Genomic DNA, 72,089 nt, shown 5'->3' with positions numbered 1-72,089 from the left:
GGCTTATTACATACAACTACAGAGAACAAAGAGGGATGGATAAGAGACTGAGGCTAGGAATTACAAAGACTAGCACTAACAGGGGAAAACCAAGGGTTTTAATTCACATATACATGAGGGCTAACAAAGAACAGTTAACAAGACTGGAACAGGAATGCAGAAAATGAAACAATAACATGAGACAGGGAATCGATGGAGACAGGCATGCTAGCAGGGGCCAAATTAAATATAATAGTTTTCATTTATGATCTGTATTCTTCTTACATGCATAAGACCTTTCTTACAAAAAGAAAGACTGAAATCAAACTTTTAAACATGTCTCTCTCTAGGTAACAAGAACAGACTGGAAACATGGATACATGTAAAATATCAAATGTAGAAAATGAAACTGAACAAATTAAGCAGTGGGAGAAAGAAAGGAAGTCACTGCAGTCTGAGCTCAAGGCTTGTCAAGAGAGACTGCATCATAGTCAGATGATTGTGGCAGCTCTCCAGAGGATCTATAAAGAATATGGAAAGGACTCGGAGGGTCTGCTGAGAGAGTTCAGGACACTGATGAGCACCATAGAAGAGGTTTTGCAAACATGAACTTTTTTCTAGCATTTTTTATTTGAACATCTAATTTCCCCTGTATTTCTTCAGCATATGATGACTTGACAAAGCCAACATTTTGTCATTTTTCTTCGTTATAACATCAATATTTTTAGTGTAGCTTATTCAAGTTTTGAGTTATGTTAATGTGACGAGACTGTGTCAAAAAAAATGTAGTTTGTTCACAAGTATCCCTTACTAATTATTGTTCTTCTTATTATTATTCTTATTATAGTTTATTATTATTATTTCAGCAGAATTATTATTATCCTTGATAAATGAAGAGATGCCACTTTTTCCAGTTTGTTCATAAACCTTGATATATTGCATTGACTTGCAGAAAATGTAACATTCCATTATTTACTCTACTGGTTTCATTTGACACAGGAGAATGATGTTGAAAATGTTGTTGAAACCAAGCCTGCAAAAGCCAAGACTAAGCAGAAAAAAAGCTGGGTGGACGACGACTCAGTGTTACAAAAGAACAAGTTGATCCAAAGTATGAAGTCCAAAGAAACTGTCATAAAGAGTCAACCTTCAACCTTCCAAAAGCATTCACAAATTGGGACACCACACCAAGGAGCAGTTCTCCAGAGGATTCGTAAACAATATAGAAAGCATTCGGCTCATCAACTGAGAAAGTTTAGGACATCGCTGAGCACCATTGAAGAGGTTGTGCAAACATGAACTTTTTCTGTCATTTTTGATTTGAACATTATGTTTTTTCCCTGTATTTTTCAGCATATGATGACTTGACGAAGCCAACATTTTGTCCTTTTTGTTCCTTTTATAACATCAATATTTTTAGTGTACCTTATTCGAGTTTTCAGTTATGTTAATTTGAGCAGGCTGTGTCAAGAAAATGTGGTTTGTTCACAAGTGTCCTTTCAGGTTGTTGTTGTTAATAATATAAATAATAACAACAACAACAACAACAATAATAATACTATTAATATTATTTCAACATAATTATTATTATCCTTGACAAATTAATAGATGCACCTTTTTCCAGTTTGTTCATAAACCTTGATTGATTGTATTGACTTGCAGAAAATGTAATGGTCCATTATTTCCTCTACTGGTCTCATTTGACACAGGAAACTGATGTTGAAGCAGTTGTTGAAGCCAAGACTGCTGAAGCCAAGACTGATCAGTCTTCAGCTCTCCCTAAAAGGAATCTGTGTAAGATGGGTGTTTCTTCACTTAGTTCACTACATCTTGGGACACCACAAGAAGAAAAGCATATGGCTTCCCTTTTGCCATGGGCACTGTTTAACTGTAAAGAGGGCCCAGCACCAGTGATTGATGATGAAAAGCCGTCCACATCCTATGCATCACTTCATGACAACCAGCAAAAAGAAGCAGTTTGGGATAAGAGAAAAAGAGAAGAAAATGTCTTAAAATTGCAAAAGCAAGCTTTGATACAAAGTAAGAAGGAGCAGAAGAAAGAAGAAATAAGAACAGTTGATGAAGGTATAATGAGGGCCAAAGAGAAGAACAAAGAAGAGATGTATGAGATAACATTTAAAAAGAAGAACTTTGTTCAGCAGATAAAGAGTCAATTTTGTGAACTTGTCCTGAGGTTTAGTGAGCAGAAAAAGAACTTGAAAGAAAGAGAAAGGAGGAAGAGAAACAAATGAAAATCACAAAGCGAATAAAGAAAAAAAAAATCATATAAGAGTTGGTTAGTTGAAAAAACAGGGAAAATGATGAAAAAGAAAGAAAAAGGCAGAAAAGGAGCTGCAGAATGATGAAGAAAATGAAACCCACCATAAATTAAGGAAAGGAGGAAGAAAAGTCAAATAGAATGACCAGTCTGATCCCAGCATGGCCAAATAGACAAGCACTGTCACTGTATTGCACCCCCCCCCCCAAATGCATATTAAATGCTATCAAGTGAAAGTAAATAAAAGTTTGATCATTAAAAAGGGAGGTTTACGGTTTTTTTTAATCTTTAATAATATGTTTTGAAAAATGTATATAATGAAGAAATAACTTTCATTTAAACTGTAAAATGTTTAAACAATCCGTTTGGGTATCTTTTGAGTGCCTACCAAACCACAAATTGTGAGATAAGACAACCAAGTCCACTTTACAGGCAGCCTACATCAGAAAACAGGCTAAAACAGCTATTCAGATTTGGCTCCCGTTTTTATAACAAGAGGGCAGTCATTAGCATTATACTGCCCCCAATCTGAGTATCTCTACCCATGGTTTGAGAACTACTTTTACAAAGGTAGCCATTTTTTCTCTCACACACGCCAGACCCAATATCATTATATTGAAATTAAGAGCTAAGTACGGGAATTGCTCTGTTACACAGGCTGACACAAAATGCTACACTGGCCCCCAGCAACAGAGGACAGAAGATCTGAGTGGATAAAGTTTATTTTTGATGGCAATGTCCCAGCTACCATCAACAAAAACCTGTATGTGTGTACTAACAACTTTGTGTCAAAATGCTTTACCTGCCTGGGTTAGTATAATACAGGGCTAAGTTTTGGGATCAATATCAACTGTGCAAAGCTAAAGTGCAGATAAGGGAAATGTAAGTAACTTATTTTAAAAAATTATTATTCTAGCTATGTGTTTCTTTGGTCATTTAGCACTAGCTAACTTTAACGCTGAGGTTATAAATATCATTTTAAAGATATTATTGGTGTTTCTTGGGTTATTTGTTGCAGGATCCACAATAACACAAATCCTATCAATTTATTAGTTGAATTTGTGACAGATGAACTTTATCAACAGGTGAATAATGTGAGAGTAAATGTAACAAGGTTGCAGTTGTGTTCCACATATGTGTTAGCAACATTAGCATGTAGTGCTAGAGGAAAATGTGTTTTACAGCCGTCTGTAATTTAGCATGTGGGCATGCTTTGCAGTGTGTACATATATATATGTCAGTGTGTGTAGAATGAAGTTTGACAACTCAGGAGCTGACTTTGGTTAAGACATATACAGTGGTGTGAAAAAGTGTTTGCCCCCTTCTGATCTTTTTTTGCATGTTTGTCACACTTAATGTTTCCGATCATCAAACAAATTTAAATATTAGACAAAGATAACACAAGTAAACACAAAATACAGTTTTTAAATGAAGGTTTTTATTATTAATGGGGAAAAAATCCAAACCTACATGGCCCTGTGTGAAAAAATGATTGCCCCCCAAACCTAATAACTGGTTGAGCCACCCTTAGCAGCAACAACTGCAATCAAGCATTTCAGTTATGCAATCATAATTGGCAATGAGTCTTTTATAGCACTGTGGAGGAATTTTGGGCCACTCATCTTTGCAGAGTTGTTGTAATTCAGCCTTATTGGAGGGTTTTTGAGCATGAACCGCTTTTTTAAAGTCATGCCACAGCATCTCAATCGGATTCAGGTCAGGACTTTGACTAGGCCACTCCAGAGTCTTCATTTTGTTTTTCTTAAGCCATTCAGAGGTGGACTTGCTGGTGTGTTTTGGATCATTGTCCTGCTGCAGAACCCAAGTGCGTTTCAGCTTGAGGTCACGAATGGATAGCTGGACATTCTCCTTCAGGATTTTTTGGTAGACAGCAGAATTCATGGTCCCATTTACCACAGCAAGTCTTCCAGGTCCTGAAGCAGCAAAACAGTCCCAGACCATCACACTACCACCACCATATTTTACTGTTGGTATGATGTTCCATTTCTGAAATGCTGTGTTACTTTTACGCCAGATGTAATGGGACATACACCTTTCAAAAAGTTCAACTTTTGTCTCGTCAGTCCACAGAGTATTTTCCCAAAAGTCTTGGGGATCTCCTCCACAATCATCAAGATGTTTTCTGGCAAAACTGAGACAAACCTTTATATTCTTTTTGCTCAGCAGTGGTTTTCGTCTTGGAACTCTGCCATGCAGGCCATTTTGCCCAGTCTCTTTCTTATGGTGGAGTCATGAACACTGATCTTAACTGAGGCAAGAGAGGTGTGCAGTGGATAAATTTGGATTTTTTTCCCCTTAATAATAAAAGCCTTCATTTAAAACCTGCCTTTTCTGTTTACTTGTGTTATCTTTGGCTAATATTTAAACTTGTTTGATGATCTGAAACAGTAAGTGTGACAAACGTGTACAAAAATAAGATATCAGGAAGGGGGCAAACACTTTTTCACATCACTGTATGGCTGCACCCCTATAATTTCTCTTGCAGTAATGTTTGGTTCTGTTCAAAAGAGCCTACAACATGCTGTATACTGCACTCAGTATATACTGTATACTGGTCCCTGTAGTAGTAAGCAGTATAGTATCCAGTATGCAAGAAATGCAAAGCATACTACAAGGCTACATTAATGTATGATGGTTCCATACACTTGGGTAAGATTTTTCGCCACTGTTGCATGACTGGATACAGTACACCCAAAAGATCTGGTCATGTCCTGGAATATTTGGTGGAATTAGACATTGTGGTGGAAATTCAATGAAACGGGGAGTCAGATGTGGATAATAAGTAAAAAAGGTTTTAATAGAAAAGAAAGATTCCACAGAGTGTGGGGCTCACTACCAAGAGAAGCCCCGAGTCATACAGAGCATTGCTTGATATACAATTCTAACTGTATGCCTTGACCAATCACAGACTTCCTGCCTCTTGTTGCTATGGCTCATATACCATTCAGCTTTAAGCGTTGCTTATCTCTTTCAGGCCGGCTGGTAAGAATCTTGCTTGACTGTCATCCCTTAATTGCAGGCAATAAAGCAATGGCAGGCAGTAAAGCAATTGCAGGCAATAAAACGAGAGACATCTTCCTGCTTATCTGATCTACGGTCTCACTCCCTTAAAGTTCTTTGCTTACATAAACATTTTTCCTAGGGAACAGGATACTGCTGAATGTATGTGAATCACTGAAGCACATAGTATTTCCTTTACATTTCCCCCCTTTGATTCTCATACAATCATTAACTAAAATCTTCAGTTATGGCAAAAACATGGAAGTTATCCTTATCCCAACATAAGTATGTATCATATCTGTGATATGATGAATTCTTTCCTGCACAATTAATTACGTCACATAAGTCAAAAGTCCATGCAGTAGAACTGCCCACCATATAGTCCAATTCTACTCCTCCATACTTTTGTATACACCAATCTTTAGATGTAATGACACTGATGCGTGATAGTATCAGGCTGATCCACAGGAGGTGCTGCATCTTGCTAGTCCTGCGGTGGCGTTTCTGGTGCCTTTTTACAATGCGTGTGATGCACCCATGTCGCTCTTCCGTCGGTCTTGACGGCGGTGTTAGTCGTCAGTAGCACTTGGAATGGTCCTCTCCACCTGGGCTGGTTCCACCGCTTCCTTCTGAAGTCCTTTATCAGCACCCAATCACCTGGTTGGTGGGTGTGGAGTGGAGTATTCGTCACCTCGGGAAGGACTGCCTTCACCTGCTTAGACACATGGGAGAGAGATTTGTGCAGAGACACACAATACTGCAAAAGTGATTCATTGATCAGGTTAGTATCCCAGTCGGGCGGTCCTATCCCCGTGTTGGGAGGCCGTCCAAACACTATCTCAAAAGCTGATAAGCCTGTTCGTGCCTGCGGTCTGGTTCGGCATTGCCACAGGACGAGGGGAAGGCATTTTACCCAATTCATGCCTGTTTCCTGCGTTAATTTAGCTAGACCTCCTTTAATGGTGCCGTTTGTCCGTTCTACTGCCCCTGCACTAGCAGGGTGATAGCTGCAGTGTTTTCTCATATCTACCCCTAGGTATTTAGTCAGAGCTTTTAGTCCTTCGTGTACGAAGGGTGTCCCATTGTCACTGGACACTCGTCGTGGTAACCCCCACCGGGGAATAATTTCTCTCAGTAGCGCTTTTGCTACTGCATCACTATTTTGTTTTCCCATTGGGAAGGCCTCCACCCACTTGCTAAACATGCACACACACACAAGCATGTACCTCTTTCCTTCAGCTGGTGTTAGTTCTACAAAATCTATTTGCCAATGTTGAAATGGCTCACTAGGCGGCAGGTGTCCGGCGGGTGCGTGTTTGGTATGATTGTCTCGGTGTGGTGTGTTTTGTGCACATACCAAGCATCGGGAACAAAAATTTTGGGTGTGTGTGTTTATTCCTGGTGCATACCAATGTCTCGTTATACTCTCCACTATCCCCCCTTTGCTCATGTGACTCCTCCCATGAGCAATCTCAATTAGTCCTTTCATATAAGCTGTGGGGAGACAGGGTTTGTTCATATCTGGGTGTACCCATATCCCGCCTATTTGTTTACACCCCCCTTTTTTCCATTTCACATAATCTCGTGGAGTGGCTTGTTTTTGGATATCTTTAGTAGATATTCTGGTTTCGGTATCTGCTTGTGCCATTTGTGTATGGAGCGGTTGTAACGCTGTGAGTTGAGCTACTTTATCCGCATAAGCATTCCCTTTTGATACGGCGTCATCCGCCTTAGTGTGTGCAGCGCACTTTATAATTGCTACTTCCTTTGGTAGTTGAATTGCTTCCAACAGCTCTGCTACTAGGTGGTGATTCTTTATCTTTGCTCCTGAGCTGGTGAGAAAGTTGCGATGTCTCCAAATGGCCCCAAAGTCATGTGCTACTCCCCACGCGTACCGGGAATCGGTCCAGACGTTCACGGTCTTGTCTTGTGCTAGTTTACACGCATATATGAGTGCAGCAAGTTCAGCTGCCTGCGCTGAGTAATTAGATGGGAGTGGTTCTGCTTTCACCACTTCTGTGTGTGACACAACAGCATATGCTGCTCGATTAGTGCCTTGAGAGTCACGTTTAGCTGAACCGTCCACAAAAAATTCCAGGTCCGCATTAAATATTGGTTCCTCCTTTAAATCTATTCTGGGAGATGTTGCAATTTCTAACACCTGTTGGCAGTCATGGGGCTCTCCTTCCTCCTCTGTAGGCAATAGAGTGGAGGGGTTTAGAGTTGTGCATCGTTTCACAGTAACATTTGGCATGTCTAATAAGGCAGTGTGGTACCTAAGCCATCGCTGAGTGGACAAATGTGCCACTTTTTGATCTTGCAGTATTCTTGACACTGCATGAGGCACATGTAGGGTAAGCTTGGCGTAGCCTACTATATCTCTGGAAGCCACTAGTGCCTTCTCGGCGGCTGCCACAGCTCTTACACATAAAGGTAGGCCTGATGCGACTGTCTAATTTTCCTGAGAAGTAGGCCACCGGCCTTTGTTTGTCCCCATGTTTTTGTGTCAATACACTTGTCATATATTGCCCTTTAACATCCACTGTCTGTTCAAATGGTTTGTTTGGGTCGGGAATGCCTAACGCTGGCATGACTTGTAACAGCTGTTTCAGTGTTGTGAAGGCCGCCTCAGCTTCCGGTGTCCATTCCGGCTGTGAGGAATTTGACCCTTTGGTCGGTATTATATCTCTGAGTGGTCCCTCATGTTCTGCATAGGATGGTATGAATGTCCTACAATAGGAACACATTCCTAAAAAGGACAACAGTTGTTTTTTCGTCATGGGCTTTGGTATAGTCAAAATGGCATTCACTCGGTCTTTAGTCAGCATGCGCGTTTGCTCAGTGATGTCATGTCCTAAAAAATGCACTTGCTGCTTACAGAACTGTAATTTGGATTTGGATGCCTTATGGCCTTCCCCTGCTAAATGATGTAGCAGTGCCACCGTGGCTTGTTTACACGCTTCTCGTGTTCTCCCACAAATCAAAAGATCATCAACATATTGCAGCAAGGCTATTCCCTTAGGGAGTTCTAAAGCCTCTAGGCTTCGATGTAAGGCGGCATTGTAAATGGTTGGTGATTCACAATACCCTTGACACAATCTCGTGAATGTGTATGGCTTTCCTTCAAAAGTGAAAGCAAACCAAAATTGGCTATCCTTGTGCACAGGTACGCTAAAGAAAGCGTTGGCCAAATCAACTACACTGAACCACTTACTGTCTGGTGGGATCTGAGAGAGAATGGTGTGCGGGTTTGGAACTTCTGGGGCTCTAGGGTGTACTGCCGCGTTGACAGCCTGCAAATCCTGCACAAATCTCCATTCATCTCTCCCTGGCTTCTTAACTGGGAAAATTGGAGTACGTACTGGTGAGTCTGGGCATGGTACGATAACTCCTGCTTGTTTTAATGATTGGAACACAGGCCTGATGCCCTCCACTGCCTCTGGTTTTAGAGGGTATTGGTGCTGGTGTGGTCTGTAATCAGATTTTGGGGTGATGTGGACAGGCTCACATCCTTTTATTAAGCACACATCATTTTTTCCCTGTGCCCATAACCCTGCAGGAACTGTTTTCAGTTCCTCTTCCTCTTCCTCTGAGAGGGTAACAGAGGCTACCATAATTACTATATTTGGACTTACAAGCTCGACCCCCCTTCTGCAATTTAGCCTATACGGGGTTGGCATTTTCCACACGTCTATGCTTGGGCTGTACATAATTTTACACTGGGGTTCTTTTATCCAATCAGTTGCGCTCAACACGTGTTTTGTCCACAACCCTACTCTCTGTCAGTCTGGGTCAACATGTGCACTAGCCAGCGACACATGAGGTGTGGCATGTGAGATTGAATATAAAGATTTCTGTTTAGCTGAGAGCTGCACCACTCCCGCAGCCCACTCGCAGTCCCACGCTATGGCTGTGACAATCAAACTGTCACTGCCCCCAAGTCAAATTTCTGTTCAAAATCAACGTCACATCCCTCATGGACCTTCATTGTACAGTGAATAGAATCACTTTGTTTAACTGTCAGCTCACCAGGTAGCGTGTTAGTAACTTCAGTCATAAAATGTGTTAGTACTTCCCCCGCAGTGCACTGCAATTCATACACGTACAAAGGGGCTCCTGCCTCTAGCTGGACTCCCTGTGTAGGTGTTTCCCACGTAACAAACAACCCCTCTGGGTTGCTGCTAATTGTGCACCCAAGTTTACACATTAAATCTCTAGCTAACAAATTAATTGGACAGGTTTCTGATATCAAAAAACTGTTTAAATTGGCTTTTCCCTAAACTACATCGGAGAGGCTCGGACATCCTTTCATCAATGGGATGACCTCCCACTCCAATTACTGTTATCCCATATCCTTGTCTCATTCTACATTCTATTAATCCTTCTTTTAACACTGAGTGGGTGGCACCACTGTCAACCAAAAACCTAACATTTTTTCCCTCTACTTTCACAGTTACCTCGGGGAGGCCTCTTGGCCCTTTACTAATCTGCTGTAATAGTTGGTAATTTAAATTTGTCACTTCCCTTTTGCTGTCTTCACTCAGTGGTCCGCTGCTGTCCTGCCTCTCCACCGCCCGTCACTCGTGGATTGTGGGATCCTGATCTGTGCCCCCGTCATACGAGTTATCCTCCTCCGGACAGTTTCTGGCAAAATGTCCAAGCTTTCCACAGTTGTAGCATTCCTGCTCTTTCATCCAATCAATTTTTCCTCCTTTTCCTCTTCCTCTGCCTCTGCCTCTTCCGCGACCACGTCCCCTGCCACGACTACTTCCTCGTCGGCGGCCTTCTCCTTGATCTCCCACCGTCTGGAGCATTGTCAGCATCGCTTGGTGTGTGGTATCTGCTCGTTGACGCTCTCGTCTGGCGTCTTTCTTCCCCAGGATTGTCTCATGATGCTTGGCATGCTCCTCAATAGTAGATAGGGGAGCTCTGCTGTAGCCTATGCAGTTTTTTCTAATGAGATCGCTGATGTCTTTTCTCATATTCATTAGGAAGCTGTTTCTCAAATGAGCTTCCCATGCACCTACTTCTCCAGGTCCTGCTGCTCGTTGTGCTGGTGTGTCAATTCCACAATGGTCAGTGTGGACACGCGTCAGACGGACGAGAAAGTCAGCGACGGGTTCGTCATCTTTCTGTTTGCATGATGCTATCACATCGGTGTTGATGGTGGTTGGATAGGCTGTTTCCACCCTTTCGATGAGTCCTCTTATCATCTCTCTGTATGGGCCATTCAGGTCAGGTTGGCCTTGGGGCGGTGCATTCCACTCAGGCAGGTGGAGACGGACATCTCCATCCACCCAGTTTCTATCAATGCGGTTATACTGTGGTCCGAGTCGAATCATCAACAACCGTCTCAGTTCAGCCTGTGTTGGTCTGCAGGACTGCACGAATGCCATCAGTTCTTGTCCGAAGCGTCGTCCGCCGATGTCACCTGGCTTGCTCAGGCCATCGGCCGCTTTCATGATGTCGTCTGCAGTCCAGTGACGGTGGACCATAATCACTCCCTCAGGTCCTGACACTTCCACCATCGGGAACTGTGGGGCATAGCCTACCTCAGGCTCTGCAGATGGCTTTATAGTGGTGTGACTTCGAGTGCGATGAGCCACTGGTGAGGTTATTGCCTCCAGTTGTCGTCTTAATTCGTGATATGGAGACGGCTTTGGTGTTAATGAAGTTCCTGGTTGCGGATAAGGAGGTGGATTTGCTAGCGCTTGTGGTTGCTGAATCAGCTGGGGGGCTCTCGGCGGGGCGGCATCGAGGTCAGGATCAGCTAAAGAAACACACTGAGACTTTATTATTACCTTTTCTATGTCCTACCTGCTGCTTCTGCCTTTTCTCAGCTTCTTCTAACCACATTTTTGCCTTTTCCAGCATGTCTTCACTGTTCTCATCAAAATATTTCCGCGCTCTCTTATCAGCTTCCCTAGGCTTAACCTTAACTCTTTCAATTCATTTTAACAGGTATGCAACACTTAGAGTCCCTGAGACATTAAAACCGTAATATTTAATCCAAAATGGGACATGTTTGTTTACATGTTCCCCGTAGTCCTTATTCATTTGAAAGAGTAGGCTACAGGAGAACTTGTCCTTACTGAACTCATACTCCTTACTGTTGCCCGCACCCATAATAATAATAATAATAATAATAATAATAATAATAATAATAATAATAACAACAACAACAACAATTTTTTTTTTTTTTTTTGGATCCAGGCAACAAAAGAACAAAGGAAACTTACCTACTCTCTACAATTTTCCTATTCTTATCTTATTATCCACACCATCTACCCCCGATATGGATTAGTTCCGCTCCAGCAAATCGTGCTAGTATACTGAGTCCACTCCTTTCCCTACGGGGTGTTCTTTCGACCCGGGCCTATTTCTTACACTAGTACGTCTACTCAGTGTGCCTATTCTCTTAGGCTGGCGGAGTCCCAGACTCCGGAGTCCTCTAGACCCTATTTTTAAGCCCTAGTATCTCATGTACTATGCTACTTTACAGACCCACCCCAGGGTAGACTCAGGCGGATCACTATGTCACTTTCTTCTAGGATTAAATTACTGAACTTCACCACTTACTTTCTGTTCGTTAGATCAGGCGGAGCACACCACCGGAGTCAAGCGGGACGTCACTCCCTGGTTAGGTACTTTCCCATATTCTTGTGGGTTTCCCTCTTTCTCCAGCTCAGTTCTCTCTCTGAGGAGCGTCCTCGAAGTTTAGTCACCGCTGCTCCGCATGGTGCCTCTCGCTGATCCTGCCGACAACGCCAAATTCTGTGGTGGAAATTCAATGAAACGGGGAGTCAGATGTGGATAATAAGTAAAAAAGGTTTTAATAGAAAAGAAAGATTCCACAGAGTGTGGGGCTCACTACCAAGAGAAGCCCCGAGTCATACAGAGCATTGCTTGATATACAATTCTAACTGTATGCCTAGACCAATCACAGACTTCCTGCCTCTTGTTGCTATGGCTCATATACCATTCAGCTTTAAGCGTTGCTTATCTCTTTCAGGCCAGCTGGTAAGAATCTTGCTTGACTGTCATCCCTTAATTGCAGGCAATAAAGCAATGGCAGGCAGTAAAGCAATTGCAGGCAATAAAACGAGAGACATCTTCCTGCTTATCTGATCTACGGTCTCACTCCCTTAAAGTTCTTTGCTTACATAAACATTTTTCCTAGGGAACAGGATACTGCTGAATGTATGTGAATCACTGAAGCACATAGTATTTCCTTTACAACATCCAGGTATCTTTCGCGTACTGGAAAATGTATTTTGGTCCCATAATTCATACACCATATTAATTTGGGGCCAAATATTCCAGGACATGACCAGATCTTTTGGGTCAGTATGCAAGTAGTATGCAGTAGGCTATTTTGAATACAGACTTTCTCTCAGGGTTCAAGTAGAAGAGGGGCTGGGGGGAAGGGGTGGGTTTGAGCAGTGGCTTATTGTCATTTAAAGGCACAGGCATTCAAACTGGTTGTTCTAACAGGGCTGTTTTAACCGGCTGAGAAGGGTGCTTTGGTGATTGATCCTAGAAGTATTAAGCCAATCACGTCATACATATTTCATTAAGACCCCAGGGAATATAAAGGGGTATAATAGGTCTCCATTATTATTTTGCAGCGTTTGTATCTATTATAAACCTATTCTAGGTAATTTGTGGAATGTTTTGTAAGCATCACGATTACTGATATTTAATTTTTTTTTACTTTTTAAGCATTTGACAGACACTTTTATCCAGAGCAATTTACAATTTTCAATCATGTTGCAGAGGTAGGTAAGTGTAGTGTTAGTATTCTTGTCCAAAAACTCTAATTGGTATAGTATAGAGCACTTGCTGGGATGGGGATTGAATCCCGGTCCCACACTGGAGAGGCTGAAACATTACCCACTACAATATAACACTGAGGCAGTTGCCTAGAGTCTCCCCTAATCTAAGGGTCAAATAAAAATGAAATTTATGTTGATGTTAAATTATTTATTCTTAAATGTATATGATTTTAAAAATGCCCATTATATGAATCTATACCAATTAGTAATTAGACCATCTATTACAAGTGGTGCCAGACCAAGGCCAGGAGGATTATGAAGGACCCCACCCATCCTGACAATAGGCTCTTCTCCCTGTTGAGGTCAGGGAAGTGCTTTCGCTCCCTGAAGACTAACACAGAGAGACTGAGGAGGAGCTTCTTCCCACAGGCCTTTCGGGCTCTGAACCAGGGCAACTGATGGGACTAATCTTCATTCACTGGATTCCCCCACTGGACTGGACCATTGTTCACTATAACATCATACACACTCTTACACACCCATATTTTGCTATTTGCACTGCGCTATATAGCACAACTTCACACTGAACTGGAAAATTTTTAAATTGTAATTTGTATATAATCATAATCGTGTTTATTTTTTACCCAGACAAAATCTATTTTATATTTTAGGCTTTATTTTCCTTCCTTTACAAATACATTTTAGGATTTATTCAGTTTAACCTTACATTACACTGATCTGTATATTTTTCTGTATCGCTCCTTGGTTTACGGGCAGAGCAGTCACCAAAGGCATTTCACTGCCAGTTATACTGCGTATGACTATGTATGTGACAAATTATCTTTGATTTGATTTGAACTGAATTATGTTTAGTGATTTTAGTGTAGTGTAACCGCTGTTTTTTTGTAATTATATAAATATGTCAATTCAGACTGGGGCAAGCAAAAAAGTGATAGCTCCTATGCATGTTGGACGGATATATATATATATAGTGATAGCTACTGTGTGTATAGGTGTATAGGATGTTTTTCAAAGTGAAAAAAAACCCCATCTGAATGGAGAAGAAAAATTCAACATGTGGGAGAAAGCAGAAAATGGTTCACTGCACTTCGAAATTTAAATAGTATTTTTCATTAGAAACTAGTGCTTCCACAAAAGCTTTCAATCAGCTCATCTCACCACTAAGAGCTAGCTTTTGTGGCTTCCAAATGATTTCTGTAATGCGGGGTGGCCCGAGTGCCGATTTCTGTAATGCGTGGTGGTCCGCATATATATATTTATTAATATATAAACATGACATGACTGACATGAGTTTAATACACACAGACGAAACGAGGTACAGGTGTGTGCCACAAACGGAGGTCCTCCCACTGCATGTGGCTGGCCAAACCACATGCCTATATAAACAAAAAAGCAAAACAACAAAAATAGCCTATAATTTAAAAAAAATTATAGCAGTGCTCTGGTGAGTTTTCAAGACCCTGCTGTTTCAGTGTTTTTGAGTCTGCCTAATTTAGCTAGCTAGCTATATTTTTTGGTCAGATTTTTGTGTCAGTGTCCACTTAGTTTATTCAGTGTTCACATACCATTCTTCAAAATGATGAGTCTTCAGCATTAGTCTGAAAATATCTGTTACTCAAAGACCATGTTTACAAAATAATATTTCAGTTATTCAAAAATAATTTCTTTTTTATATATTCTCAACTCAAATATGGTCTCAAATTACATTTATAATAGCATAATAGTCTTTAAAAAGTTTTCTAAAATCTGACCAGAAGACACCGTGGTGAAAGAGAAACGTTTCTAGGTGTTTGAAATAACATTGGGACTGTGCCTAAGAATTAAGCGGAGCTGATTTTAAATGGAACAAACAATATTATTACATCGTAATAGGTAGATAATAAACTGGGGCTGCGAAGAAGTATGTAACCTAGCGAGAAGACAACAATACAATTACAGACTCTTCTGAAATGCGTTAAAAGGGACTCCACAATATCTCAAGAGAATCTTAAGGTAAGTCTTTAAAATTGCCGGCTGGTGCGGAAGCGTTCCAAACGATGCTGACATAAACTCTTTACATTTCAAAAAGGATTTAAAAGGAATAAATATACCCATCACGAGCCTTTCGGTTAACAAAAATGTATTACCAATAAGCGGTTAAAGCGATTACGATTATAAGAAAGATTTATGAATAATATATATGGTCAACACCTTTTTAATTATGTAACGTGGAGCGGTCACGAGGCGGACGCGTACGCTGAGAAGAGCGAGATATTTTAAGGGCAAATCTATAATCAGAGTCATAGTCACAGTCCAGGGTCAATGAGCCAGTGCGGAGAGTCCGGGAATACATAGTAAACAAATGAGAAAAAACACACGATAGAGAATAGGCAAACAGGCCACAATAAGGAACACAAACTACACAAGCAGGCTAAGAAACACGAGCAGAACAAGCACGACAGGGCTTATTACATACAACTACAGCGAACAAAGAGGGATGGATAAGAGACTGAGGCTAGGAATTACAAAGACTAGCACTAACAGGGGAAAACCAAGGGTTTTAATTCACATATACATGAGGGCTAACAAAGAACAGTTAACAAGACTGGAACAGGAATGCAGAAAATGAAACAATAACATGAGACAGGGAGACAGGCATGCTAGCAGGGGCCAAATTAAATATAATAGTTTTCATTTATGATCTGTATTCTTCTTACATGCATAAGACCTTTCTTACAAAAAGAAAGACTGAAATCAAACTTTTAAACATGTCTCTCTCTAGGTAACAAGAACAGACTGGAAACATGGATACATGTAAAATATCAAATGTAGAAAATGAAACTGAACAAATTAAGCAGTGGGAGAAAGAAAGGAAGTCACTGCAGTCTGACCTCAAGGCTTGTCAAGAGAGACTGCATCATAGCCAGATGATTGTGGCAGCTCTCCAGAGGATCTATAAAGAATATGGAAAGGACTCGGAGGGTCTGCTGAGAGAGTTCAGGACACTGATGAGCACCATAGAAGAGGTTTTGCAAACGAACTTTTTTCTAGCATTTTTTATTTGAACATCTAATTTCCCCTGTATTTCTTCAGCATATGATGACTTGACAAAGCCAACATTTTGTCATTTTTTTCTTGTTATAACATCAATATTTTTAGTGTACCTTATTCAAGTTTTGAGTTATGTTAATGTGACGAGACTGTGTCAAAAAAATGTAGTTTGTTCACAAGTATCCCTTACTAATTATTGTTCTTCTTCTTCTTATTATTATTATTATAGTTTTTTATTATTATTTCAGCAGAATTATTATTATCCTTGATAAATGAAGAGATGCCACTTTTTCCAGTTTGTTCATAAACCTTGATATATTGCATTGACTTGCAGAAAATGTAACATTCCATTATTTACTCTAATGGTTTCATTTGACACAGGAGAATGATGTTGAAAATGTTGTTGAAACCAAGCCTGCAAAAGCCAAGACTAAGCAGAAAAAAAGCTGGGTGGAAGACGACTCAGTGTTACAAAAGAACAAGTTGACCCAAAGTATGAAGTCCAAAGAAACTGTCATAAAGAGTCAACCTTCAACCTTCCGAAAGCGTTCACACATTGGGACACCACACCAAGGAGCAGTTCTCCAGAGGATTCATAAACAATATAGAAAGCATTCGGCTCATCAACTGAGAAAGTTTAGGACATCGCTGAGCACCATTGAAGAGGTTGTGCAAACATGAAATTTTTCTGTCATTTTTGATTTGAACATTGTTTTTTCCCTGTATTTTTCAGCATATGATGACTTGACGAAGCCAACATTTTGTCCTTTTTGTTCCTTTTATAACATCAATATTTTTAGTGTACCTTATTCAAGTTTTCAGTTATGTTAATTTGAGCAGGCTGTGTCAAGAAAATGTGGTTTGTTCACAAGTGTCCTTTCAGGTTGTTGTTAATAATATAAATAATAACAACAACAACAACAACAATAATAATACTATTATTATTATTTCAACATAATTATTATTATCCTTGACAAATTAATAGATGCACCTTTTTCCAGTTTGTTCATAAACCTTGATTGATTGTATTGACTTGCAGAAAATGTAATGGTCCATTATTTCCTCTACTGGTCTCATTTGACACAGGAAACTGATGTTGAAGCAGTTGTTGAAGCCAAGACTGCTGAAGCCAAGACTGATCAGTCTTCAGCTCTCCCTAAAAGGAATCTGTGTAAGATGGGTGTTTCTTCACTTAGTTCACTACATCTTGGGACACCACAAGAAGAAAAGCATAAGGCCTCCCTTTTGCTATGGGCACTGCTTAACTGTAAAGAGGGCCCAGCCCCAGTGATTGATGATGAAAAGCCTTCCACATCCTATGCATCACTTCATGACAACCAGCAAAAAGAAGCAGTTTGGGATGAGAGAAAAAGAGAAGAAAATGTCTTAAAATTGCAAAAGCAAGCTTTGATACAAAGTAAGAAGGAGCAGAAGAAAGAAGAAATAAGAACAGTTGATGAAGGTATAATGAGGGCCAAAGAGAAGAACAAAGAAGAGATGTATGAGATAACATTTAAAAAGAAGAACTTTGTTCAGCAGATAAAGAGGCAATTTTCTGAACTTGTCCTGAGGTTTAGTGAGCAGAAAAAGAACTTGAAAGAAAGAGAAAGGAGGAAGAGAAACAAATGAAAATCACAAAGCGAATAAAGAAAAAAAATCATATAAGAGTTGGTTAGCTGAAAAAACAGGGAAAATGATGAAAAAGAAAGAAAAAGGCAGAAAAGGAGCTGCAGAATGATGAAGAAAATGAAACCCACCACAAATTAAGGAAAGGAGGAAGAAAAGTCAAATAGAATGACCAGTCTGATCCCAGCATGGCCAAATAGACAAGCACTGTCACTGTATTGCTCCCCCCCCCCCCCACATGCATATTAAATGCTATCAAGTGAAAGTAAATAAAAGTTTGATCATTAAAAAGGGAGGTTTACGGGGTTTTTTTAATCTTTAATAATATGTTTTGAAAAATGTATATGATGAAGAAATAACTTTCATTTAAACTGTAAAATGTTTAAACAATCCGTTTTGGTATCTTTTGAGTGCCTACTAAGCCACAAATTGTGAGATAAGACAACCAAGTCCACTTTACAGGCAGCCTACATCAGAAAACAGGCAAAAACAGCCATTCAGATTTGGCTCCCGTTTTTATAACAAGAGGGCAGTCATTAGCATTATACTGCCCCCAATCTGAGTATCTCTACCCATGGTTTGAGAACTACTTTTACAAAGGTAGCCATTTTTTCTCTCACACACGCCAGACCCAATATCATTATATTGAAATTAAGAGCTAAGTACGGGAATTGCTCTGTTACACAGGCTGACACAAAATGCTACACTGGCCCCCAGCAACAGAGGACAGAAGATCTGAGTGGATAAAGTTTATTTTTGATGGCAATGTCCCAGCTACCATCAACAAAAACCTGTATGTGTGTACTAACAACTTTGTGTCAAAATGCTTTACCTGCCTGGGTTAGTATAATACAGGGCTAAGTTTTGGGATCAATATCAACTGTGCAAAGCTAAAGTGCAGATAAGGGAAATGTAAGTAACTTATTTTTAAAAATTATTATTCTAGCTATGTGTTTCTTTGGTCATTTAGCACTAGCTAACTTTAACGCTGAGGTTATAAATATAATTTTAAAGATATTATTGGTGTTTCTTGGGTTATTTGTTGCAGGATCCACAATAACACAAATCCTATCAATTTATTAGTTGAATTTGTGACAGATGAACTTTATCAACAGGTGAATAATGTGAGAGTAAATGTAACAAGGTTGCAGTTGTGTTCCACTTATGTGTTAGCAACATTAGCATGTAATGCTAGAGGAAAATGTGTTTTACAACCGTCTGTAATTTAGCATGTGGGCATGCTTTGCAGTGTGTACATATATATGTCAGTGTGTGTAGAATGAAGTTTGACAACTCAGGAGCTGACTTTGGTTAAGACATATACAGTGGTGTGAAAAAGTGTTTGCCCCCTTCTGATCTTTTTTTGCATGTTTGTCACACTTAATGTTTCCGATCATCAAACAAATTTAAATATTAGACAAAGATAACACAAGTAAACACAAAATACAGTTTTTAAATGAAGGTTTTTATTATTAATGGGGAAAAAATCCAAACCTACATGGCCCTGTGTGAAAAAATGATTGCCCCCCAAACCTAATAACTGGTTGGGCCACCCTTAGCAGCAACAACTGCAATCAAGCATTTCAGTTATGCAATCATAATTGGCAATGAGTCTTTTATAGCACTGTGGAGGAATTTTGGGCCACTCATCTTTGCAGAGTTGTTGTAATTCAGCCTTATTGGAGCGTTTTTGAGCATGAACCGCTTTTTTAAGGTCATGCCACAGCATCTCAATCGGATTCAGGTCAGGACTTTGACTAGGCCACTCCAGAGTCTTCATTTTGTTTTTCTTAAGCCATTCAGAGGTGGACTTGCTGGTGTGTTTTGGATCATTGTCCTGCTGCAGAACCCAAGTGCGTTTCAGCTTGAGGTCACGAATGGATAGCTGGACATTCTCCTTCAGGATTTTTTGGTAGACAGCAGAATTCATGGTCCCATTTACCACAGCAAGTCTTCCAGGCCCTGAAGCAGCAAAACAGCCCCAGACCATCACACTACCACCACCATATTTTACTGTTGGTATGATGTTCCATTTCTGAAATGCTGTGTTACTTTTACGCCAGATGTAATGGGACATACACCTTTCAAAAAGTTCAACTTTTGTCTCGTCAGTCCACAGAGTATTTTCCCAAAAGTCTTGGGGATCTCCTCCACAATCATCAAGATGTTTTCTGGCAAAACTGAGACAAACCTTTATATTCTTTTTGCTCAGCAGTGGTTTTCGTCTTGGAACTCTGCCATGCAGGCCATTTTGCCCAGTCTCTTTCTTATGGTGGAGTCATGAACACTGATCTTAACTGAGGCAAGAGAGGTGTGCAGTGGATAAATTTGGATTTTTTTCCCCTTAATAATAAAAGCCTTCATTTAAAACCTGCCTTTTCTGTTTACTTGTGTTATCTTTGGCTAATATTTAAACTTGTTTGATGATCTGAAACAGTAAGTGTGACAAACGTGTACAAAAATAAGATATCAGGAAGGGGGCAAACACTTTTTCACATCACTGTATGGCTGCACCCCTATAATTTCTCTTGCAGTAATGTTTGGTTCTGTTCAAAAGAGCCTACAACATGCTGTATACTGCACTCAGTATATACTGTATACTGGTCCCTGTAGTAGTAAGCAGTATAGTATCCAGTATGCAAGAAATGCAAAGCATACTACAAGGCTACATTAATGTATGATGGTTCCATACACTTGGGTAAGATTTTTCGCCACTGTTGCATGACTGGATGCAGTACACCCAAAAGATCTGGTCATGTCCTGGAATATTTGGTGGAATTAGACAACCAGGTATCTTTCGCGTACTGGAAAATGTATTTTGGTCCCATAATTCATACACCATATTAATTTGGGGCCAAATATTCCAGGACATGACCAGATCTTTTGGGTCAGTATGCAAGTAGTATGCAGTAGGCTATTTTGAATACAGACTTTCTCTCAGGGTTCAAGTAGAAGAGGGGCTGGGGGGAAGGGGTGGGTTTGAGCAGTGGCTTATTGACATTTAAAGGCACAGGCATTCAAACTGGTTGTTCTAACAGGGCTGTTTTAACAGGCTGAGAAGGGTGCTGTGGTGATTGATCCTAGAAGTATTTAGCCAATCACGTCATACATATTTCATTAAGACCCCAGGGAATATAAAGGGGTATCTCCATTATTATTTTGCAGCGTTTGTATCTATTATAAACCTATTCTAGGTAATTTGTGGAATGTTTTGTAAGCATCACGATTACTGATATTTAATTTTTTTTACTTTTTAAGCATTTGACAGACACTTTTATCCAGAGCAATTTACAATTTTCAATCATGTTGCAGAGGTAGGTAAGTGTAGTGTTAGTATTCTTGTCCAAAAACTCTAATTGGTATAGTATAGAGCACTTGCTGGGATGGGGATTGAATCCCGGTCCCACACTGGAGAGGCTGAAACATTACCCACTACAATATAACACTGAGGCAGTTGCGTAGAGCCTCCCCTAATCTAAGGGTCAAATAAAAATGAAATTTATGTTGATGTTAAATTATTTATTCTTAAATGTATATGATTTTAAAAATGCCCATTATATGAATCTATACCAATTAGTAATTAGACCATCTATTACAAGTGGTGCCAGACTAAGGCCAGGAGGATTATGAAGGACCCCACCCATCCTGACAATAGGCTCTTCTCCCTGTTGAGGTCAGGGAAGTGCTTTCACTCCCTGAAGACTAACACAGAGAGACTGAGGAGGAGCTTCTTCCCACAGGCCTTTCGGGCTCTGAACCAGGGCAACTGATGGGACTAATCTTCATTCACTGGATTCCCCCACTGGACCGGACCATTGTTCACTATAACATCATACACACTCTTACACACCCAAATTTTGCTATTTGCACTGCGCTATATAGCACAACTTCACACTGAACTGGAAAATTTTTAAATTGTAATTTGTATATAATCATAATCGTGTTTATTTTTTACCCAGACAAAATCTATTTTATATTTTAGGCTTTATTTTCCTTCCTTTACAAATACATTTTAGGATTTATTCAGTTTAACCTTACATTACACTGATCTGTATATTTTTCTGTATCGCTCTTTGGTTTACGGGAAGAGCAGTCACCAAAGGCATTTCACTGCCAGTTATACTGCGTATGACTATGTATGTGACAAATTATCTTTGATTTGATTTGAACTAAATTATGTTTAGTGATTTTAGTGTAGTGTAACCCCTGTTTTTTTGTAATTATATAAATATGTCAATTCAGACTGGGGCAAGCAAAAAAGTGATAGCTCCTATGCATGTTGGATGGAGATATATATATATATATATATATATATATATATATATATATATATATATATATAGTGATAGCTACTGTGTGTATAGGTGTATAGGATGTTTTTCAAAGTGAAAAAAAAACCATCTGAAGAAGAAAAATTCAACATGTGGGAGAAAGTAGAAAATGGTTCACTGCACTTCGAAATTTAAATAGTATTTTTCATTAGAAACTAGTGCTTCCACAAAAGCTTTCAATCAGCTCATCTCACCACTAAGAGCTAGCTTTTGTGGCTTCCAAATGATTTCTGTAATGCGGGGTGGCCCGAGTGCCGATTTCTGTAATGCGTGGTGGTCCGCATATATATATTTATTAATATATAAACATGACATGACTGACATGAGTTTAAATACACACAGACGAAACGAGGTACAGGTGTGTGCCACAAACGGAGGTCCTCCCACTGCATGTGGCTGGCCAAACCACATGCCTATATAAACAAAAAAGCAAAACAACAAAAATAGCCTATAATTTAAAAAAAATTATAGCAGTGCTCTGGTGAGTTTTCAAGACCCTGCTGTTTCAGTGTTTTTGAGTCTGCCTAATTTAGCTAGCTAGCTATATTTTTTGGTCAGATTTTTGTGTCAGTGTCCACTTAGTTTATTCAGTGTTCACATACCATTCTTCAAAATGATGAGTCTTCAGCATTAGTCTGAAAATATCTGTTACTCAAAGACCATGTTTACAAAATAATATTTGTTATTCAAAAATAATTTCCTTTTTGTATATTCTCAACTCAAATATGGTCTCAAATTACATTTAAAATAGCATAATAGTCTTTAAAAAGTTTTCTAAAATCTGACCAGAAGACACCGTGGTGAAAGGGAAACGTTTCTAGGTGTTTGAAATAACATTGGGACTGTGCCTAAGAATTAAGCGGAGCTGATTTTAAATGGAACAAACTATTATTACGTCGTAATAGGTAGATAATAAACTGGGGCTGCGAAGAAGTATGTAACCTAGCGAGAAGACAACAATACAATTACAGACTCTTCTGAAATGCAACTCTTCTGAAATGCGTTAAAAGTTACTCCACAATATCTCAAGAGAATCTTAAGGTAAGTCTTTAAAATTGCCGGCTGGTGCGGAAGCGTTCCAAACGATGCTGACATAAACTCTTTACATTTCAAAAAGGATTTAAAAGGAATAAATATACCTATCACGAGCCTTTCGGTTAACAAAAATGTATTACCAATAAGCGGTTAAAGTGATTACGATTATAAGAAAGATTTATGAATAATACATATGGTCAACACCTTTTTAATTATGTAACGTGGAGCGGTCACGAGGCGGACGCGTACGCTGAGAAGAGCGAGATTTATTAAGGGCAAATCTATAATCAGAGTCATAGTCACAGTCCAGGGTCAATGAGCCAGTGCGGAGAGTCCGGGAATACATAGTAAACAAACGAGAAAAAACACACGATAGAGAATAGGCAAACAGGCCACAATAAGGAACACAAACTACACGAGCAGGCTAAGAAACACGAGCAGAACAAGCACGACAGGGCTTATTACATACAACTACAGAGAACAAAGAGGGATGGATAAGAGACTGAGGCTAGGAATTACAAAGACTAGCACTAACAGGGGAAAACCAAGGGTTTTAATTCACATATACATGAGGGCTAACAAAGAACAGTTAACAAGACTGGAACAGGAATGCAGAAAATGAAACAATAACATGAGACAGGGAATCGATGGAGACAGGCATGCTAGCAGGGGCCAAATTAAATATAATAGTTTTCATTTATGATCTGTATTCTTCTTACATGCATAAGACCTTTCTTACAAAAAGAAAGACTGAAATCAAACTTTTAAACATGTCTCTCTCTAGGTAACAAGAACAGACTGGAAACATGGATACATGTAAAATATCAAATGTAGAAAATGAAACTGAACAAATTAAGCAGTGGGAGAAAGAAAGGAAGTCACTGCAGTCTGAGCTCAAGGCTTGTCAAGAGAGACTGCATCATAGTCAGATGATTGTGGCAGCTCTCCAGAGGATCTATAAAGAATATGGAAAGGACTCGGAGGGTCTGCTGAGAGAGTTCAGGACACTGATGAGCACCATAGAAGAGGTTTTGCAAACATGAACTTTTTTCTAGCATTTTTTATTTGAACATCTAATTTCCCCTGTATTTCTTCAGCATATGATGACTTGACAAAGCCAACATTTTGTCATTTTTCTTCGTTATAACATCAATATTTTTAGTGTAGCTTATTCAAGTTTTGAGTTATGTTAATGTGACGAGACTGTGTCAAAAAAAATGTCGTTTGTTCACAAGTATCCCTTACTAATTATTGTTCTTCTTCTTCTTATTATTATTATAGTTTATTATTATTATTTCAGCAGAATTATTATTATCCTTGATAAATGAAGAGATGCCACTTTTTCCAGTTTGTTCATAAACCTTGATATATTGCATTGACTTGCAGAAAATGTAACATTCCATTATTTACTCTACTGGTTTCATTTGACACAGGAGAATGATGTTGAAAATGTTGTTGAAACCAAGCCTGCAAAAGCCAAGACTAAGCAGAAAAAAAGCTGGGTGGAAGACGACTCAGTGTTACAAAAGAACAAGTTGATCCAAAGTATGAAGTCCAAAGAAACTGTCATAAAGAGTCAACCTTCAACCTTCCAAAAGCATTCACAAATTGGGACACCACACCAAGGAGCAGTTCTCCAGAGGATTCGTAAACAATATAGAAAGCATTCGGCTCATCAACTGAGAAAGTTTAGGACATCGCTGAGCACCATTGAAGAGGTTGTGCAAACATGAACTTTTTGTCATTTTTGATTTGAACATTATGTTTTTTCCCTGTATTTTTCAGCATATGATGACTTGACGAAGCCAACATTTTGTCCTTTTTGTTCCTTTTATAACATCAATATTTTTAGTGTACCTTATTCAAGTTTTCAGTTATGTTAATTTGAGCAGGCTGTGTCAAGAAAATGTGGTTTGTTCACAAGTGTCCTTTCAGGTTGTTGTTGTTAATAATATAAATAATAACAACAACAACAACAATAATAATACTATTAATATTATTTCAACATAATTATTATTATCCTTGACAAATTAATAGATGCACCTTTTTCCAGTTTGTTCATAAACCTTGATTGATTGTATTGACTTGCAGAAAATGTAATGGTCCATTATTTCCTCTACTGGTCTCATTTGACACAGGAAACTGATGTTGAAGCAGTTGTTGAAGCCAAGACTGCTGAAGCCAAGACTGATCAGTCTTCAGCTCTCCCTAAAAGGAATCTGTGTAAGATGGGTGTTTCTTCACTTAGTTCACTACATCTTGGGACACCACAAGAAGAAAAGCATAAGGCCTCCCTTTTGCTATGGGCACTGCTTAACTGTAAAGAGGGCCCAGCCCCAGTGATTGATGATGAAAAGCCTTCCACATCCTATGCATCACATGACAACCAGCAAAAAGAAGCAGTTTGGGATGAGAGAAAAAGAGAAGAAAATGTCTTAAAATTGCAAAAGCAAGCTTTGATACAAAGTAAGAAGGAGCAGAAGAAAGAAGAAATAAGAACAGTTGATGAAGGTATAATGAGGGCCAAAGAGAAGAACAAAGAAGAGATGTATGAGATAACATTTAAAAAGAAGAACTTTGTTCAGCAGATAAAGAGGCAATTTTCTGAACTTGTCCTGAGGTTTAGTGAGCAGAAAAAGAACTTGAAAGAAAGAGAAAGGAGGAAGAGAAACAAATGAAAATCACAAAGCGAATAAAGAAAAAAAATCATATAAGAGTTGGTTAGCTGAAAAAACAGGGAAAATGATGAAAAAGAAAGAAAAAGGCAGAAAAGGAGCTGCAGAATGATGAAGAAAATGAAACCCACCACAAATTAAGGAAAGGAGGAAGAAAAGTCAAATAGAATGACCAGTCTGATCCCAGCATGGCCAAATAGACAAGCACTGTCACTGTATTGCTCCCCCCCCCCCCCACATGCATATTAAATGCTATCAAGTGAAAGTAAATAAAAGTTTGATCATTAAAAAGGGAGGTTTACGGGTTTTTTTTAATCTTTAATAATATGTTTTGAAAAATGTATATGATGAAGAAATAACTTTCATTTAAACTGTAAAATGTTTAAACAATCCGTTTTGGTATCTTTTGAGTGCCTACTAAGCCACAAATTGTGAGATAAGACAACCAAGTCCACTTTACAGGCAGCCTACATCAGAAAACAGGCTAAAACAGCCATTCAGATTTGGCTCCCGTTTTTATAACAAGAGGGCAGTCATTAGCATTATACTGCCCCCAATCTGAGTATCTCTACCCATGGTTTGAGAACTACTTTTACAAAGGTAGCCATTTTTTCTCTCACACACGCCAGACCCAATATCATTATATTGAAATTAAAAGCTAAGTACGGGAATTGCTCTGTTACACAGGCTGACACAAAATGCTACACTGGCCCCCAGCAACAGAGGACAGAAGATCTGAGTGGATAAAGTTTATTTTTGATGGCAATGTCCCAGCTACCATCAACAAAAACCTGTATGTGTGTACTAACAACTTTGTGTCAAAATGCTTTACCTGCCTGGGTTAGTATAATACAGGGCTAAGTTTTGGGATCAATATCAACTGTGCAAAGCTAAAGTGCAGATAAGGGAAATGTAAGTAACTTATTTTAAAAAATTATTATTCTAGCTATGTGTTTCTTTGGTCATTTAGCACTAGCTAACTTTAACGCTGAGGTTATAAATATAATTTTAAAGATATTATTGGTGTTTCTTGGGTTATTTGTTGCAGGATCCACAATAACACAAATCCTATCAATTTATTAGTTGAATTTGTGACAGATGAACTTTATCAACAGGTGAATAATGTGAGAGTAAATGTAACAAGGTTGCAGTTGTGTTCCACTTATGTGTTAGCAACATTAGCATGTAATGCTAGAGGAAAATGTGTTTTACAACCGTCTGTAATTTAGCATGTGGGCATGCTTTGCAGTGTGTACATATATATGTCAGTGTGTGTAGAATGAAGTTTGACAACTCAGGAGCTGACTTTGGTTAAGACATATACAGTGGTGTGAAAAAGTGTTTGCCCCCTTCTGATCTTTTTTTGCATGTTTGTCACACTTAATGTTTCCGATCATCAAACAAATTTAAATATTAGACAAAGATAACACAAGTAAACACAAAATACAGTTTTTAAATGAAGGTTTTTATTATTAATGGGGAAAAAATCCAAACCTACATGGCCCTGTGTGAAAAAATGATTGCCCCCCAAACCTAATAACTGGTTGGGCCACCCTTAGCAGCAACAACTGCAATCAAGCATTTCAGTTATGCAATCATAATTGGCAATGAGTCTTTTATAGCACTGTGGAGGAATTTTGGGCCACTCATCTTTGCAGAGTTGTTGTAATTCAGCCTTATTGGAGCGTTTTTGAGCATGAACCGCTTTTTTAAGGTCATGCCACAGCATCTCAATCGGATTCAGGTCAGGACTTTGACTAGGCCACTCCAGAGTCTTCATTTTGTTTTTCTTAAGCCATTCAGAGGTGGACTTGCTGGTGTGTTTTGGATCATTGTCCTGCTGCAGAACCCAAGTGCGTTTCAGCTTGAGGTCACGAATGGATAGCTGGACATTCTCCTTCAGGATTTTTTGGTAGACAGCAGAATTCATGGTCCCATTTACCACAGCAAGTCTTCCAGGCCCTGAAGCAGCAAAACAGCCCCAGACCATCACACTACCACCACCATATTTTACTGTTGGTATGATGTTCCATTTCTGAAATGCTGTGTTACTTTTACGCCAGATGTAATGGGACATACACCTTTCAAAAAGTTCAACTTTTGTCTCGTCAGTCCACAGAGTATTTTCCCAAAAGTCTTGGGGATCTCCTCCACAATCATCAAGATGTTTTCTGGCAAAACTGAGACAAGCCTTTATATTCTTTTTGCTCAGCAGTGGTTTTCGTCTTGGAACTCTGCCATGCAGGCCATTTTGCCCAGTCTCTTTCTTATGGTGGAGTCATGAACACTGATCTTAACTGAGGCAAGAGAGGTGTGCAGTGGATAAATTTGGATTTTTTTCCCCTTAATAATAAAAGCCTTCATTTAAAACCTGCCTTTTCTGTTTACTTGTGTTATCTTTGGCTAATATTTAAACTTGTTTGATGATCTGAAACAGTAAGTGTGACAAACGTGTACAAAAATAAGATATCAGGAAGGGGGCAAACACTTTTTCACATCACTGTATGGCTGCACCCCTATAATTTCTCTTGCAGTAATGTTTGGTTCTGTTCAAAAGAGCCTACAACATGCTGTATACTGCACTCAGTATATACTGTATACTGGTCCCTGTAGTAGTAAGCAGTATAGTATCCAGTATGCAAGAAATGCAAAGCATACTACAAGGCTACATTAATGTATGATGGTTCCATACACTTGGGTAAGATTTTTCGCCACTGTTGCATGACTGGATGCAGTACACCCAAAAGATCTGGTCATGTCCTGGAATATTTGGTGGAATTAGACATCCAGGTATCTTTCGCATACTGGAAAATGTATTTTGGTCCCATAATTCATACACCATATTAATTTGGGGCCAAATATTCCAGGACATGACCAGATCTTTTGGGTCAGTATGCAAGTAGTATGCAGTAGGCTATTTTGAATACAGACTTTCTCTCAGGGTTCAAGTAGAAGAGGGGCTGGGGGGAAGGGGTGGGTTTGAGCAGTGGCTTATTGTCATTTAAAGGCACAGGCATTCAAACTGGTTGTTCTAACAGGGCTGTTTTAACAGCCTGAGAAGGGTGCTGTGGTGATTGATCCTAGAAGTATTTAGCCAATCACGTCATACATATTTCATTAAGACCCCAGGGAATATAAAGGGGTATAATAGGTCTCCATTATTATTTTGCAGCATTTGTATCTATTATAAACCTATTCTAGGTAATTTGTGGAATGTTTTGTAAGCATCACGATTACTGATATTTAATTTTTTTTACTTTTTAAGCATTTGACAGACACTTTTATCCAGAGCAATTTACAATTTTCAATCATGTTGCAGAGGTAGGTAAGTGTAGTGTTAGTATTCTTGTCCAAAAACTCTAATTGGTATAGTATAGAGCACTTGCTGGGATGGGGATTGAATCCCGGTCCCACACTGGAGAGGCTGAAACATTACCCACTACAATATAACACTGAGGCAGTTGCCTAGAGCCTCCCCTAATCTAAGGGTCAAATAAAAATGAAATTTATGTTGATGTTAAATTATTTATTCTTAAATATATATGATTTTAAAAATGCCCATTATATGAATCTATACCAATTAGTAATTAGACCATCTATTACAAGTGGTGCCAGACCAAGGCCAGGAGGATTATGAAGGACCCCACCCATCCTGACAATAGGCTCTTCTCCCTGTTGAGGTCAGGGAAGTGCTTTCGCTCCCTGAAGACTAACACAGAGAGACTGAGGAGGAGCTTCTTCACACAGGCCTTTCGGGCTCTGAACCAGGGCAACTGATGGGACTAATCTTCATTCACTGGATTCCCCCACTGGACTGGACCATTGTTCACTATAACATCATACACACTCTTACACACCCATATTTTGCTATTTGCACTGCGCTATATAGCACAACTTCACACTGAACTGGAAAATTTTTAAATTGTAATTTGTATATAATCATAATCGTGTTTATTTTTTACCCAGACAAATTCTATTTTATATTTTAGGCTTTATTTTCCTTCCTTTACAAATACATTTTAGGATTTATTTCAGTTTAACCTTACATTACACTGATCTGTATATTTTTCTGTATCGCTCCTTGGTTTACGGGCAGAGCAGTCACCAAAGGCATTTCACTGCCAGTTATACTGCGTATGACTATGTATGTGACAAATTATCTTTGATTTGATTTGAACTGAATTATGTTTAGTGATTTTAGTGTAGTGTAACCGCTGTTTTTTTGTAATTATATAAATATGTCAATTCAGACTGGGGCAAGCAAAAAAGTGATAGCTCCTATGTATGTTGGACGGATATATATATATAGTGATAGCTACTGTGTGTATAGGTGTATAGGATGTTTTTCAAAGTGAAAAAAAACCCCATCTGAATGGAGAAGAAAAATTCAACATGTGGGAGAAAGCAGAAAATGGTTCACTGCACTTCGAAATTTAAATAGTATTTTTCATTAGAAACTAGTGCTTCCACAAAAGCTTTCAATCAGCTCATCTCACCACTAAGAGCTAGCTTTTGTGGCTTCCAAATGATTTCTGTAATGCGGGTTGGCCCGAGTGCCGATTTCTGTAATGCGTGGTGGTCCGCATATATATATTTATTAATATATAAACATGACATGACTGACATGAGTTTAATACACACAGACGAAACGAGGTACAGGTGTGTGCCACAAACGGAGGTCCTCCCACTGCATGTGGCTGGCCAAACCACATGCCTATATAAACAAAAAAGCAAAACAACAAAAATAGCCTATAATTTAAAAAAAATTATAGCAGTGCTCTGGTGAGTTTTCAAGACCCTGCTGTTTCAGTGTTTTTGAGTCTGCCTAATTTAGCTAGCTAGCTATATTTTTTGGTCAGATTTTTGTGTCAGTGTCCACTTAGTTTATTCAGTGTTCACATACCATTCTTCAAAATGATGAGTCTTCAGCATTAGTCTGAAAATATCTGTTACTCAAAGACCATGTTTACAAAATAATATTTCAGTTATTCAAAAATAATTTCTTTTTTATATATTCTCAACTCAAATATGGTCTCAAATTACATTTATAATAGCATAATAGTCTTTAAAAAGTTTTCTAAAATCTGACCAGAAGACACCGTGGTGAAAGAGAAACGTTTCTAGGTGTTTGAAATAACATTGGGACTGTGCCTAAGAATTAAGCGGAGCTGATTTTAAATGGAACAAACAATATTATTACGTCGTAATAGGTAGATAATAAACTGGGGCTGCGAAGAAGTATGTAACCTAGCGAGAAGACAACAATACAATTACAGACTCTTCTGAAATGCAACTCTTCTGAAATGCGTTAAAAGTTACTCCACAATATCTCAAGAGAATCTTAAGGTAAGTCTTTAAAATTGCCGGCTGGTGCGGAAGCGTTCCAAACGATGCTGACATAAACTCTTTACATTTCAAAAAGGATTTAAAAGGAATAAATATACCTATCACGAGCCTTTCGGTTAACAAAAATGTATTACCAATAAGCGGTTAAAGTGATTACGATTATAAGAAAGATTTATGAATAATACATATGGTCAACACCTTTTTAATTATGTAACGTGGAGCGGTCACGAGGCGGACGCGTACGCTGAGAAGAGCGAGATTTATTAAGGGCAAATCTATAATCAGAGTCATAGTCACAGTCCAGGGTCAATGAGCCAGTGCGGAGAGTCCGGGAATACATAGTAAACAAACGAGAAAAAACACACGATAGAGAATAGGCAAACAGGCCACAATAAGGAACACAAACTACACGAGCAGGCTAAGAAACACGAGCAGAACAAGCACGACAGGGCTTATTACATACAACTACAGAGAACAAAGAGGGATGGATAAGAGACTGAGGCTAGGAATTACAAAGACTAGCACTAACAGGGGAAAACCAAGGGTTTTAATTCACATATACATGAGGGCTAACAAAGAACAGTTAACAAGACTGGAACAGGAATGCAGAAAATGAAACAATAACATGAGACAGGGAATCGATGGAGACAGGCATGCTAGCAGGGGCCAAATTAAATATAATAGTTTTCATTTATGATCTGTATTCTTCTTACATGCATAAGACCTTTCTTACAAAAAGAAAGACTGAAATCAAACTTTTAAACATGTCTCTCTCTAGGTAACAAGAACAGACTGGAAACATGGATACATGTAAAATATCAAATGTAGAAAATGAAACTGAACAAATTAAGCAGTGGGAGAAAGAAAGGAAGTCACTGCAGTCTGAGCTCAAGGCTTGTCAAGAGAGACTGCATCATAGTCAGATGATTGTGGCAGCTCTCCAGAGGATCTATAAAGAATATGGAAAGGACTCGGAGGGTCTGCTGAGAGAGTTCAGGACACTGATGAGCACCATAGAAGAGGTTTTGCAAACATGAACTTTTTTCTAGCATTTTTTATTTGAACATCTAATTTCCCCTGTATTTCTTCAGCATATGATGACTTGACAAAGCCAACATTTTGTCATTTTTCTTCGTTATAACATCAATATTTTTAGTGTAGCTTATTCAAGTTTTGAGTTATGTTAATGTGACGAGACTGTGTCAAAAAAAATGTCGTTTGTTCACAAGTATCCCTTACTAATTATTGTTCTTCTTCTTATTATTATTATTATAGTTTATTATTATTATTTCAGCAGAATTATTATTATCCTTGATAAATGAAGAGATGCCACTTTTTCCAGTTTGTTCATAAACCTTGATATATTGCATTGACTTGCAGAAAATGTAACATTCCATTATTTACTCTACTGGTTTCATTTGACACAGGAGAATGATGTTGAAAATGTTGTTGAAACCAAGCCTGCAAAAGCCAAGACTAAGCAGAAAAAAAGCTGGGTGGAAGACGACTCAGTGTTACAAAAGAACAAGTTGATCCAAAGTATGAAGTCCAAAGAAACTGTCATAAAGAGTCAACCTTCAACCTTCCAAAAGCATTCACAAATTGGGACACCACACCAAGGAGCAGTTCTCCAGAGGATTCGTAAACAATATAGAAAGCATTCGGCTCATCAACTGAGAAAGTTTAGGACATCGCTGAGCACCATTGAAGAGGTTGTGCAAACATGAACTTTTTGTCATTTTTGATTTGAACATTATGTTTTTTCCCTGTATTTTTCAGCATATGATGACTTGACGAAGCCAACATTTTGTCCTTTTTGTTCCTTTTATAACATCAATATTTTTAGTGTACCTTATTCAAGTTTTCAGTTATGTTAATTTGAGCAGGCTGTGTCAAGAAAATGTGGTTTGTTCACAAGTGTCCTTTCAGGTTGTTGTTGTTAATAATATAAATAATAACAACAACAACAACAATAATAATACTATTAATATTATTTCAACATAATTATTATTATCCTTGACAAATTAATAGATGCACCTTTTTCCAGTTTGTTCATAAACCTTGATTGATTGTATTGACTTGCAGAAAATGTAATGGTCCATTATTTCCTCTACTGGTCTCATTTGACACAGGAAACTGATGTTGAAGCAGTTGTTGAAGCCAAGACTGCTGAAGCCAAGACTGATCAGTCTTCAGCTCTCCCTAAAAGGAATCTGTGTAAGATGGGTGTTTCTTCACTTAGTTCACTACATCTTGGGACACCACAAGAAGAAAAGCATAAGGCCTCCCTTTTGCTATGGGCACTGCTTAACTGTAAAGAGGGCCCAGCCCCAGTGATTGATGATGAAAAGCCTTCCACATCCTATGCATCACATGACAACCAGCAAAAAGAAGCAGTTTGGGATGAGAGAAAAAGAGAAGAAAATGTCTTAAAATTGCAAAAGCAAGCTTTGATACAAAGTAAGAAGGAGCAGAAGAAAGAAGAAATAAGAACAGTTGATGAAGGTATAATGAGGGCCAAAGAGAAGAACAAAGAAGAGATGTATGAGATAACATTTAAAAAGAAGAACTTTGTTCAGCAGATAAAGAGGCAATTTTCTGAACTTGTCCTGAGGTTTAGTGAGCAGAAAAAGAACTTGAAAGAAAGAGAAAGGAGGAAGAGAAACAAATGAAAATCACAAAGCGAATAAAGAAAAAAAATCATATAAGAGTTGGTTAGCTGAAAAAACAGGGAAAATGATGAAAAAGAAAGAAAAAGGCAGAAAAGGAGCTGCAGAATGATGAAGAAAATGAAACCCACCACAAATTAAGGAAAGGAGGAAGAAAAGTCAAATAGAATGACCAGTCTGATCCCAGCATGGCCAAATAGACAAGCACTGTCACTGTATTGCTCCCCCCCCCCCCACATGCATATTAAATGCTATCAAGTGAAAGTAAATAAAAGTTTGATCATTAAAAAGGGAGGTTTACGGGTTTTTTTTAATCTTTAATAATATGTTTTGAAAAATGTATATGATGAAGAAATAACTTTCATTTAAACTGTAAAATGTTTAAACAATCCGTTTTGGTATCTTTTGAGTGCCTACTAAGCCACAAATTGTGAGATAAGACAACCAAGTCCACTTTACAGGCAGCCTACATCAGAAAACAGGCTAAAACAGCCATTCAGATTTGGCTCCCGTTTTTATAACAAGAGGGCAGTCATTAGCATTATACTGCCCCCAATCTGAGTATCTCTACCCATGGTTTGAGAACTACTTTTACAAAGGTAGCCATTTTTTCTCTCACACACGCCAGACCCAATATCATTATATTGAAATTAAGAGCTAAGTACGGGAATTGCTCTGTTACACAGGCTGACACAAAATGCTACACTGGCCCCCAGCAACAGAGGACAGAAGATCTGAGTGGATAAAGTTTATTTTTGATGGCAATGTCCCAGCTACCATCAACAAAAACCTGTATGTGTGTACTAACAACTTTGTGTCAAAATGCTTTACCTGCCTGGGTTAGTATAATACAGGGCTAAGTTTTGGGATCAATATCAACTGTGCAAAGCTAAAGTGCAGATAAGGGAAATGTAAGTAACTTATTTTAAAAAATTATTATTCTAGCTATGTGTTTCTTTGGTCATTTAGCACTAGCTAACTTTAACGCTGAGGTTATAAATATAATTTTAAAGATATTATTGGTGTTTCTTGGGTTATTTGTTGCAGGATCCACAATAACACAAATCCTATCAATTTATTAGTTGAATTTGTGACAGATGAACTTTATCAACAGGTGAATAATGTGAGAGTAAATGTAACAAGGTTGCAGTTGTGTTCCACTTATGTGTTAGCAACATTAGCATGTAATGCTAGAGGAAAATGTGTTTTACAACCGTCTGTAATTTAGCATGTGGGCATGCTTTGCAGTGTGTACATATATATGTCAGTGTGTGTAGAATGAAGTTTGACAACTCAGGAGCTGACTTTGGTTAAGACATATACAGTGGTGTGAAAAAGTGTTTGCCCCCTTCTGATCTTTTTTTGCATGTTTGTCACACTTAATGTTTCCGATCATCAAACAAATTTAAATATTAGACAAAGATAACACAAGTAAACACAAAATACAGTTTTTAAATGAAGGTTTTTATTATTAATGGGGAAAAAATCCAAACCTACATGGCCCTGTGTGAAAAAATGATTGCCCCCCAAACCTAATAACTGGTTGGGCCACCCTTAGCAGCAACAACTGCAATCAAGCATTTCAGTTATGCAATCATAATTGGCAATGAGTCTTTTATAGCACTGTGGAGGAATTTTGGGCCACTCATCTTTGCAGAGTTGTTGTAATTCAGCCTTATTGGAGCGTTTTTGAGCATGAACCGCTTTTTTAAGGTCATGCCACAGCATCTCAATCGGATTCAGGTCAGGACTTTGACTAGGCCACTCCAGAGTCTTCATTTTGTTTTTCTTAAGCCATTCAGAGGTGGACTTGCTGGTGTGTTTTGGATCATTGTCCTGCTGCAGAACCCAAGTGCGTTTCAGCTTGAGGTCACGAATGGATAGCTGGACATTCTCCTTCAGGATTTTTTGGTAGACAGCAGAATTCATGGTCCCATTTACCACAGCAAGTCTTCCAGGCCCTGAAGCAGCAAAACAGCCCCAGACCATCACACTACCACCACCATATTTTACTGTTGGTATGATGTTCCATTTCTGAAATGCTGTGTTACTTTTACGCCAGATGTAATGGGACATACACCTTTCAAAAAGTTCAACTTTTGTCTCGTCAGTCCACAGAGTATTTTCCCAAAAGTCTTGGGGATCTCCTCCACAATCATCAAGATGTTTTCTGGCAAAACTGAGACAAGCCTTTATATTCTTTTTGCTCAGCAGTGGTTTTCGTCTTGGAACTCTGCCATGCAGGCCATTTTGCCCAGTCTCTTTCTTATGGTGGAGTCATGAACACTGATCTTAACTGAGGCAAGAGAGGTGTGCAGTGGATAAATTTGGATTTTTTTCCCCTTAATAATAAAAGCCTTCATTTAAAACCTGCCTTTTCTGTTTACTTGTGTTATCTTTGGCTAATATTTAAACTTGTTTGATGATCTGAAACAGTAAGTGTGACAAACGTGTACAAAAATAAGATATCAGGAAGGGGGCAAACACTTTTTCACATCACTGTATGGCTGCACCCCTATAATTTCTCTTGCAGTAATGTTTGGTTCTGTTCAAAAGAGCCTACAACATGCTGTATACTGCACTCAGTATATACTGTATACTGGTCCCTGTAGTAGTAAGCAGTATAGTATCCAGTATGCAAGAAATGCAAAGCATACTACAAGGCTACATTAATGTATGATGGTTCCATACACTTGGGTAAGATTTTTCGCCACTGTTGCATGACTGGATGCAGTACACCCAAAAGATCTGGTCATGTCCTGGAATATTTGGTGGAATTAGACATCCAGGTATCTTTCGCATACTGGAAAATGTATTTTGGTCCCATAATTCATACACCATATTAATTTGGGGCCAAATATTCCAGGACATGACCAGATCTTTTGGGTCAGTATGCAAGTAGTATGCAGTAGGCTATTTTGAATACAGACTTTCTCTCAGGGTTCAAGTAGAAGAGGGGCTGGGGGGAAGGGGTGGGTTTGAGCAGTGGCTTATTGTCATTTAAAGGCACAGGCATTCAAACTGGTTGTTCTAACAGGGCTGTTTTAACAGCCTGAGAAGGGTGCTGTGGTGATTGATCCTAGAAGTATTTAGCCAATCACGTCATACATATTTCATTAAGACCCCAGGGAATATAAAGGGGTATAATAGGTCTCCATTATTATTTTGCAGCGTTTGTATCTATTATAAACCTATTCTAGGTAATTTGTGGAATGTTTTGTAAGCATCACGATTACTGATATTTAATTTTTTTTACTTTTTAAGCATTTGACAGACACTTTTATCCAGAGCAATTTACAATTTTCAATCATGTTGCAGAGGTAGGTAAGTGTAGTGTTAGTATTCTTGTCCAAAAACTCTAATTGGTATAGTATAGAGCACTTGCTGGGATGGGGATTGAATCCCGGTCCCACACTGGAGAGGCTGAAACATTACCCACTACAATATAACACTGAGGCAGTTGCCTAGAGCCTCCCCTAATCTAAGGGTCAAATAAAAATGAAATTTATGTTGATGTTAAATTATTTATTCTTAAATATATATGATTTTAAAAATGCCCATTATATGAATCTATACCAATTAGTAATTAGACCATCTATTACAAGTGGTGCCAGACCAAGGCCAGGAGGATTATGAAGGACCCCACCCATCCTGACAATAGGCTCTTCTCCCTGTTGAGGTCAGGGAAGTGCTTTCGCTCCCTGAAGACTAACACAGAGAGACTGAGGAGGAGCTTCTTCACACAGGCCTTTCGGGCTCTGAACCAGGGCAACTGATGGGACTAATCTTCATTCACTGGATTCCCCCACTGGACTGGACCATTGTTCACTATAACATCATACACACTCTTACACACCCATATTTTGCTATTTGCACTGCGCTATATAGCACAACTTCACACTGAACTGGAAAATTTTTAAATTGTAATTTGTATATAATCATAATCGTGTTTATTTTTTACCCAGACAAATTCTATTTTATATTTTAGGCTTTATTTTCCTTCCTTTACAAATACATTTTAGGATTTATTTCAGTTTAACCTTACATTACACTGATCTGTATATTTTTCTGTATCGCTCCTTGGTTTACGGGCAGAGCAGTCACCAAAGGCATTTCACTGCCAGTTATACTGCGTATGACTATGTATGTGACAAATTATCTTTGATTTGATTTGAACTGAATTATGTTTAGTGATTTTAGTGTAGTGTAACCGCTGTTTTTTTGTAATTATATAAATATGTCAATTCAGACTGGGGCAAGCAAAAAAGTGATAGCTCCTATGTATGTTGGACGGATATATATATATAGTGATAGCTACTGTGTGTATAGGTGTATAGGATGTTTTTCAAAGTGAAAAAAAACCCCATCTGAATGGAGAAGAAAAATTCAACATGTGGGAGAAAGCAGAAAATGGTTCACTGCACTTCGAAATTTAAATAGTATTTTTCATTAGAAACTAGTGCTTCCACAAAAGCTTTCAATCAGCTCATCTCACCACTAAGAGCTAGCTTTTGTGGCTTCCAAATGATTTCTGTAATGCGGGGTGGCCCGAGTGCCGATTTCTGTAATGCGTGGTGGTCCGCATATATATATTTATTAATATATAAACATGACATGACTGACATGAGTTTAATACACACAGACGAAACGAGGTACAGGTGTGTGCCACAAACGGAGGTCCTCCCACTGCATGTGGCTGGCCAAACCACATGCCTATATAAACAAAAAAGCAAAACAACAAAAATAGCCTATAATTTAAAAAAAATTATAGCAGTGCTCTGGTGAGTTTTCAAGACCCTGCTGTTTCAGTGTTTTTGAGTCTGCCTAATTTAGCTAGCTAGCTATATTTTTTGGTCAGATTTTTGTGTCAGTGTCCACTTAGTTTATTCAGTGTTCACATACCATTCTTCAAAATGATGAGTCTTCAGCATTAGTCTGAAAATATCTGTTACTCAAAGACCATGTTTACAAAATAATATTTCAGTTATTCAAAAATAATTTCTTTTTTATATATTCTCAACTCAAATATGGTCTCAAATTACATTTATAATAGCATAATAGTCTTTAAAAAGTTTTCTAAAATCTGACCAGAAGACACCGTGGTGAAAGAGAAACGTTTCTAGGTGTTTGAAATAACATTGGGACTGTGCCTAAGAATTAAGCGGAGCTGATTTTAAATGGAACAAACAATATTATTACGTCGTAATAGGTAGATAATAAACTGGGGCTGCGAAGAAGTATGTAACCTAGCGAGAAGACAACAATACAATTACAGACTCTTCTGAAATGCGTTAAAAGGGACTCCACAATATCTCAAGAGAATCTTAAGGTAAGTCTTTAAAATTGCCGGCTGGTGCGGAAGCGTTCCAAACGATGCTGACATAAACTCTTTACATTTCAAAAAGGATTTAAAAGGAATAAATATACCTATCACGAGCCTTTCGGTTAACAAAAATGTATTACCAATAAGCGGTTAAAGCGATTACGATTATAAGAAAGATTTATGAATAATATATATGGTGAACACCTTTTTAATTATGTAACGTGGAGCGGTCACGAGGCGGACGCGTACGCTGAGAAGAGCGAGATATTTTAAGGGCAAATCTATAATCAGAGTCATAGTCACAGTGCAGGGTCAATGAGCCAGTGCGGAGAGTCCGGGAATACATAGTAAACAAACGAGAAAAAACACACGATAGAGAATAGGCAAACAGGCCACAATAAGGAACACAAACTACACGAGCAGGCTAAGAAACACGAGCAGAACAAGCACGACAGGGCTTATTACATACAACTACAGAGAACAAAGAGGGATGGATAAGAGACTGAGGCTAGGAATTACAAAGACTAGCACTAACAGGGGAAAACCAAGGGTTTTAATTCACATATACATGATGGCTAACAAAGAACAGTTAACAAGACTGGAACAGGAATGCAGAAAATGAAACAATAACATGAGACAGGGAGACAGGCATGCTAGCAAGGGCCAAATTAAATATAATAGTTTTCATTTATGATCTGTATTCTTCTTACATGCATAAGACCTTTCTTACAAAAAGAAAGACTGAAATCAAACTTTTAAACATGTCTCTCTCTAGGTAACAAGAACAGACTGGAAACATGGATACATGTAAAATATCAAATGTAGAAAATGAAACTGAACAAATTAAGCAGTGGGAGAAAGAAAGGAAGTCACTGCAGTCTGACCTCAAGGCTTGTCAAGAGAGACTGCATCATAGCCAGATGATTGTGGCAGCTCTCCAGAGGATTTATAAAGAATATGGAAAGGACTCGGAGGGTCTGCTGAGAGAGTTCAGGACACTGATGAGCACCATAGAAGAGGTTTTGCAAACATGAACTTTTTTCTAGCATTTTTTATTTGAACATCTAATTTCCCCTGTATTTCTTCAGCATATGATGACTTGACAAAGCCAACATTTTGTCATTTTTTTCTTGTTATAACATCAATATTTTTAGTGTACCTTATTCAAGTTTTGAGTTATGTTAATGTGACGAGACTGTGTCAAAAAAAATGTAGTTTGTTCACAAGTATCCCTTACTAATTATTGTTCTTCTTCTTCTTATTATTATTATTATTATAGTTTTTTATTATTATTTCAGCAGAATTATTATTATCCTTGATAAATGAAGAGATGCCACTTTTTCCAGTTTGTTCATAAACCTTGATATATTGCATTGACTTGCAGAAAATGTAACATTCCATTATTTACTCTAATGGTTTCATTTGACACAGGAGAATGATGTTGAAAATGTTGTTGAAACCAAGCCTGCAAAAGCCAAGACTAAGCAGAAAAAAAGCTGGGTGGAAGACGACTCAGTGTTACAAAAGAACAAGTTGACCCAAAGTATGAAGTCCAAAGAAACTGTCATAAAGAGTCAACCTTCAACCTTCCGAAAGCGTTCACACATTGGGACACCACACCAAGGAGCAGTTCTCCAGAGGATTCATAAACAATATAGAAAGCATTCGGCTCATCAACTGAGAAAGTTTAGGACATCGCTGAGCACCATTGAAGAGGTTGTGCAAACATGAAATTTTTCTGTCATTTTTGATTTGAACATTATGTTTTTTCCCTGTATTTTTCAGCATATGATGACTTGACGAAGCCAACATTTTGTCCTTTTTGTTCCTTTTATAACATCAATATTTTTAGTGTACCTTATTCAAGTTTTCAGTTATGTTAATTTGAGCAGGCTGTGTCAAGAAAATGTGGTTTGTTCACAAGTGTCCTTTCAGGTTGTTGTTGTTAATAATATAAATAATAATAACAACAACAACAACAACAACAATAATAATACTATTATTATTATTTCAACATAATTATTATTATCCTTGACAAATTAATAGATGCACCTTTTTCCAGTTTGTTCATAAACCTTGATTGATTGTATTGACTTGCAGAAAATGTAATGGTCCATTATTTCCTCTACTGGTCTCATTTGACACAGGAAACTGATGTTGAAGCAGTTGTTGAAGCCAAGACTGATGATGAAATTGATGATGAAAAGCCTTCCACATCCTATGCATCACTTCATGACAATAAGCAAAAAAAAGCAGCTTGCGAAAATGATGTTGAAGTAGTTGTCGAAGCCAAGACTGCTGAAGCCAAGACTGATCAGTCTTCAGCTCTCCCTAAAAGGAATTTGTGTAAGATGGGTGTTTCTTCACTTAGTTCACTACATCTTGGGACACCACAAGAAGAAAGGCATAAGGCCTCCCTTTTGCTATGGGCACTGCTTAACTGTAAAGAGGGCCCAGCCCCAGTGATTGATGATGAAAAGCCTTCCACATCCTATGCATCACTTCATGACAACCAGCAAAAAGAAGCAGTTTGGGATGAGAGAAAATGAGAAGAAAATGTCTTAAAATTGCAAAAGCAAGCTTTGATACAAAGTAAGAAGGAGCAGAAGAAAGAAGAAATAAGAACAGTTGATGAAGGTATAATGAGGGCCAAAGAGAAGAACAAAGAAGAGATGTATGAGATAACATTTAAAAAGAAGAACTTTGTTCAGCAGATAAAGAGGCAATTTTCTGAACTTGTCCTGAGGTTTAGTGAGCAGAAAAAGAACTTGAAAGAAAGAGAAAGGAGGAAGAGAAACAAATGAAAATCACAAAGCGAATAAAGAAAAAAAATCATATAAGAGTTGGTTAGCTGAAAAAACAGGGAAAATGATGAAAAAGAAAGAAAAAGGCAGAAAAGGAGCTGCAGAATGATGAAGAAAATGAAACCCACCACAAATTAAGGAAAGGAGGAAGAAAAGTCAAATAGAATGACCAGTCTGATCCCAGCATGGCCAAATAGACAAGCACTGTCACTGTATTGCTCCCCCCCCCCCACATGCATATTAAATGCTATCAAGTGAAAGTAAATAAAAGTTTGATCATTAAAAAGGGAGGTTTACGGGTTTTTTTTAATCTTTAATAATATGTTTTGAAAAATGTATATGATGAAGAAATAACTTTCATTTAAACTGTAAAATGTTTAAACAATCCGTTTTGGTATCTTTTGAGTGCCTACTAAGCCACAAATTGTGAGATAAGACAACCAAGTCCACTTTACAGGCAGCCTACATCAGAAAACAGGCTAAAACAGCCATTCAGATTTGGCTCCCGTTTTTATAACAAGAGGGCAGTCATTAGCATTATACTGCCCCCAATCTGAGTATCTCTACCCATGGTTTGAGAACTACTTTTACAAAGGTAGCCATTTTTTCTCTCACACACGCCAGACCCAATATCATTATATTGAAATTAAGAGCTAAGTACGGGAATTGCTCTGTTACACAGGCTGACACAAAATGCTACACTGGCCCCCAGCAACAGAGGACAGAAGATCTGAGTGGATAAAGTTTATTTTTGATGGCAATGTCCCAGCTACCATCAACAAAAACCTGTATGTGTGTACTAACAACTTTGTGTCAAAATGCTTTACCTGCCTGGGTTAGTATAATACAGGGCTAAGTTTTGGGATCAATATCAACTGTGCAAAGCTAAAGTGCAGATAAGGCAAATGTAAGTAACTTATTTTAAAAAATTATTATTCTAGCTATGTGTTTCTTTGGTCATTTAGCACTAGCTAACTTTAACGCTGAGGTTATAAATATAATTTTAAAGATATTATTGGTGTTTCTTGGGTTATTTGTTGCAGGATCCACAATAACACAAATCCTATCAATTTATTAGTTGAATTTGTGACAGATGAACTTTATCAACAGGTGAATAATGTGAGAGTAAATGTAACAAGGTTGCAGTTGTGTTCCACTTATGTGTTAGCAACATTAGCATGTAATGCTAGAGGAAAATGTGTTTTACAACCGTCTGTAATTTAGCATGTGGGCATGCTTTGCAGTGTGTACATATATATGTCAGTGTGTGTAGAATGAAGTTTGACAACTCAGGAGCTGACTTTGGTTAAGACATATACAGTGGTGTGAAAAAGTGTTTGCCCCCTTCTGATCTTTTTTTGCATGTTTGTCACACTTAATGTTTCCGATCATCAAACAAATTTAAATATTAGACAAAGATAACACAAGTAAACACAAAATACAGTTTTTAAATGAAGGTTTTTATTATTAATGGGGAAAAAATCCAAACCTACATGGCCCTGTGTGAAAAAATGATTGCCCCCCAAACCTAATAACTGGTTGGGCCACCCTTAGCAGCAACAACTGCAATCAAGCATTTCAGTTATGCAATCATAATTGGCAATGAGTCTTTTATAGCACTGTGGAGGAATTTTGGGCCACTCATCTTTGCAGAGTTGTTGTAATTCAGCCTTATTGGAGCGTTTTTGAGCATGAACCGCTTTTTTAAAGTCATGCCACAGCATCTCAATCGGATTCAGGTCAGGACTTTGACTAGGCCACTCCAGAGTCTTCATTTTGTTTTTCTTAAGCCATTCAGAGGTGGACTTGCTGGTGTGTTTTGGATCATTGTCCTGCTGCAGAACCCAAGTGCGTTTCAGCTTGAGGTCACGAATGGATAGCTGGACATTCTCCTTCAGGATTTTTTGGTAGACAGCAGAATTCATGGTCCCATTTACCACAGCAAGTCTTCCAGGTCCTGAAGCAGCAAAACAGCCCCAGACCATCACACTACCACCACCATATTTTACTGTTGGTATGATGTTCCATTTCTGAAATGCTGTGTTACTTTTACGCCAGATGTAATGGGACATACACCTTTCAAAAAGTTCAACTTTTGTCTCGTCAGTCCACAGAGTATTTTCCCAAAAGTCTTGGGGATCTCCTCCACAATCATCAAGATGTTTTCTGGCAAAACTGAGACAAACCTTTATATTCTTTTTGCTCAGCAGTGGTTTTCGTCTTGGAACTCTGCCATGCAGGCCATTTTGCCCAGTCTCTTTCTTATGGTGGAGTCATGAACACTGATCTTAACTGAGGCAAGAGAGGTGTGCAGTGGATAAATTTGGATTTTTTTCCCCTTAATAATAAAAGCCTTCATTTAAAACCTGCCTTTTCTGTTTACTTGTGTTATCTTTGGCTAATATTTAAACTTGTTTGATGATCTGAAACAGTAAGTGTGACAAACGTGTACAAAAATAAGATATCAGGAAGGGGGCAAACACTTTTTCACATCACTGTATGGCTGCACCCCTATAATTTCTCTTGCAGTAATGTTTGGTTCTGTTCAAAAGAGCCTACAACATGCTGTATACTGCACTCAGTATATACTGTATACTGGTCCCTGTAGTAGTAAGCAGTATAGTATCCAGTATGCAAGAAATGCAAAGCATACTACAAGGCTACATTAATGTATGATGGTTCCATACACTTGGGTAAGATTTTTCGCCACTGTTGCATGACTGGATGCAGTACACCCAAAAGATCTGGTCATGTCCTGGAATATTTGGTGGAATTAGACAACCAGGTATCTTTAGCGTACTGGAAAATGTATTTTGGTCCCATAATTCATACACCATATTAATTTGGGGCCAAATATTCCAGGACATGACCAGATCTTTTGGGTCAGTATGCAAGTAGTATGCAGTAGGCTATTTTGAATACAGACTTTCTCTCAGGGTTCAAGTAGAAGAGGGGCTGGAGGGAAGGGGTGGGTTTGAGCAGTGGCTTATTGACATTTAAAGGCACAGGCATTCAAACTGGTTGTTCTAACAGGGCTGTTTTAACAGGCTGAGAAGGGTGCTGTGGTGATTGATCCTAGAAGTATTTAGCCAATCACGTCATACATATTTCATTAAGACCCCAGGGAATATAAAGGGGTATCTCCATTATTATTTTGCAGCGTTTGTATCTATTATAAACCTATTCTAGGTAATTTGTGGAATGTTTTGTAAGCATCACGATTACTGATATTTAATTTTTTTTACTTTTTAAGCATTTGACAGACACTTTTATCCAGAGCAATTTACAATTTTCAATCATGTTGCAGAGGTAGGTAAGTGTAGTGTTAGTATTCTTGTCCAAAAACTCTAATTGGTATAGTATAGAGCACTTGCTGGGATGGGGATTGAATCCCGGTCCCACACTGGAGAGGCTGAAACATTACCCACTACAATATAACACTGAGGCAGTTGCCTAGAGCCTCCGCTAATCTAAGGGTCAAATAAAAATGAAATTTATGTTGATGTTAAATTATTTATTCTTAAATGTATATGATTTTAAAAATGCCCATTATATGAATCTATACCAATTAGTAATTAGACCATCTATTACAAGTGGTGCCAGACTAAGGCCAGGAGGATTATGAAGGACCCCACCCATCCTGACAATAGGCTCTTCTCCCTGTTGAGGTCAGGGAAGTGCTTTCACTCCCTGAAGACTAACACAGAGAGACTGAGGAGGAGCTTCTTCCCACAGGCCTTTCGGGCTCTGAACCAGGGCAACTGATGGGACTAATCTTCATTCACTGGATTCCCCCACTGGACTGGACCATTGTTCACTATAACATCATACACACTCTTACAAACCCATATTTTGCTATTTGCACTGCGCTATATAGCACAACTTCACACTGAACTGGAAAATTTTTAAATTGTAATTTGTATATAATCATAATCGTGTTTATTTTTTACCCAGACAAAATCTATTTTATATTTTAGGCTTTATTTTCCTTCCTTTACAAATACATTTTAGGATTTATTCAGTTTAACCTTACATTACACTGATCTGTATATTTTTCTGTATCGCTCTTTGGTTTACGGGAAGAGCAGTCACCAAAGGCATTTCACTGCCAGTTATACTGCGTATGACTATGTATGTGACAAATTATCTTTGATTTGATTTGAACTAAATTATGTTTAGTGATTTTAGTGTAGTGTAACCCCTGTTTTTTTGTAATTATATAAATATGTCAATTCAGACTGGGGCAAGCAAAAAAGTGATAGCTCCTATGCATGTTGGATGGAGATATATATATATATATATATAGTGATAGCTACTGTGTGTATAGGTGTATAGGATGTTTTTCAAAGTGAAAAAAAAACCATCTGGAGAAGAAAAATTCAACATGTGGGAGAAAGTAGAAAATGGTTCACTGCACTTCGAAATTTAAATAGTATTTTTCATTAGAAACTAGTGCTTCCACAAAAGCTTTCAATCAGCTCATCTCACCACTAAGAGCTAGCTTTTGTGGCTTCCAAATGATTTCTGTAATGCGGGGTGGCCCGAGTGCCGATTTCTGTAATGCGTGGTGGTCCGCATATATATATTTATTAATATATAAACATGACATGACTGACATGAGTTTAAATACACACAGACGAAACGAGGTACAGGTGTGTGCCACAAACGGAGGTCCTCCCACTGCATGTGGCTGGCCAAACCACATGCCTATATAAACAAAAAAGCAAAACAACAAAAATAGTCTATAATTTAAAAAAAATTATAGCAGTGCTCTGGTGAGTTTTCAAGACCCTGCTGTTTCAGTGTTTTTGAGTCTGCCTAATTTAGCTAGCTAGCTATATTTTTTGGTCAGATTTTTGTGTCAGTGTCCACTTAGTTTATTCAGTGTTCACATACCATTCTTCAAAATGATGAGTCTTCAGCATTAGTCTGAAAATATCTGTTACTCAAAGACCATGTTTACAAAATAATATTTGTTATTCAAAAATAATTTCCTTTTTGTATATTCTCAACTCAAATATGGTCTCAAATTACATTTAAAATAGCATAATAGTCTTTAAAAAGTTTTCTAAAATCTGACCAGAAGACACCGTGGTGAAAGGGAAACGTTTCTAGGTGTTTGAAATAACATTGGGACTGTGCCTAAGAATTAAGCGGAGCTGATTTTAAATGGAACAAACTATTATTACGTCGTAATAGGTAGATAATAAACTGGGGCTGCGAAGAAGTATGTAACCTAGCGAGAAGACAACAATACAATTACAGACTCTTCTGAAATGCAACTCTTCTGAAATGCGTTAAAAGTTACTCCACAATATCTCAAGAGAATCTTAAGGTAAGTCTTTAAAATTGCCGGCTGGTGCGGAAGCGTTCCAAACGATGCTGACATAAACTCTTTACATTTCAAAAAGGATTTAAAAGGAATAAATATACCTATCACGAGCCTTTCGGTTAACAAAAATGTATTACCAATAAGCGGTTAAAGTGATTACGATTATAAGAAAGATTTATGAATAATACATATGGTCAACACCTTTTTAATTATGTAACGTGGAGCGGTCACGAGGCGGACGCGTACGCTGAGAAGAGCGAGATTTATTAAGGGCAAATCTATAATCAGAGTCATAGTCACAGTCCAGGGTCAATGAGCCCAGTGCGGAGAGTCCGGGAACACATAGTAAACAAACGAGAAAAAACACACGATAGAGAATAGGCAAACAGGCCACAATAAGGAACACAAACTACACGAGCAGGCTAAGAAACACGAGCAGAACAAGCACGACAGGGCTTATTACATACAACTACAGAGAACAAAGAGGGATGGATAAGAGACTGAGGCTAGGAATTACAAAGACTAGCACTAACAGGGGAAAACCAAGGGTTTTAATTCACATATACATGAGGGCTAACAAAGAACAGTTAACAAGACTGGAACAGGAATGCAGAAAATGAAACAATAACATGAGACAGGGAATCGATGGAGACAGGCATGCTAGCAGGGGCCAAATTAAATATAATAGTTTTCATTTATGATCTGTATTCTTCTTACATGCATAAGACCTTTCTTACAAAAAGAAAGACTGAAATCAAACTTTTAAACATGTCTCTCTCTAGGTAACAAGAACAGACTGGAAACATGGATACATGTAAAATATCAAATGTAGAAAATGAAACTGAACAAATTAAGCAGTGGGAGAAAGAAAGGAAGTCACTGCAGTCTGAGCTCAAGGCTTGTCAAGAGAGACTGCATCATAGTCAGATGATTGTGGCAGCTCTCCAGAGGATCTATAAAGAATATGGAAAGGATTCGGAGGGTCTGCTGAGAGAGTTCAGGACACTGATGAGCACCATAGAAGAGGTTTTGCAAACATGAACTTTTTTCTAGCATTTTTTATTTGAACATCTAATTTCCCCTGTATTTCTTCAGCATATGATGACTTGACAAAGCCAACATTTTGTCATTTTTCTTCGTTATAACATCAATATTTTTAGTGTAGCTTATTCAAGTTTTGAGTTATGTTAATGTGACGAGACTGTGTCAAAAAAAATGTAGTTTGTTCACAAGTATCCCTTACTAATTATTGTTCTTCTTCTTCTTCTTATTATTATTATTATAGTTTATTATTATTATTTCAGCAGAATTATTATTATCCTTGATAAATGAAGAGATGCCACTTTTTCCAGTTTGTTCATAAACCTTGATATATTGCATTGACTTGCAGAAAATGTAACATTCCATTATTTACTCTACTGGTTTCATTTGACACAGGAGAATGATGTTGAAAATGTTGTTGAAACCAAGCCTGCAAAAGCCAAGACTAAGCAGAAAAAAAGCTGGGTGGAAGACGACTCAGTGTTACAAAAGAACAAGTTGATCCAAAGTATGAAGTCCAAAGAAACTGTCATAAAGAGTCAACCTTCAACCTTCCAAAAGCATTCACAAATTGGGACACCACACCAAGGAGCAGTTCTCCAGAGGATTCGTAAACAATATAGAAAGCATTCGGCTCATCAACTGAGAAAGTTTAGGACATCGCTGAGCACCATTGAAGAGGTTGTGCAAACATGAACTTTTTCTGTCATTTTTGATTTGAACATTATGTTTTTTCCCTGTATTTTTCAGCATATGATGACTTGACGAAGCCAACATTTTGTCCTTTTTGTTCCTTTTATAACATCAATATTTTTAGTGTACCTTATTCAAGTTTTCAGTTATGTTAATTTGAGCAGGCTGTGTCAAGAAAATGTGGTTTGTTCACAAGTGTCCTTTCAGGTTGTTGTTGTTAATAATATAAATAATAACAACAACAACAACAATAATAATACTATTAATATTATTTCAACATTATTATTATTATCCTTGACAAATTAATAGATGCACCTTTTTCCAGTTTGTTCATAAACCTTGATTGATTGTATTGACTTGCAGAAAATGTAATGGTCCATTATTTCCTCTACTGGTCTCATTTGACACAGGAAACTGATGTTGAAGCAGTTGTTGAAGCCAAGACTGCTGAAGCCAAGACTGATCAGTCTTCAGCTCTCCCTAAAAGGAATCTGTGTAAGATGGGTGTTTCTTCACTTAGTTCACTACATCTTGGGACACCACAAGAAGAAAAGCATAAGGCCTCCCTTTTGCTATGGGCACTGCTTAACTGTAAAGAGGGCCCAGCCCCAGTGATTGATGATGAAAAGCCTTCCACATCCTATGCATCACTTCATGACAACCAGCAAAAAGAAGCAGTTTGGGATGAGAGAAAAAGAGAAGAAAATGTCTTAAAATTGCAAAAGCAAGCTTTGATACAAAGTAAGAAGGAGCAGAAGAAAGAAGAAATAAGAACAGTTGATGAAGGTATAACGAGGGCCAAAGAGAAGAACAAAGAAGAGATGTATGAGATAACATTTAAAAAGAAGAACTTTGTTCAGCAGATAAAGAGGCAATTTTCTGAACTTGTCCTGAGGTTTAGTGAGCAGAAAAAGAACTTGAAAGAAAGAGAAAGGAGGAAGAGAAACAAATGAAAATCACAAAGCGAATAAAGAAAAAAAATCATATAAGAGTTGGTTAGCTGAAAAAACAGGGAAAATGATGAAAAAGAAAGAAAAAGGCAGAAAAGGAGCTGCAGAATGATGAAGAAAATGAAACCCACCACAAATTAAGGAAAGGAGGAAGAAAAGTCAAATAGAATGACCAGTCTGATCCCAGCATGGCCAAATAGACAAGCACTGTCACTGTATTGCTCCCCCCCCCCCCCCCCCCCCACATGCATATTAAATGCTATCAAGTTAAAGTAAATAAAAGTTTGATCATTAAAAAGGGAGGTTTACGGGTTTTTTTTAATCTTTAATAATATGTTTTGAAAAATGTATATGATGAAGAAATAACTTTCATTTAAACTGTAAAATGTTTAAACAATCCGTTTTGGTATCTTTTGAGTGCCTACTAAGCCACAAATTGTGAGATAAGACAACCAAGTCCACTTTACAGGCAGCCTACATCAGAAAACAGGCTAAAACAGCCATTCAGATTTGGCTCCCGTTTTTATAACAAGAGGGCAGTCATTAGCATTATACTGCCCCCAATCTGAGTATCTCTACCCATGGTTTGAGAACTACTTTTACAAAGGTAGCCATTTTTTCTCTCACACACGCCAGACCCAATATCATTATATTGAAATTAAGAGCTAAGTACGGGAATTGCTCTGTTACACAGGCTGACACAAAATGCTACACTGGCCCCCAGCAACAGAGGACAGAAGATCTGAGTGGATAAAGTTTATTTTTGATGGCAATGTCCCAGCTACCATCAACAAAAACCTGTATGTGTGTACTAACAACTTTGTGTCAAAATGCTTTACCTGCCTGGGTTAGTATAATACAGGGCTAAGTTTTGGGATCAATATCAACTGTGCAAAGCTAAAGTGCAGATAAGGCAAATGTAAGTAACTTATTTTAAAAAATTATTATTCTAGCTATGTGTTTCTTTGGTCATTTAGCACTAGCTAACTTTAACGCTGAGGTTATAAATATAATTTTAAAGATATTATTGGTGTTTCTTGGGTTATTTGTTGCAGGATCCACAATAACACAAATCCTATCAATTTATTAGTTGAATTTGTGACAGATGAACTTTATCAACAGGTGAATAATGTGAGAGTAAATGTAACAAGGTTGCAGTTGTGTTCCACTTATGTGTTAGCAACATTAGCATGTAATGCTAGAGGAAAATGTGTTTTACAACCGTCTGTAATTTAGCATGTGGGCATGCTTTGCAGTGTGTACATATATATGTCAGTGTGTGTAGAATGAAGTTTGACAACTCAGGAGCTGACTTTGGTTAAGACATATACAGTGGTGTGAAAAAGTGTTTGCCCCCTTCTGATCTTTTTTTGCATGTTTGTCACACTTAATGTTTCCGATCATCAAACAAATTTAAATATTAGACAAAGATAACACAAGTAAACACAAAATACAGTTTTTAAATGAAGGTTTTTATTATTAATGGGGAAAAAATCCAAACCTACATGGCCCTGTGTGAAAAAATGATTGCCCCCCAAACCTAATAACTGGTTGGGCCACCCTTAGCAGCAACAACTGCAATCAAGCATTTCAGTTATGCAATCATAATTGGCAATGAGTCTTTTATAGCACTGTGGAGGAATTTTGGGCCACTCATCTTTGCAGAGTTGTTGTAATTCAGCCTTATTGGAGCGTTTTTGAGCATGAACCGCTTTTTTAAGGTCATGCCACAGCATCTCAATCGGATTCAGGTCAGGACTTTGACTAGGCCACTCCAGAGTCTTCATTTTGTTTTTCTTAAGCCATTCAGAGGTGGACTTGCTGGTGTGTTTTGGATCATTGTCCTGCTGCAGAACCCAAGTGCGTTTCAGCTTGAGGTCACGAATGGATAGCTGGACATTCTCCTTCAGGATTTTTTGGTAGACAGCAGAATTCATGGTCCCATTTACCACAGCAAGTCTTCCAGGCCCTGAAGCAGCAAAACAGCCCCAGACCATCACACTACCACCACCATATTTTACTGTTGGTATGATGTTCCATTTCTGAAATGCTGTGTTACTTTTACGCCAGATGTAATGGGACATACACCTTTCAAAAAGTTCAACTTTTGTCTCGTCAGTCCACAGAGTATTTTCCCAAAAGTCTTGGGGATCTCCTCCACAATCATCAAGATGTTTTCTGGCAAAACTGAGACAAGCCTTTATATTCTTTTTGCTCAGCAGTGGTTTTCGTCTTGGAACTCTGCCATGCAGGCCATTTTGCCCAGTCTCTTTCTTATGGTGGAGTCATGAACACTGATCTTAACTGAGGCAAGAGAGGTGTGCAGTGGATAAATTTGGATTTTTTTCCCCTTAATAATAAAAGCCTTCATTTAAAACCTGCCTTTTCTGTTTACTTGTGTTATCTTTGGCTAATATTTAAACTTGTTTGATGATCTGAAACAGTAAGTGTGACAAACGTGTACAAAAATAAGATATCAGGAAGGGGGCAAACACTTTTTCACATCACTGTATGGCTGCACCCCTATAATTTCTCTTGCAGTAATGTTTGGTTCTGTTCAAAAGAGCCTACAACATGCTGTATACTGCACTCAGTATATACTGTATACTGGTCCCTGTAGTAGTAAGCAGTATAGTATCCAGTATGCAAGAAATGCAAAGCATACTACAAGGCTACATTAATGTATGATGGTTCCATACACTTGGGTAAGATTTTTCGCCACTGTTGCATGACTGGATGCAGTACACCCAAAAGATCTGGTCATGTCCTGGAATATTTGGTGGAATTAGACATCCAGGTATCTTTCGCATACTGGAAAATGTATTTTGGTCCCATAATTCATACACCATATTAATTTGGGGCCAAATATTCCAGGACATGACCAGATCTTTTGGGTCAGTATGCAAGTAGTATGCAGTAGGCTATTTTGAATACAGACTTTCTCTCAGGGTTCAAGTAGAAGAGGGGCTGGGGGGAAGGGGTGGGTTTGAGCAGTGGCTTATTGTCATTTAAAGGCACAGGCATTCAAACTGGTTGTTCTAACAGGGCTGTTTTAACAGCCTGAGAAGGGTGCTGTGGTGATTGATCCTAGAAGTATTTAGCCAATCACGTCATACATATTTCATTAAGACCCCAGGGAATATAAAGGGGTATAATAGGTCTCCATTATTATTTTGCAGCGTTTGTATCTATTATAAACCTATTCTAGGTAATTTGTGGAATGTTTTGTAAGCATCACGATTACTGATATTTATTTATTTTTACTTTTTAAGCATTTGACAGACACTTTTATCCAGAGCAATTTACAATTTTCAATCATGTTGCAGAGGTAGGTAAGTGTAGTGTTAGTATTCTTGTCCAAAAACTCTAATTGGTATAGTATAGAGCACTTGCTGGGATGGGGATTGAATCCCGGTCCCACACTGGAGAGGCTGAAACATTACCCACTACAATATAACACTGAGGCAGTTGCCTAGAGCCTCCCCTAATCTAAGGGTCAAATAAAAATGACATTTATGTTGATGTTAAATTATTTATTCTTAAATATATATGATTTTAAAAATGCCCATTATCTGAATCTATACCAATTAGTAATTAGCCCATCTATTTTACCTTTTGTAAGATGGCGCCGGTGAGGTCGGCTTCCGTCACGACTGCTCCGTCCACACCTGGCACTTTTTTCGCTCTTTTCACTATCCTTTTCGCTACCCCTTATTTCTCCGCAGCCCTTCTCTACACACCACGGCACGTATCTCGTACAGCAGAGACGACCTTATTTCTCTTAATCTACATAGCACTCACCTCAAGCCGTCTGTAACCCTGGACCCAAAATGGCCGACGGAGATCCTGAGGGAAAACAAAAGACGCGGCGCGAGGAAAAGGCCTCGAGGGAAGCGAGCCGGCGTCAGGAACAGGCTGAGGGCTCAGGCACACCGAGCTCCCTTACCCAGCATCCTGCTAGCCAACGTCCAGTCTCTGGATAACAAGCTCGATGACCTCCGGGCCAGGATAAAGTTCCAGAGGGACATTCGGGACTGCAATCTCCTCTGCTTCACCGAGTCGTGGCTGAACCCAGCGGTACCAAACCACGCTATTCAGCCGGCCGAGTTCTTCTCGGTTCACCGCATGGATAGGACGGCACGTTCGGGGAAGTCGAGAGGCGGCGGAGTGTGTGTGATGGTAAACAACAGCTGGTGTAACAATGCCAATGTTGTTACTCTCGCCTGCTCCTGCTCACCCAACCTGGAGCTGCTTGCCCTCAAGCTTCGTCCTTTCTACCTTCCCCGGGAGTTCACTTCGGTCATCATCAACACCGTGTACATCTCACCTCAGGCTAACATGGACACTGCACTGTGTGAACTTCATGAGGCTCTCACACAGTTTCAGGCACAGCACCGGGACGCTGCACTTAGTATGGTTGAGAGACACAGTTCCAGCAGAGTGGCTCTAGATCCCTGTGGCAGGGCTACGGATGATCACGGACTACAGGAGCCCACCCTCTGGACTGATGAGTGCGGATGAGTCTCTGGCGAACGAGCTGAATACATTCTTTGCTCGCTTCGAGGCTACATCTAGCAGCGCTAATGCTAGCAGCACAAATGCTAACGGCGCTAGTGCTAACGGCGCTAGTGCTAATGGCACTATCGGCGCAGTCGATGGCACATGCGCGGGGCCCACCATAGAACAGCGCCCTCTCATCATCACGGAGAGTGACGTGAGCAGAGTGTTTAAAAGGGTGAATACCAGGAAGGCGATGGGACCAGACGGTATCTGCGGGAGGGTCCTCAAAGCCTGCGCAGATCAACTAGCCCCGGTATTCACGATGCTGACATAAACTCTTTACATTTCAAAAAGGATTTAAAAGGAATAAATATACCTATCACGAGCCTTTAGGTTAACAAAAATGTATTACCAATAAGCGGTTAAAGCGATTACGATTATAAGAAAGATTTATGAATAATACATATGGTCAACACCTTTTTAATTATGTCATTCACTTCTTATCTGCAATGAGGAGACCAGGCTATATGGGCAAATCCTCTTCTTCCAGGCTCAATGCTTTTTCTCCTGGCTGGGGTGTTTTCCTGAATTGGCAGACATGCAAGCACATAAGCTAAGGATGTGTGTGTGTGTGTGTGTGTGTGCATGTGTGCGTGTGTATGTGAGAGAGAGAGAGAGAGAGAGAGAACTAGCATATACATTTCATGTAATTTTTTAAAATTAAAAGTACTAAATGTAAACGTAAACATGAAAAGCAAATGAAAAGGCTGGGAGAGATAATGTATGTGTGTGTCTGAGCACGTTTAAGGAGTACTGATATATAGGTCATGGCTTATCATACTTTTCATAGAATAATGGTGCCAGTAGACTGCTACCTGTATGTATGTCATTAAGCACACAGTTAAAGTTTAGACTGTAAATACTATGAGAGGGTTAAGACATAGGTATAAGATTTGCTTGAATAACTGACATAAGGCATAGGGAAAAGTAAACATCTATTTATAAAGAGAGAGTCTCATAACAGTTCAACAGTTCTGAGGCTAGTTGACCAGACAGACCAACCTGTGCACTGCCTGGATTGATTACAAGAAAGCCTGTGATTCAGTGCCCCACACATGGATCCTGGAATGTTTGAGGCTGATAACATAAGCAGGACTCTAAGACACTTCAAATAAAAAAAATATAAAAAAAATATAATTATCATTATTAAAGTAGTGATATGAGTCTTCATATTGGCTGTTGCCTGTTCTATCATAGATGGTCACCTTCTTCTTCCCTGTGTTCTTCCCAGTTTAGTAGGTGGATATGTTCAGCCATTTTTGCTACTAAACAGGAATCCTGTTTATGCATTTATATAAGTGTAGTATTGGTATATTTCTCATGAAAGATGATGACATTTGCTTGCTTTCTTTGTTGTCTTGCATGTTGCAAAAAAGATTTTGGTATTTGGTCTCTCATGTTTTCAATCCATTGTTGACTGTCAGACCTATTTAGTATGCTTGAATTGCATGCTAAAAATATACACTGTTTTAAGGTGAAATAAAGTGGACAGATTAACACATTCTGCTGCACGTAATGTTATGTCATATTTTTTCTTTAATGAGCAGAGAATGGGGTTACAAATGACATCCCCTCAATCCAAATTAGCCCCTCTGGAACTTTCTCATAGAATCCAAGGTATCCCTCTGAGTCGTTTTCACAGAGCCAAAGGAGTTGTCCCAATGAGTCCCTCTCTCACAGCCGGAGGAGCCCCAATGAGACCCTTTCACACAGCCAGAAGAGAAGCCCCAGTGAATCCCTCTCACACAGCTGGAGGAGGAGGAGCCTGTATGAGTTCCTCTCACACAGGCAGAGGAGGAGGAAAAGGAGCACCAGTGAGTCCCTGTCATGCAGCCAGAGGGGTAGGTCCTCTCACAGCAATTGGAGTCCCTCTGAGTCCTTCTCATGTAGACAGTGGAGTTCCTCAGACTCCCAGTCTTGCAGCAAAAACAGACCCCGCAAAGTGGCTGCCCATGATCAATACAGAAAGAGGTGAGCCTGTCCTTAGGAACACATATGCCAAAAATCTACCTGCATTTTAAGTACTGAGCCATAGCAGCCACGTGAAGAAGCTTAAGCTAAAGATACATCTAGATATAGTTTTAGGTCTGATTGCTCTTAAAGGACGACCAGCAAATAGCAAGTTGTATATATGTATTGCTACATCTATTATGCTAGAGTAATGCTTTTCAACAAAATGTTCATGTTTCAATAAGATGTTTGTCCACTAGAAGTCAAAGTGTCAAAAACTGAATTGGAAGATAGATTAATTGGAACAACCAATTTTATGTTGAAGTTACTAATGGGAAATTACAATTTGGGACTGCTTAGTAAAAATTGTGAAATTTTCTACATTTGGATAAACACAGTCTGAATTATCACTACTTTTTAAAACTTATTTAAAAAACAAAACAAACAAACAAACAAAAAACGACAAAACAGAGACTGGGAAAATTGCAGCTTCTAACATTTGCACTTTAGACTCCTCCTAGCCATCATGGCATTTGAGTCCTGGAAAAGCACAAATATATTTAAAGTATTCAATATAATATTTTGGCTAAACAATAACAAATTTAGCCCAAGTACATTTGACAAAAATATTTACTGTTGTTGAGAGATATTTGTACAAAGGGTGCACATTTAAGAGTACTGATTACACAGCCATCATTTTTTGAAAATATGTCCAAATCAAATAAATTCAACTGGTCAGTAAGATAAACCTGCTAGGTTGACAGTACTGGTGCTTACTGGTATGGCCAGTTTCTTTTCTTTCAAGTGACAATAGTCACGAATGGCCACCCTCCTGACTTCCCTGTTTCCTTTGCTTCCTGGTTGCTCCGTTTCTTGGTTTAGTTTTCTCTGCCCCCTCATCTGTTTTTTCCACACCTGTTATTACTTTCACCTGTGTCTGGTTTTGTGTTAATTAGTTCATACATTTAAACACACAGTTTCATCTGAAATGCCAGCCCATCAGTAGATTGAATAGCAATTTATGCAGAATCTCTAAGAGGCTGTAACAGTGATACTCACGCAACAATAAATCCATTGCCACATCTAAGTGGGTTTTCTGGCTTAACAAATTAAACTTTGCGCACTTTGCTTTCCCTAACATTCAAGGTTTGATGTAAAATGTGACCCTACTTAAACAACTACAGCTCTGGAAAATGGTTTGCAATGTACACAGGATTTGCCATGCATGAGCTAAAGTGTACAGCATTTCAGACAGTAATCTAATTTATGGTTTGTTGTTTCTCTTTAGATACTCTCATCAATACATACAAAACAACACATACACAGGTAATGGAGACTATGGCTAAGTACCTTAAGTATGAACCAAAGAGAAAGGGTGGTGGTGGTAGAAAGAAATTAATTTCCTGTTGTAGTTTTTCTATTTCTCTGATCGAAAATCTTCTAAAAAGTGGAGTGGTTTAATTTTTCATTTCAATTATTTTTGACTAATAATGTATTACCATCAATATCAGTTGGTTTACCTACACTTAATTCACTCTACCCATGAAAAATGTAAACAAAAAATACATACATTTTGACAATCAATTTCAATGAAAGAAGGAAATACACACTACAAATACACACAATACCAATAACAGTACTATATGCACACCTATACATATATCGCAAAGTTCTGTTTGAATGGCGAGGCTCAAAAATGAAAACTGAAAATTGAAAATCCTTACGAAAAATAATCCTAGGAAAAAACACAGTACGTGTATAACTGTTCTGTCCTACCCCAATGATGCATGCACAATGAAAAATCTCTTCTTACGGGTTCGCGAATCACAGGTTCGTAGACATACTGGATGGCTCGCTATCTCAAGCCACTCCATGTGCTTCATGTAGCTGCTAAGGCGTTCTCTTCGGGAAAGTGTCACACACACAGAGGGGTCAAAAGAAAAGGAAAAATGAAAAGAATGGGAAGTTAAAAAAGGAAAACCCCTACCTTTTATGTTGGACAATTATAAAATTAAATTTCAAAGGGGAATTTATTTCCTTATTCATTTATCTAGTTTTCTCTATTCACGTCTCAAGTTAAAAGGCGAATAATGTGCTAATTTTAATTTCTCACCTCCACATTATTGGAGCACCTGCATACGTCTAAGGGTTACAGTACGCTTTGTATTGTGTAGGTATGTATGTTTGTGTGTGTAGAATAATCAGAGGTGTGACATCAGAGCAGCCCAGGGTCTGACTCCGGTTCAAACATGTAGGGCTGCACCTCTATGACTATTGCTAAATCTTGGTATTATGGTACTGTATTGTTAAATCCCATTCCTGGCTTTTTAATTTCCTGAATAGGCCTATTAAAAATAATTGCTTTAACGTTGTGTTATTGTAAGTATTTAACATTTTACAACTTTACTGTTTTGGTACTGTTAGGGGAAATATTTAATTTACTGATTTGAAATTGTATATTATTAATACGATTAATAAGTCTTAAATTGTCTTGAATTTGAAATTGTGTGGTCTAAACTTTTATGCTTCAGACATGTGTCTGTGCTGTCAGCCCATTCAAATGTCAGAAATGAAATTCCTTTGGTTAACACGGTTATATTTCAGTTTGTTTCCTTGTTATATCAGTGGAAATAATATCCATGTTAGATCAGTGGAAAAAACTCACACTCGATTCACTGCATCTGCACAAGAGAGCTAGAAGAGAAATTCACTCAGTCAACTGAGATAGCTGTAAAGTCATTGTACCAAATGACGATGCAACTCCACATAGACCGTTGTATTAACTTTTAATTAACAACCTTGCAAGAGAACATGTGAGCACACCAGTCATGTCTTACAAATACGTTATATCTATCTGGCCACAGGCAGACTCCTGCATGCTCATTGGTCCAGCCTGTAGCAGGACATTTTTTCAAATGCTCTACATCCCTTCCCTTTAGTACATGTACCTCCTGAAGAAGGCAGAACAATTGAGCTAGTTGCATAAGTAACCTATTACTCAAACCACTATGTACAAAATAAGATCGCACTCTTTTTTTTCCTTTTTTTTTTTTTTAACATCAAACTACGTCATTGCATGTATTTTGGGTCGGGTCTGCAGACACGACCCGAGCGCGTTGTATAAGGTGTAACAGCATTCCCAGTGGGGAATCACGCAATGGGAACACAGTCCATTGTTGTATTGTTGTATGCTGGTGTTGTATGAGTCTGGGTCATCTTCATGAAGTTGGGTCGGTGGCTCTCTGACAGGGAGGATGTGTTGGGCGATTCCGTCTGTATGTTCTTCAGTTGGATTGAATGGCATATGAACATGGCTCCTCGCAGGGCTTTATCACCATTCCAAGCTGGTCATACCCTTTAAGTGTTTGCATGTGAACCACTTGACCTGTAGTTAGCGGCAATAGTGGGCGGCTTGACTTATCATAGTGGCGTTTCAAAGTGAGTCTTTTGTTGAGAAGTTGCGCACTGACTTGCTGGGTGATCTTGCAGACAGGCTCTAGGAGTCTGGTACTTACTGAAATGGCTGCGCGTGTCTGCCGTGACATCAACAGCTCAGCAGGAGACCCTAGTATAGGATCACGGGGGATATTCATGAGGTTTAGAAGATTGAGAAAGACATCAGTACCGTCTCTGTGTGATTTCTCCATGAGTTGTTTTGCACTGCGGACTGCCCTTTCTGCAAGACCATTTGACCTGGGAAACTCAGGACTGCTGGTGATGTGGACAAAATCCCATTGTTCAGCAAAATCTTTGAGATGTTGACTAGTGTATTGTCTAGCATTATCAGTGAAAAGGGTGTGGGGCGTACCATGGACTGAGAAATGTCTTTTCAGTTTAGAGATGATTGTATGCGATATCATGTTGTAGAGAAGGTCAATTTCGCATCAACCAGAGTACGAGTCCACGAGCACTTGGTAATGTTTCCCACACCAATCAAAGATGTCCGCAGCCACTGTGGACCATGGAAGACTTAGGATGGGTTGGAGGTGGAGAGGTTCTCTTTGTTTGTGAGACTTGGTGCTGTTGCATACTGTGCATGAGTGTAAATTCTCTATGATGTCTTTTGACATTGTTGGCCAGAAAACTACACTCCTAGCCCTGCGCTTGGTCGCTTCGATAACTGGGTGCCCCCTGTGTACAATGTTGATATACTCTTTGTGCAGGGATTGCGGAATGACTGCTTTGTGGCCTTTCATTATGATGTTGTCCACCACTGTGCGTTCATCCCTGTACGGGAAGAAAGGACCAGCGGCTGGTAGAAGTTGGTGCTCTCTGACAGGCCATCCCTGCTGAATAACTGCACTGAGGTCTTGTAGTGTGTCATCCTTTGTTGTGTGCTTTCTAAGTTCCTCGAGACGAGCTGTGGAGATGTAACAAACTGACATAAATTCGAAGGCATCGTCCTCGGCAGGACTTGACGGGGTTTGCATGTTTGGAGCTCTTGAAAGTGTATCTGCTAGATACATGTACTTTCCCTTTTTGTACACCAGATTGAGGTCATAGTTCTGTAGCTTGCGCAGCATCCTCTGAAGATGAGCAGGGGCTGCGTGAATGGGCTTCTTCATGACAGTCACTAAAGGTTGGTGGTCTGTCTCAACAATTGTTGCTTTGCCACCTATGTAGTGTCTGAATTTTGTGCAGGCAAACAGCCAGGAGCTCCTTTTCTATTTGAGCATACTGTGTCTCTGTGTCTGTGAGGACACGTGATGCAAATGGTACTGGTCTGCCATTTTCCAAACATGCAGCTCTGAGTCCGTAGCATAAAGCATCGCACATGAGTGTGACTGACTGTCTGACATCATAGTACGCCAATACTGTTGGACTGGACAGACATGCCTTGAGGCAGTCGAATGCCTCCTGATGCTGCTGGAACCAGCACCCTGCAGTCTCTTTGTGGGTTAGTTTCCTCAGGGGCACTGCGATGTCACTGAAATTTGGTATATACTTGGCAAGGTAATTGACCATGCCTAGGAAGCGTTATAGTGACAAGACATCTGTGGGGACTGGCATGTTGACGATTGCTGCAGTCTTGGAAGGATCAGCTTTTAAATCGTCACTTGTGAAGATGTGGCCTACATAGCTTACTGGGTCCAGACAAAACTTGCACTTATCTGGATTCAGCTTGAGGTTGACTTCTCTTGCACGATTGAGTACTTTCTTCAAGTTGGCATCATGTTCAGCTATTCCTCGGCCTCCGATGATGATGTCGTCGACAATGACAGAACATGGCTGGCCCGTGAACAGATGTTCAATGGAGCGCTGAAACACTTCACTAGCAGAGCTGATGCCAAACGGCATTCGCAGGAACCTGTAGCGCCCAAACGGAGTACTAAATGTGGTTAACATTGAAGACTTTTTGTTTAGATGGATCTGCCAGAAGGAGTTTTTAGCATCTAGGACAGAAAATACTGTTGCTCCCGCCATCTGGGCTGCTACTTCTTCAACACTATGCACAGGGTGATGGGGTCTCTTCAGTGCTGTGTTGAGGTCTTTTGGTCCAATTTCCTGCTTGCCCTTCTTATGTACTGTCACCATTGAGGAGACACAGTCTGTAGGCTCGGTGACTAGAGTTATGATACCAATACTCCGCAAGTGTTCTAGTTCCGCTTTGACTCTATCTTGCATCATGACAGGCATGCAGTGCACTGGTCAGATAACAGACTGTATACTGGGGTCTACTGTCATAAAGTATGTGACTGGGAGTTTTCCAAGCTCATCACTGAATAGGTCTTTATATTTGGTGAAAATTTGTTAAAATCTGCGTTGCTGTCCATGCTGACCTGATGGACTTTTGGGCTCATTTTGACTATACCCATGCTCATACATGCACGAAAACCTAGTATCGGTTGCACTTCTTTATTGACTATGAAGGAGGGCAGGGAATGGTATTGCCCGTTTAAGCAGCATGACAGTACGACCATGCCATCGATCTTAATCGTGGTGCCTCCGTAAGCTACGAGGCTGGCTGTTTCCTTTAGCCTTACTAATTGTTCCCCGTTAGTTAGTTAAAAGTCCCTAGCGACATTACGTTGCATTTTGCTCCTGTGTCGACTTTCATTTCGGTGATCTTGCCATTTATGGGTATTGTGACGAATCCTTCATCTTTTTCAGAAGCCGTATAGTTGAGACAGTCGACGCAGTTGGTGACCTCGATGCCATCTACATAAAACATTACATCTCCGCACTCTGTGGGCTGTTCTACTTCCACTTCATGCACACGTGGTTTGAGAGCTTTACTGGGTAGAGTTCTGTGACTCCATAGTCTAGACTTGCAACAGCTTTTGAAAGTTTTCCGCAGTTACGACACTGTTGTCCGAAGGCTGGACACTTATCACATCTAGCTACATGACTGTGCCCACAGTTATTGCAGTTCGAGATGTTCTGGACGAAAGACCGGGGTTTTGACTGATGTTTTCTATTCAAAATGGGCATTACTGCATCAACACTGGTAGCTTGTGTGGCTAGCATCTTGTTATTTTGTTCAGTCATCTCGTGAATGCGACAGAGAGAAATGGCATTTGCGAGCATCAACTCATTATCTCCCAGCAGAGATTTTCACAGTGAGTCACTACTTATGCCACACACGATTCGCTCACACATTAGCTCATCAGTCAAGTCTCCAAAATAGCAACTTTTGGCCTTGATCCGTAATTCACTAATGAATCTATAGCAATTAGTAAGTAGACCATCTATTACAAGTGATGCCAGACCAAGGCCAGGAGGATTGTGAAGGACCCCACCCATCCTGACAATAGGCTTTTCTCCCTGTTGAGGTCAGGGAAGTGCTTTCCCTCCCTGAAGACTAACACAGAGAGACTTAGGAGGAGCTTCTTCCCACAGGCCTTTCGGGCTCTGAACCAGGGCAACTGATGGGACTAATCTTCATTCACTGGATTCCCCCACTGGACTGGACCATTGTTCACTATAACATCATACACACTCTTACACACCCATATTTTGCTATTTGCACTGCGCTATATAGCACAACTTCACACTGAACTGGAAAATTTTTAAATTGTAATTTGTATATAATCATAATCGTGTTTATTTTTTACCCAGACAAATTCTATTTTATATTTTAGGCTTTATTTTCTTTCCTTTACAAATACATTTTAGGATTTATTTCAGTTTAACCTTACATTACACTGATCTGTATATTTTTCTGTATCGCTCCTTGGTTTACGGGCAGAGCAGTCAACAAAGGCATTTCACTGCCAGTTATACTGCGTATGACTATAAATGTGACAAATTATCTTTAATTTGATTTGAACTGAATTATGTTTAGTGATTTTAGTGTAGTGTAACCCCTGTTTTTTTGTAATTATATAAATATGTCAATTCAGACTGGGGCAAGCAAAAAAGTGATAGCTCCTATGCATGTTGGATGGATATATATATATATATATATATATATATATAGTGATAGCTACTGTGTGTATAGGTGTATAGGATGTTTTTCAAAGTGAAAAAAAAAAAACATCTGAATGGAGAAGAAAAATTCAACATGTGGGAGAAAGCAGAAAATGGTTCACTGCACTTCGAAATTTAAATAGTATTTTTCATTAGAAACTAGTGCTTCCACAAAAGCTTTCAATCAGCTCATCTCACCACTAAGAGCTAGCTTTTGTGGCTTCCAAATGATTTCTGTAATGCGGGGTGGCCCGAGTGCCGATTTCTGTAATGCGTGGTGGTCCGCATATATATATTTATTAATATATAAACATGACATGACTGACATGAGTTTAAATACACACAGACGAAACGAGGTACAGGTGTGTGCCACAAACGGAGGTCCTCCCACTGCATGTGGCTGGCCAAACCACATGCCTATATAAACAAAAAAGCAAAACAACAAAAATAGTCTATAATTTAAAAAAAATTATAGCAGTGCTCTGGTGAGTTTTCAAGACCCTGCTGTTTCAGTGTTTTTGAGTCTGCCTAATTTAGCTAGCTAGCTATATTTTTTGGTCAAATTTTTGTGTCAGTGTCCACTTAGTTTATTCAGTGTTCACATACCATTCTTCAAAATGATGAGTCTTCAGCATTAGTCTGAAAATATCTGTTACTCAAAGACCATGTTTACAAAATAATATTTGTTATTCAAAAATAATTTCCTTTTTGTATATTCTCAACTCAAATATGGTCTCAAATTACATTTAAAATAGCATAATAGTCTTTAAAAAGTTTTCTAAAATCTGACCAGAAGACACCGTGGTGAAAGGGAAACGTTTCTAGGTGTTTGAAATAACATTGGGACTGTGCCTAAGAATTAAGCGGAGCTGATTTTAAATGGAACAAACAATATTATTATGTCGTAATAGGTAGATAATAAACTGGGGCTGCGAAGAAGTATGTAACCTAGCGAGAAGACAACAATACAATTACAGACTCTTCTGAAATGCAACTCTTCTGAAATGCGTTAAAAGTTACTCCACAATATCTCAAGAGAATCTTAAGGTAAGTCTTTAAAATTGCCGGCTGGTGCGAAAGCGTTCCAAACGATGCTGACATAAACTCTTTACATTTCAAAAAGGATTTAAAAGGAATAAATATACCTATCACGAGCCTTTCGGTTAACAAAAATGTATTACCAATAGGCGGTTAAAGTGATTACGATTATACGAAAGATTTATGAATAATACATATGGTCAACACCTTTTTAATTATGTAACGTGGAGCGGTCACGAGGCGGACGCGTACGCTGAGAAGAGCGAGATTTATTAAGGGTAAATCTATAATCAGAGTCATAGTCACAGTCCAGGGTCAATGAGCCAGTGCGGAGAGTCCGGGAATACATAGTAAACAAACGAGAAAAAACACACGATAGAGAATAGGCAAACAGGCCACAATAAGGAACACAAACTACACGAGCAGGCTAAGAAATACGAGCAGAACAAGCACGACAGGGCTTATTATATACAACTTCAGAGAACAAAGAGGGATGGATAAGAGACTGAGGCTAGGAATTACAAAGACTAGCACTAACAGGGGAAAACCAAGGGTTTTAATTCACATATACATGAGGGCTAACAAAGAACAGTTAACAAGACTGGAACAGGAATGCAGAAAATGAAACAATAACATGAGAGAGGGAATCGATGGAGACAGGCATGCTAGCAGGGGCCAAATTAAATATAATAGTTTTCATTTATGATCTGTATTCTTCTTACATGCATAAGACCTTTCTTACAAAAAGAAAGACTGAAATCAAACTTTTAAACATGTCTCTCTCTAGGTAACAAGAACAGACTGGAAACATGGATACATGTAAAATATCAAATGTAGAAAATGAAACTGAACAAATTAAGCAGTGGGAGAAAGAAAGGAAGTCACTGCAGTCTGAGCTCAAGGCTTGTCAAGAGAGACTGCATCATAGTCAGATGATTGTGGCAGCTCTCCAGAGGATCTATAAAGAATATGGAAAGGACTCGGAGGGTCTGCTGAGAGAGTTCAGGACACTGATGAGCACCATAGAAGAGGTTTTGCAAACATGAACTTTTTTCTAGCATTTTTTATTTGAACATCTAATTTCCCCTGTATTTCTTCAGCATATGATGACTTGACAAAGCCAACATTTTGTCATTTTTCTTCGTTATAACATCAATATTTTTAGTGTACCTTATTCAAGTTTTGAGTTATGTTAATGTGACGAGACTGTGTCAGAAAAATGTAGTTTGTTCACAAGTATCCCTTACTAATTATTGTTCTTCTTATTATTATTCTTATTATAGTTTATTATTATTATTTCAGCAGAATTATTATTATCCTTGATAAATGAAGAGATGCCACTTTTTCCAGTTTGTTCATAAACCTTGATATATTGCATTGACTTGCAGAAAATGTAACATTCCATTATTTACTCTACTGGTTTCATTTGACACAGGAGAATGATGTTGAAAATGTTGTTGAAACCAAGCCTGCAAAAGCCAAGACTAAGCAGAAAAAAAGCTGGGTGGAAGACGACTCAGTGTTACAAAAGAACAAGTTGATCCAAAGTATGAAGTCCAAAGAAACTGCCATAAAGAGTCAACCTTCAACCTTCCAAAAGCATTCACAAATTGGGACACCACACCAAGGAGCAGTTCTCCAGAGGATTCGTAAACAATATCGAAAGCATTCGGCTCATCAACTGAGAAAGTTTAGGACATCGCTGAGCACCATTGAAGAGGTTGTGCAAACATGAACTTTTTCTGTCATTTTTGATTTGAACATTATGTTTTTTCCCTGTATTTTTCAGCATATGATGACTTGACGAAGCCAACATTTTGTCCTTTTTGTTCGTTTTATAACATCAATATTTTTAGTGTACCTTATTCAAATTTTCAGTTATGTTAATTTGAGCAGGCTGTGTCAAGAAAATGTGGTTTGTTCACAAGTGTCCTTTCAGGTTGTTGTTTTAATAATATAAATAATAACAACAACAACAACAACAACAATAATAATAATACTATTATTATTATTTCAACATAATTATTATTATCCTTGACAAATTAATAGATGCACCTTTTTCCAGTTTGTTCATAAACCTTGATTGATTGTATTGACTTGCAGAAAATGTAATGGTCCATTATTTCCTCTACTGGTCTCATTTGACACAGGAAACTGATGTTGAAGCAGTTGTTGAAGCCAAGACTGCTGAAGCCAAGATTGATCAGTCTTCAGCTCTCCCTAAAAGAAATCTGTGTAAGATGGGTGTTTCTTCACTTAGTTCACTACATCTTGGGACACCACAAGAAGAAAAGCATAAGGCCTCCCTTTTGCTATGGGCACTGCTTAACTGTAAAGAGGGCCCAGCCCCAGTGATTGATGATGAAAAGCCTTCCACATCCTATGCATCACTTCATGACAACCAGCAAAAAGAAGCAGTTTGGGATGAGAGAAAAAGAGAAGAAAATGTCTTAAAATTGCAAAAGCAAGCTTTGATACAAAGTAAGAAGGAGCAGAAGAAAGAAGAAATAAGAACAGTTGATGAAGGTATAACGAGGGCCAAAGAGAAGAACAAAGAAGAGATGTATGAGATAACATTTAAAAAGAAGAACTTTGTTCAGCAGATAAAGAGGCAATTTTGTGAACTTGTCCTGAGGTTTAGTGAGCAGAAAAAGAACTTGAAAGAAAGAGAAAGGAGGAAGAGAAACAAATGAAAATCACAAAGCGAATAAAGAAAAAAAATCATATAAGAGTTGGTTAGCTGAAAAAACAGGGAAAATGATGAAAAAGAAAGAAAAAGGCAGAAAAGGAGCTGCAGAATGATGAAGAAAATGAAACCCACCACAAATTAAGGAAAGGAGGAAGAAAAGTCAAATAGAATGACCAGTCTGATCCCAGCATGGCCAAATAGACAAGCACTGTCACTGTATTGCTCCCCCCCCCCCCACATGCATAATAAATGCTATCAAGTGAAAGTAAATAAAAGTTTGATCATTAAAAAGGGAGGTTTACGGTTTTTTTTAATCTTTAATAATATGTTTTGAAAAATGTATATGATAAAGAAATAACTTTCATTTAAACTGTAAAATGTTTAAACAATCCGTTTGGGTATCTTTTGAGTGCCTACCAAACCACAAATTGTGAGATAAGACAACCAAGTCCACTTTACAGGCAGCCTACATCAGAAAACAGGCTAAAACAGCCATTCAGATTTGGCTCCCGTTTTTATAACAAGAGGGCAGTCATTAGCATTATACTGCCCCCAATCTGAGTATCTCTACCCATGGTTTGAGAACTACTTTTACAAAGGTAGCCATTTTTTCTCTCACACACGCCAGACCCAATATCATTATATTGAAATTAAGAGCTAAGTACGGGAATTGCTCTGTTACACAGGCTGACACAAAATGCTACACTGGCCCCCAGCAACAGAGGACAGAAGATCTGAGTGGATAAAGTTTATTTTTGATGGCAATGTCCCAGCTACCATCAACAAAAACCTGTATGTGTGTACTAACAACTTTGTGTCAAAATGCTTTACCTGCCTGGGTTAGTATAATACAGGGCTAAGTTTTGGGATCAATATCAACTGTGCAAAGCTAAAGTGCAGATAAGGCAAATGTAAGTAACTTATTTTAAAAAATTATTATTCTAGCTATGTGTTTCTTTGGTCATTTAGCACTAGCTAACTTTAACGCTGAGGTTATAAATATAATTTTAAAGATATTATTGGTGTTTCTTGGGTTATTTGTTGCAGGATCCACAATAACACAAATCCTATCAATTTATTAGTTGAATTTGTGACAGATGAACTTTATCAACAGGTGAATAATGTGAGAGTAAATGTAACAAGGTTGCAGTTGTGTTCCACTTATGTGTTAGCAACATTAGCATGTAATGCTAGAGGAAAATGTGTTTTACAACCGTCTGTAATTTAGCATGTGGGCATGCTTTGCAGTGTGTACATATATATGTCAGTGTGTGTAGAATGAAGTTTGACAACTCAGGAGCTGACTTTGGTTAAGACATATACAGTGGTGTGAAAAAGTGTTTGCCCCCTTCTGATCTTTTTTTGCATGTTTGTCACACTTAATGTTTCCGATCATCAAACAAATTTAAATATTAGACAAAGATAACACAAGTAAACACAAAATACAGTTTTTAAATGAAGGTTTTTATTATTAATGGGGAAAAAATCCAAACCTACATGGCCCTGTGTGAAAAAATGATTGCCCCCCAAACCTAATAACTGGTTGGGCCACCCTTAGCAGCAACAACTGCAATCAAGCATTTCAGTTATGCAATCATAATTGGCAATGAGTCTTTTATAGCACTGTGGAGGAATTTTGGGCCACTCATCTTTGCAGAGTTGTTGTAATTCAGCCTTATTGGAGGGTTTTTGAGCATGAACCGCTTTTTTAAGGTCATGCCACAGCATCTCAATCGGATTCATTTCAGGACTTTGACTAGGCCACTCCAGAGTCTTCATTTTGTTTTTCTTAAGCCATTCAGAGGTGGACTTGCTGGTGTGTTTTGGATCATTGTCCTGCTGCAGAACCCAAGTGCGTTTCAGCTTGAAGTCACGAATGGATAGCTGGACATTCTCCTTCAGGATTTTTTGGTAGACAGCAGAATTCATGGTCCCATTTACCACAGCAAGTCTTCCAGGTCCTGAAGCAGCAAAACAGCCCCAGACCATCACACTACCACCACCATATTTTACTGTTGGTATGATGTTCCATTTCTGAAATGCTGTGTTACTTTTACGCCAGATGTAATGGGACATACACCTTTCAAAAAGTTCAACTTTTGTCTCGTCAGTCCACAGAGTATTTTCCCAAAAGTCTTGGGGATCTCCTCCACAATCATCAAGATGTTTTCTGGCAAAACTGAGACAAACCTTTATATTCTTTTTGCTCAGCAGTGGTTTTCGTCTTGGAACTCTGCCATGCAGGCCATTTTGCCCAGTCTCTTTCTTATGGTGGAGTCATGAACACTGATCTTAACTGAGGCAAGAGAGGTGTGCAGTGGATAAATTTGGATTTTTTTCCCCTTAATAATAAAAGCCTTCATTTAAAACCTGCCTTTTCTGTTTACTTGTGTTATCTTTGGCTAATATTTAAACTTGTTTGATGATCTGAAACAGTAAGTGTGACAAACGTGTACAAAAATAAGATATCAGGAAGGGGGCAAACACTTTTTCACATCACTGTATGGCTGCACCCCTATAATTTCTCTTGCAGTAATGTTTGGTTCTGTTCAAAAGAGCCTACAACATGCTGTATACTGCACTCAGTATATACTGTATACTGGTCCCTGTAGTAGTAAGCAGTATAGTATCCAGTATGCAAGAAATGCAAAGCATACTACAAGGCTACATTAATGTATGATGGTTCCATACACTTGGGTAAGATTTTTCGCCACTGTTGCATGACTGGATGCAGTACACCCAAAAGATCTGGTCATGTCCTGGAATATTTGGTGGAATTAGACAACCAGGTATCTTTCGCGTACTGGAAAATGTATTTTGGTCCCATAATTCATACACCATATTAATTTGGGGCCAAATATTCCAGGACATGACCAGATCTTTTGGGTCAGTATGCAAGTAGTATGCAGTAGGCTATTTTGAATACAGACTTTCTCTCAGGGTTCAAGTAGAAGAGGGGCTGGGGGAAAGGGGTGGGTTTGAGCAGTGGCTTATTGTCATTTAAAGGCACAGGCATTCAAACTGGTTGTTCTAACAGGGCTGTTTTAACAGCCTGAGAAGGGGTCTTTGGTGATTGATCCTAGAAGTATTAAGCCAATCACGTCATACATATTTCATTAAGACCCCAGGGAATATAAAGGGTTAATAATAGGTCTCCATTATTATTTTGCAGCGTTTGTATCTATTATAAACCTATTCTAGGTAATTTGTGGAATGTTTTGTAAGCATCACGATTACTGATATTTAATTTTTTTTTTACTTTTTAAGCATTTGACAGACACTTTTATCCAGAGCAATTTACAATTTTCAATCATGTTGCAGAGGTAGGTAAGTGTAGTGTTAGTATTCTTGTCCAAAAACTCTAATTGGTATAGTATAGAGGACTTGCTGGGATGGGGATTGAATCCCGGTCCCACACTGGAAAGGCTGAAACATTACCCACTGCAATATAACACTGAGGCAGTTGCCTAGAGCCTCCCCTAATCTAAGGGTCAAATAAAAATGAAATTTATGTTGATGTTAAATTATTTATTCTTAAATGTATATGATTTTAAAAATGCCCATTATATGAATCTATACCAATTAGTAATTAGACCATCTATTACAAGTGGTGCCAGACCAAGGCCAGGAGGATTATGAAGGACCCCACCCATCCTGACAATAGGCTCTTCTCCCTGTTGAGGTCAGGGAAGTGCTTTCGCTCCCTGAAGACTAACACAGAGAGACTGAGGAGGAGCTTCTTCCCACAGGCCTTTCGGGCTCTGAACCAGGGCAACTGATGGGACTAATCTTCATTCACTGGATTCCCCCACTGGACTGGACCATTGTTCACTATAACATCATACACACTCTTACACACCCATATTTTGCTATTTGCACTGCGCTATATAGCACAACTTCACACTGAACTGGAAAATTTTTAAATTGTAATTTGTATATAATCATAATCGTGTTTATTTTTTACCCAGACAAAATCTATTTTATATTTTAGGCTTTATTTTCCTTCCTTTACAAATACATTTTAGGATTTATTCAGTTTAACCTTACATTACACTGAACTGTATATTTTTCTGTATCGCTCCTTGGTTTACGGGCAGAGCAGTCACCAAAGGCATTTCACTGCCAGTTATACTGCGTATGACTATGTATGTGACAAATTATCTTTGATTTGATTTGAACTGAATTATGTTTAGTGATTTTAGTGTAGTGTAACCGCTGTTTTTTTGTAATTATATAAATATGTCAATTCAGACTGGGGCAAGCAAAAAAGTGATAGCTCCTATGCATGTTGGATGGATATATATATATATATATATATATATATATATATATATATATATATATATATATATATATAGTGATAGCTACTGTGTGTATAGGTGTATAGGATGTTTTTCAAAGTGAAAAAAAAAACCATCTGGAGAAGAAAAATTCAACATGTGGGAGAAAGTAGAAAATGGTTCACTGCACTTCGAAATTTAAATAGTATTTTTCATTAGAAACTAGTGCTTCC

The sequence above is a fragment of the Electrophorus electricus genome, chromosome 6 (genome assembly GCF_041902795.1).
Source record: "Electrophorus electricus isolate QZ-2024a chromosome 6, ASM4190279v1, whole genome shotgun sequence".
In the NCBI taxonomy this organism is placed as follows: domain Eukaryota; kingdom Metazoa; phylum Chordata; class Actinopteri; order Gymnotiformes; family Gymnotidae; genus Electrophorus; species Electrophorus electricus.
This window is presented reverse-complemented; position numbering follows the sequence as displayed.